Consider the following 58539-nt stretch of genomic DNA (forward strand, 5'->3'; position numbering starts at 1 on the left):
CGAGAATTGAGCCGAAAATGGCGTCGCCCGTTTCGGGCGAAGCGTCGCAACGACAGACCTCCGGGTTGCCATTAATCACGGTTAAGCCATTCTCTCTCCGTGTTTTGGATAAGGATGCTCAGTTCAAATTTACACCATTTCTCACCGTCCGGATGACTGGTCGGAAGAAGGTGGACCCCGTTCCATTAGTCCGCTGCCAATTCCAATAATACCGTGAAATAATCCGTCTTTCAACGGCTAGATGGACTCCACGATCCAATACCCTCTTGTCCTCTGTTCGGTTATTTTAGTATTATTTTATACTGTTTAATGTGATTATCTCTCACCTAATTTTAATTTGAATTGATTTGATATATTTATAACAGTTATAATTTCGTAGTTATTACAATGAAAATATTATAATACATATTTAACATGTTCAAAAATATTTTACGTTATAGCAGCTATGATTTCGTAACTATTACAACGCATATTTAAAAATATTTATATTATAGTAGTTACATTTTCGTAGTTACTACAATGTAAATGTAACTTTGTTCATATACTATTTACGTTATAATAACTACGAAATTGTAACTATTACTAATGTTGTAGTAGCTATGAAACTGTATATATTACAATATACGAATTCAATCAACTTATCTAATATTCACATTGTAGCAGTTATAAAATCATAATTGCTATAATATAAATATTTTTGAATATGTTAAATATACATCGTACTATCTACGAAATTGTAAATATTATAACGTGAATATTTTTTTATGTTTATTCATTTAACATTCATGTTGTAGTAGCTACGAAAGCATCGCCGCTACAATACATCCGATAAGTTTAAAAATTAAATTTAAAATTTAAATAAAAAATAATAATACATATGAGGATATTTGAATAACTATATACTACTACTGAACAATAAAATGAAGTACTCATTTAGATAAAAAAATTAAAGTAAGATATCGATTTAGGAATAAACAAAAAACATCCTAGTAAGATTCTCTGCATCAATAATTACTCAATTACGTGATATAATAGCAAGCGAGTAAGATTCTTTAAAAAATTATTTAAAAATAAATTTTTATATAATGGTACTATTAAAGGTGTTTAATCATATCGTCTTATATTCAATATGCTTCGAGGAAACAAAAAAAAAAGCAAAAAATAAAAGGGAAAAAAGAGAGATATAAAGGGAAATGGATGAGGTAAGTGGTGGACGGCATAATTTTGGCATATTAGGGAATCCTAAAAAGATCATGCATACAACCTTATCCATCACATGAACAAAAGTACATTAACAAAAACAAAAAAGAAAAAAAAAAAAAGGAAGGAAGAGCAAAACAAATTTGCTCAATTTAGATATCTTTTATTTTATTAATTAATATTTATATTTTTTTATAAACTTCTAGATCATCATTATCGTTAATAGTAACTAACAATTATCAATATATCCTCTTTAGTTAATAACAAAAACCCACTAAATAATACTTATGTAGTGTCTCCATCCATGAAATAACACCTGTCTAATTCTCATTAATTATAATTAATTGCTCTCAATGTGCTATCTTATCCAATCGGGCATTTTGTCAACAATCAACCAATTATTCATACAAATCCATGCAAAATATTTTTTAATTTTCTTTATCCAAAATTAATTGCTTATCCATACTAATCTTATCCATGTTGATAACCTATAATTTAGGTAATTAACCTTTAATTTATTATTTTCAATGACACGTGGCACACTAATCAATTTAATATTTACCTTAAATAAAGTAGGGTTTGTAGAGTATTTGACCAAATTAAACCAACAATTAGGACCATTTCAACTACTAGAATTGGAATTCAATTAACCCCATTTGAAACTTCTCCCCCAATCTAATTACTTTGACCTAGACAAGATTTGACTCCAAAGGTTGAAAATTGAAAATTTTGGTCGATATATTTTTCTTTTTTAATTTTACATTTTAGTAATTTTGTAGCACTTTTTTTTGTTTTTTAAAAATTGAAGGTGCTTATTGAATTTTTACCATGCTTTCCATTTGGTTTGGACTTGGTTGGAGAATTTTTGCAAGGATGGGGGTGTCTTTGAATAACGGCCCGGTGGCACTATTGTAAATAGTGGCGATACAGATGGACTAATTAATTAACAGGAAAGAAAAATTTAGTAGTAATAAATAAAAATAAATTAATGGATAAAGAAAGAGGAGCACGGCGAGGGGAGCGCTATAAGACCATTAAAGGCGAGAATTAATGCCGTCTATTTCGATCGCCTTCCTCGCCGAACGTTTCCATCTCCCGATCTGCGCAACTGGTCTGCCGGACGATTTGTCGCCGTCTCGAATCGAAGCGGAGAGCGAGCGAGAGGGACGATCTGTCAAGATTCTTTAAATACGCCGACGAGGCCTTTGTGCGCGTCTGGGTCTCTTTCTTGGAGGCCGTCCTCCGTAAGGTCGAGGCTTTGGCTCCCGGTCGCCGCGCTTGGAGGTGCGTGTTTGTGGATTTTTTTTTAAATTTTATTTTAGATGTTTGTGACAGTTGGTTCCGGATGAATGGCGTGTGGGTTGTTGCTTGTGGATTGATGGATCGGAAGATTGGGTTTGGGAAATTTGGTTGGTTTTCTTTCGTCGATCCCGTATGACGAGGGTTTGTTCTGGGTTGGTCGAATTCGTCGTATTTTTTTTTAAACGAATTTTATACGTGAGGAGGGGCTGAGAGTATATTTATAATATTGTTGTTTTGGTTTTTTTTTTCTCTTGTCCTAGTCATCGTAAGGAAAGATGAGGCGACTTTATTTGGAAACAGACGTAATAAATTAAGTTGACTTTGGCGTTTTGCATTTGAAAACAGCTTTTGTGTGCTTTCTTGTTTTCTTTCCTAATTTTATTGATCCTTATCCTGAAATGGTTTCACAGGATTTCCACTCTTAGCACATGACAGAAGTTTCTTTAATCTTAGAAAGGCTTATCTGATGAAAACTTGTTTTCTTTAAAATTACAAATTCATTTTACTGAAGGCCTCATTTAGTGTTTTAGAATTATCAAAGTGCGTATTATACTTTTAAATTTACCAAACAAGCACAAAATAGTTTTGTGCAATCTGCTGACACCAATGATTTTGTGACTTCTTTGTGTTTCCTTCATATGCTTAGTCAGATTTCAATAGAATTGAGGGTGAATTGGAAGATTGCATGTCTTCTTATTAGATTTAAAATGTATTTTTAGGTGGATGGACTATACTGTTCAATTCCCACCACCATATATCCATAAAAGGGGAAATGACTGTTTGCAACAATGAAATCCCCAACCTCTGATCTATCAAAGTCAATGAAATAGTTGTTGAATTGCTCTGATGGATCTGGTTTTGGTAAAATTGAAACAGTGGTGAGACTGAAAGAAAATTGAATATTAACATCTTGAAATATATGCTTTTACACTCTATCTCTCTTTCTCCTTGAGAGATCCCTAGTCTATATAAATTTAAAATGATGTGTGTGTCTGGCTCCTCAATATTTTTCTTGCCAGACTTTGTAATGGATTAAAATTCATCCAGTTTCTTGGATTAGTCATCATCCAGTTTCACGTTGCTTATTCTAACTTGTCTTCTCACTGAGTTTTATGGTTGCAATTTGTGTTTTTTATAGTTTTTTTGATCCATTTTCTTTTCAATAATGAATAGGACTGACAGTCATAGAGAGATTAATGATCTACTGACATTATATTTGACTGCAGCTGTTGACACTAATCAGTTATCCATATAAAATTCTTGTAAGATATTATCCATTGTGGTAGTCTTAATGGTATTCTGTAAATAAGCAATGATATAGTTATCTTGTTCCTCCAAGCTACTTCATGCATAAAATCTCTAATTTACTCTTTATTTTATGTATGATATCTCTGCTTCAAGTACAGAGAATCATACTTGACAAAGATTCAATTATTTTGATATCTTATTTTCTGTGTTGTATCTTTCCATGTTTCTCATGTAATTGCATAGACTGTTCAATCTGTCAAATTCTTGCACATTTTAGCCATACACTTGTATGTTTTCTTCACATTTAAATTGTGATATAGTTAGTAAACGTTGGCATTCTAGTAATCTCATCTATTGTTAGATCCATTAATTTATTATACACATACTCAATCTTCACATTTGAAAAAAAATTTCTAATAAAAAGGAAAAGTTCTTAACAGACGTGAAATCCTAAAAATCCTAAATGGATTTCAAATATAAAATTCTAAGAAAAATTCTTAACAGACTCAAAATCCTAAAAATCCTAAACAAACTTAAAATATAAATTCTGAAGAAAAATTCTTAACAGATACGAAATCTTAAAAAATCCTAAACGTACTTAAAATCTTAAAATATAAAAAAATAGAACTTTTAAAAACTACTTTAAATATCAAAAACTGTAAAAAATACTAAAAATAAAAATTATCAATATTAGTAATAAAAATCTTCAGATCATCCTGCATCATGAGGCTATAGATTGATCATCTTCCTTGTCGGTAGTCTCAATCGTTCTTCTTCAATGCCCAAAAGGGAGGTTAGTAGCCTCGAGTTCTTTTTGTCAAAGTTCGGAGGGGAATATAGTTGTATCGGAGGACATAAATTAATTATGTTGTTGGATGCTCCTGCATCAGTGGTCCATCAATTCAAACAATTATTACCTGGAGGTTAAGTAGTGGTTCTTTCCCTTCATCAATACCTGGATTACAGTAAATGAAAATGGCATGTAAACTAACGTAGCAATGGGATTCTCACTTCACAATAGTTACATTAAAAGTAGATCGAGTTACCATCCAATATTCTTTTGGTCACCATAGGTACAATTTGTCCAGCATATGAATCCCTAGCAATGTAGAGGGGATTGGAGATAATCAAAGAGAGCAGAGGAAGATCAGTGAGACAAGCAGGAGAGGGCTTTCCATCTTCCTTCTTCCTTGTTCCTTGTCCCTTGTTGTTTGGGCGACTTAGAGTTTCAACATGATTAAATAAGCGACCAACATGTGAGTACACTGATTGGTACAACTCGATGTCCTGCGATCACATTAAAATTAGCAAAGATGTCAAAGATGCAACAGTAAAGGCGGGAGATAAGGGCTATAAGCAAAGTATAAAATGTTGAATGTATAAAATGCCCAATTAATTATAATGAATTAGTTGATGTGAACGTTTATCCAGACAATTAAAATGTTGAATTGACGAGCCCCGAGATACTATGACAATTTTTTAAAGCGCAGTTAAAGATTTATTCTTTCCAAAAGATATATTTAATTTTCATTTTATCCCTCCAATCAATCATTTATTTTATTTTTCATCTCTTCTCTTTCCTCTCTTTGTAATTTTTCTGTTCTTTACTTGTAATATATTTCTTCTCTTCTCTTTATTCCCCAAGGCATAAAGTAGTTGATTCTTAAAGACAGACTTACTTCCTTAGATATAGGTTCAATTTGCGATGCTAACAATCACGGAATGTCCTCCTTTTTGGGGGTCTGCTACATGTTGGGTTGCAATGGTGCAAATATAGTCCCACATTTAAAGCACATGGAAAAGATCATAAGTTTAAAAGAATGGAAGATATCTCCATTGGCATGAGGCCTTTTGGAGAGAGCCCAAGAACAAAGTCATGAGGGTTTAGGTCCAAAGTGGACAATATCATGCCATTGTGGAGATACGAACATCCTTTTGGACCCAACACTACATACCTAATTTGTCTGTCTGTATCTTATTGTAAGGCTGATGATCCCGGGCCGTTTAGGTAAGCAAAATCATCTTTTTGCTTCCTTTTCTCTTTCCTCTATCCTCTATTCTCTTAAATTAAATTTTAATTTTAATAAATAATTCTCTAAATTTATTTGATTTTAAATTTTTAATAAAAATAAAATATAAAAAATATTAATAAAAACTTAAAAAATATATTTTTTCTATTTTTTAATATCTAATTAGAATAAAATAAAATAAATAACAAAAATTGATTTTATTAATAATAAAATAAAATAAAAATTACTTTAGTATTGATTTTTAAAAATCAACACCACAACTTAAATACCAACATATATTAATGTGGTGTTAGTATTTAAAAATCAACAATATAGTGGTGTTGATTCTTAAAAATCAGCATCATTACCTTAAAAACTAAAATTTTTGTGGTGTTGATTTTTAAAAAATATTGTTGGACTTTGGAGCATGGTAGAAATTCACAGGAGTTGAGATTGGTCCAATCAGAGTTCTTTAGGTTTGTCAATGAGTTTTGACCGAAACCATTGATGGGCATAGGAGATTGAATTTTTGAAAAGTTGATATATAATAGAAGAAGATAGTGAAATGAAGGTATTTATAGTGCCCATGTTTGATTTTGATATCCCTACGATAAGTTATGTATATGTGTCAATTGCATTGGAGTCATAAATTTTGAAAACCTTCTAATCACTATTGTTAATGTCTTCACGCTGATATCTCTTCAAAAACTTGTAACACTTGATGTGGATCCAATTAGAGCTCTTTAGGTCTATTAATGGGTTTTGGTCGAAACTCATTGATAGACCTAAGAGATTTGAATTTTTGAAAAGTTCACATATAATGGAAAAGGGTAATGCAGTCAAGGTATTTATGGTATCCATGTCTAATCCTGACATCCCTACGATAAGTTATGTGTATGTGTTGATTGTCAAATTAATGATAAAATTATTTGGAACATCCGAAAAGACTTTAAATAATATTTTTGGACTTAAAATTGAATTGTTATAGGCTCCACCCTTGTGCAATTCATACGTCTCTCTTGGGGTCTTGTTTAGTTAACACTAGTGCATGTACAAAAGCTCCCTCTAGCGAAGACTCTTTTGTCTAGTTGGTTCTCTTCGACCTCAACCTCCGACAATTTCTGACAATTGCAACCATTGTACTCTACTGCCAAAACCCGCCCATGGCTTGACAGTTGAAGTCGAGGGTGACATCTAACGACTCGACCACTAGATGTACGACTCCACCGTTGTCCCCACCCCGACCAGCTGATTCTCGACTCTTCGCTCGTGTGGTGGACTATGTGGAGTGTACGGCAACTTATGTGTCTAGTGCGTCAAACCACATGGATATTCCTTTCCTTCAGTTATATAAGGCCCGATGATGGTAGCTAAAGGTATGATTTATTCTAGTGTGTGGGAGGTCACTCTTATTTCTTGAGCTTCTTGCCTTTTTCTTTCTCGTGCACCCATGAGTCTTGTCTTTCAAGTCAACGTTGACTTCGAAGGAGTCACATCGACCATGCTGATGCCCACGGATGAGTGTTGACTTGTAGGACTTCGAGTTCTGACTGATTGGATGATGAACACAACCTCAACTCAGAGAACAAAAGGGAGAGGAGGGGTCGAGCATGCTAAAGAGGATACCATCATAACTTTTTCACTGGCTAGCTACTATACATTGATGACTAGAGAGATTAATCATCATCTATGCCCAATTGTTGATCTGTCCTTGGCCCATTGGCTGACTTCACCATGATTATCTAAGAAAACATTTGAGATTTTAATACCAAAGAAATGGGAAAAATGTGACCTCTGGTGCAGTGTTGAATGGAATTAAAGTGTTATAATACAAAATAAAAATTTCTTTTAAAACTTTTAATTTATATTTAGGTTCTAAAGCTAAATAAATTTTAAGAATATAAAAAAATATTATTTTCATTTCATGTTTATTACTAATATACAAGAAGATAAAAATTCATTGGTACTATATTCATTTAATTAAAACTAATATTACACTAAAAAATTCACTAAAATTAAATGAGAATAAGAATAATAAAAATTAAAAAAAATTCACTTGCATCATTAAATACTTTTAAAATTTTACAAATATATTATAAATATTCTATCAGTGTGAAAATAAATATATATTAGTATTATTAATATTTTATGCAAAAATGATATAATAATTTTCTATATTTAAATGAATCTTGTAATAATTGATAGATTTATTCCATTGGTAATCACATGGAAATTTTTTAGATCTCATTCCTGTTATTTTTACAAAATCTATCCAATTATTTCATTAAAAATGGATGGGACCATAAATAGAAAATAACAATTTTAATTGGTTTAATATAATTTTCTAAAATTCTTAATTCATCTAGAACACATAATTTTAAAATATGACATACACAATAAATATGAAAAAATAAATCATCAATAATAAATTGACATATAAATTTTAGTTCATCAATATTAGCGGTATTAGAACTAACATTATCAAATGATATTAAAAATATTTTATAAGATAATCCATATTCTTTTAAAATTAAACATAATAATTGTGAGATGTTATGAGCAGTACATGATGAGTAAAAAACTCTATAAGCTAACAATCTTTTTTGAATATTCTAAAAGTTATCAATCCAATGGCAAGTTACACTCATATACGAATGTAATCATTCCAAATATCGAAATATAAAGAAACTTTATTATTTAATTTACTAAATTCTTCAATTAATTTTTTTCTCCTTATTTTATTATTTTTTAATTATATGAGTAAGTGGAGTTCTAGGAACATGTTTAGTAGATGGATTATGAGATTTTTTATCAAAATTTTTAAAAGTGCATTTAGATACAAAATTAAATAAAAGATGTCCTACGGAAACAAATCGAGCTAATAATTCTCCTAATTTATTATCAAAATATAAAATTAGAATATATTTTACACGCAATTCGTCCAATCGAAGACTGTTATTCTCAAAATATTTAGTAAAAATAGAAGATTTTAAATGAGAAACTTCTCGAAGCTTAGAAGTAATTATATCGGTACTTTTTTGTGCTTTGGGTGTCAGAAGTTGCTTAGTCTCATCATCGGTGGATTAAATATTTAGCTCCTCATTCAGATTCACTATTGTGTATCCCTATGAGATCGAGATTATGAACATCATCGACCTCCTTCCATGGTAGACAAAAGTAGAAGTCAAAAACGTGTAAAATTGGAGTCCAAAGTGTATATAATTAGAGTTCAAAGTGTATAGAATTTTGAAATTAAAAATGAGAGTAGAGAAGATAAATGTAGAAATAATAAAATGAGCTATCTATTTATAAGGTTTGGAAAGTATCAAATACTAATTCGTAGCCGATCATAAATAGTCAAATGATCTTAATCGTTGAAAAAAAAATTAAAAATCCCCCTTTTATCCCAATGACTAGAACCACTAGTCTCCGACGTCTACAAAAAAGAAAAAATCAAGCCGGCTGTTAATTGTCGATTCGACAGTTAACTGCTAGCTCCGTGATTTTTATTGGATTGGAACCGTAATTGGCCCGCACCCTATAGGTTCAGTTATAGTTTTAGCCTGGAAATCAGGTCAATGGGAACCTGACCTATTAACTCATTTACAAGATCGAGGTCTGGTCTAGTTTGGATCTAACTCGAGATATGATCTAGTAATAATTAGTATAAAGAAAAATAATCAAGAAAGCATCATGAAATTAGGAAGAAAGTCAATATTATTCATGTATTATAAATAACATAGAAAAACACACAAAATACATCAATACTTTAGAAGAATATTATTTGTAAAATAAAAACTTTTATATTTTATATTTTTCAAGGGCAACCATTTACATAGAAAATAAAAAAAATCTTACTAATTTTTATCAATTGACTAAAACATAATTATATAATATTCAATTTTAAAATTATAAATTAAACTTTGATATGAAATAGTTAATAATTGATAAATAAAATAATTAAGAAGAGGCTGTGAGATTAGGAAGAAATGAGATTTGAAGACAGCGCCATTCGTGTATTAATAAATAATATACATAAAAATATAAAATACATCAATAATTTAGAAAATTATTATTTATAAAATAAAAACTTTTTATATATTATATTTTTGAACTGCGACCAGGTCTGTATGACTGTGTCCAGACTTTTCCTAAAGAGAAATGATAGAGAACATGAAACCGTAGCAGGAATCGCAGCATGACACACGTGGCGGTCCACGTGTGTCATGCCACGTGGACTGCCACGTGGGTTTCCTGCTACGGTTCTCTCCCCCTCTCCAAAATCCCGAAACCCATTTCCTCCTTCGGCGAAAACCCATTTCCCTCCTTCGGCGAAAACGCAAACCCTAACCTCGGCTCTTCCTCCTCCTCCTTCGCGCCGTCTCTTCCTCCTCCTCCTTCGCCAGCTTCCGTTTGCCGCCGTTGTTGCCGCCGAGAGGACCGCGCGTTCCTCTTCTCCGCGCCGCCTCATCTTCTGCGCCTTTTCCTTCTCTTCTCTGCCGCCTCCTTCTTCCTCCTCCTCCTTCGGCGAAAACGCAAACCCTAACCCTCGTCTCTTCCTCCTCCTCCTTCGCCAGCTTCTGTCGCCGTCTCTTCCTCTTCGGCAGGAATCTCCGCGCCGCCTCCTCTCTCCCTTTCCGTTTGCCGCCGTTGCTGCCGCCGAGAGGACCGCGCGTTCCTCCTCTTCTGCGCCTTTTCCTTCTTCTGCGTCTGAGGTTAGGGACCAAACTCTTAATATCTGAAGTTCCTACCAATGGTTTGGAGTAGAACTAGTAGTCCAATGGTGGGTAACAAACCCCAAAAAGCATATCAGTGGTGGTGGACTTCAACTGCTGCCTAGTAGATCACTTTTTGCCATAGGTATTTGTTGTAAGTTGCTAGACTATAGAAGTTAGTCTCATAGCTAAACCTGCCAACAGATCGTTTTGGTTTAATGCCTATAACAGTCTACTGGCTTTAGTATGGACTTTATTTCAAAGTCATGTGGTTCATCCCTACCTGGTGAATGAATAGTGTAATTCTGTAATCAGAATGGGTTGTGCTAATACCAACTAGATCAGTATCAACAAATAAGTAACTTTCATGTGATAAGATCCAGCAGAGTAAACAAATTCATATACACTCAGAATTCAGGTAGATAAATAGCTTTAGTTTGCACAGCTGTGTTATAATTATAATTGTAATATGAAGCAGTCAGGTTCAAAACCTCCTCTTTATGATCTAGTTTAGATCTATTTTTGGTTTTGAAAATTTTTTCATTTCTTTTATTCGTTTGAATACATTTTGTTAGTTTAAATATACTGATGCATACATATACTGATTCATTGTTTAAATTTAAATTTTTACTGTCAAAAGCAGGTCCTAAAATTGTCATGGAGCTAGCAATGATTGAATCATGTGTGCCATTAAATGATAATGATTTACAAGAATTGTGAAAAAAGAAAGCAATCTAAAGTTGAGCAAATTGTGAAAAAGGTGGTGGCAAAGCGTAGAAACCAAGCTAAGGTTTAACTCATTATACTTTGATTTTATGTTTTGGATATAATTGTTAATATTAAACATAAGTTTTTTGTCAACAGGATGTGAGAGGTGGCTGCAAAGAGCAAGAAGATTTATCAAATGTTGGGCAATGTTCAAGATTTTGCTAGTGAAAGGAATTTGGGTAAAAATTAGTTTTTGAACATCACACAACTAATAATGGAATTTTTCCTGCATTTCTCTAATTCTTTGAGCCAAATTAGTTTTTCTTGTTCTTTGGGTGCTATGTATCATGATAATTTAGTTACAAAGCGTTGCTAGATTCTTGGATGGAAATTCAACTTTTGAGAGATGAAGGCATGATCATAACTCAATTATTTTGGTTCTATGTTTGATGTTTCAGTTTATGTTTATAGCATTAGACTTTTGTTTTTCCTCTGTTGACTGTTGTAGTTACTTCACAAAGAAGATCTTAATAAAATAAAAAATGTTATAAGACTTGGTGAAATTATTTTGAAATGTGATGTTCCTTTCTTTCTATTGATTCATCCTCTCCCTCTACTTGGACAAAGCTTGTTATTTTATCAAGTTTAGACTGAATATTCATTACATTTCATCACTTGCAGCCATAACTCAGTATGACCTTGCTGAAGCAGTTCTGTATCTTTTAAAATGGTAGGAGTATCTCCATTTCTATTGTGATCCTCCTCTCTGTCACAGAGACATAAAATCAAGCAATATTCTTTTGGATGAGAAATTGGTAACTAAGGTACATTTTATTAACACTGGAATTTTTCGATGCTCTTTAGTTTGATTGAGCAAGTGATGCATATTTATACAGCTGTCAAGGATGTGTTGCAGAATTGCAGCTTGCCCGCGTTTTGCTTGGCGATGCCACGGTTAAATACGATATGATGTGGAATGCTAATAACTGCGGTGGCAGTTTAGGTTTTTCATTTGCAAATGTGAGAACATTAAGATGTATAGGCTATCACTTGCAGCCATAACTCTAAGTATGACCTTGCTGAAGCAGTTCTGTATCTTTTAAAATGGTAGGAGTATCTCCATTTCTATTGTGATCCTCCTCTCTGTCACAGAGACATAAAATCAAGCAATATTCTTTTGGATGAGAAATTGGTAGCTAAGGTACATTTTATTAACACTGGAATTTTTCGATGCTCTTTAGTTTGATTGAGCAAGTGATGCATATTTATACAGCTGTCAAGGATGTGTTGCAGAATTGCAGCTTGCCCGCGTTTTGCTTGGCGATGCCACGGTTAAATACGATATGATGTGGAATGCTAATAACTGCGGTGGCAGTTTGGGTTTTTCATTTGCAAATGTGAGAACATTAAGATGTATAGGCTAGTGGTTTGCTTGTACCTATTTTTGTTTTAACGTTGTAAGTTTTTGGGTAACAAATTAATTGATTTCCTGAAGCCAATTTGTATATCTATTAATTCTGGTGTATGTGTTCTATACTTGTTATCTGTTTCAGAGATTGGAAATTAGCTCATGCGGGATTGTCGTTCGAGTGAACTTTTCCCACCTTTCAACTGAAACTCTAGAGGAGCTGCTTAACATATTCAGTATTTGTGAGATCATATAGGAGAGCATGGCTATGGTCGACCATGTGGTCGACCAAGCCTCCCTTTCCTTCTCGGCTCTCTTTCTCGGCTCTCGTCTCGACCTCTATGCCTCTTGACCTCGCTTCTCGGCAGGAACCTTCGTTACTCTCCATTCCATTCGACCATGCTTCATTCGGCACGTTATCCATTCAGCATTCGGCTAAGTACCCATTTGGTAGTATTCCATTCGGCTCGGCTAGATTTCCATTCGGCATTCGGCTAAGTACCCATTCGGTAGTATTCCATTCGGCCGGCCGGATTTCCATTCGGCATTCGACTAAGTACCCATTCGGTAGTATTCCATTCGCCCGGCCGGATTTCCATTCGGCTCGGCTAGATTTCCATTCGGCTCGGTCATGTCCTATTGATTTCCATTCGGCCATTCGGCCGTATTTTCAATCGGTCGGGTTTTCATTCAGCTGAACTCTATTCAACAAGTTCTCCATTCGGTCAAAGACTCCATACTCCATTCGGTCATGTAAACTACATCAACATAATCATACAAGAGTTAACAGATATCACACACGCTAGAAAGCCAACCAATCTCTGCGCAAATGCAACACCATTATAAACTTCGAACAGAGGTCTAATATGACAATTTAAGCATCAAAAGCAATACAACTTAAGCATTTATAGCTTTCCAAGCATACTTTGCCACTTTTAATGTTCCAAGCAAAAACAATTATAACTCCAACTACAAATTTGTGAAATACAATAAATTAAATTCAGTTATATTCATCTGAATAGAAAGCTACACGTGTGACAATCATACTTTATAAATTACAAACTCCACATCTGCATTTCGGTGTATTAGTGTAGTACTTAGGCATTTTTAACCTGCAAGGACAAACATACTTTATAAATTACAAACTCCAAACACCACTAAAAAATTTTAACTTCAACAATATATGAATCAATTTGCATCATCACAATATTAACATACAATAATGAGCCGACATCCTATGGCAGATATCATGGTATACACAAAATACAAGAATTTAAAGATTATGCTCTAAATTCAAAATCAAATATGAAATATTTACAGGCTAACAATGAAATATTTACGTTTCCATCGATCCGATCTCAGAACTCAGAAGAACAAAAGATGAGAGATTAAACAAAAATCAGGCTAACAACCAAGTTCAAACCTAGTGTCAGCTCTAGGTGCCTAATGATGTTGGCAATCTCGAGAAAGAGCCCGTAGTCATTGCACAGAACCTGAACCTGATGGGATTCATAGCTTAGGAAAAGGATGTGGTGAAAAACTTGACAGGAACTGGAAGGCAAGAATGCCTACCAAGACAGCCATGAGGAAGGAACATTTACAAGTTATAGAGGGAGATGTTGCAAATAATTATTTCTAAATGGTACCTCTACAAGGATTTGCCCTGGCTGATTGAGGTATTCAACAACTACGGGCCAAATTTCTTGTTCACTACCTTGTTCACAGGCTTTTTTGGGCCCACTGGTTTCGGTCCCAGGTTTAGCAGAACTCTTAACCTCGCTTTTAACCTGCAAATCAATTTGTAGTCCATAGTCATCCTGGTTTGTCAGTGACAATATATTACAAGTAGTTTTCTTGAAATATGTTACAGTGTTTGTATCATCATACTCTACTTCTCTAGGACACATTTTAAGCATGGTTTTTGCCTCCAAGTAATCAATACAATTACAACCAGAATGAAGGTATTCTCCAAGAGAATAAAGTGTTCAGGGCAGCCTCATACATTATGTGAAGATGAAGTTGAGCCGTCAAACCTAGCGTCTACATTAAGATGGCTTTCTTGATATAATCCTATTGTTGATGCAAGCTTAATTTGCCATTCTCGATATAACAAGGCTGCCATCTCATAGCTGAAGGTATATAAGCAAGCATTCATGTGCATGGGATGGCAGATTAATTTTATTGTGGCTTGAATATTGACATAATCTGCAATATTTCACCATTGTCAAGAAAATCAGGGGATGAAAGCCACTAAGATTGAATAATACATGCTGCACGCATGATGACTTCATGATACGTATATGGACAACTAGCATCAGCAACCTAAAAGCCCCTTTCAGTTGACAGTTAATTATTCGCAATAAACATAAAATAAATGAGCTAAAAAGCAGGATAGGAAATGTAAATGATTTACAAACTAGAAAACGATTGTAGTGTGCATATACGCTAAAAGGAGTTGCTTAGAGCCACCTACCTCATGTGAATTCTGTTTCAATTTCTCAGCGTGAGAGTAAATAAAATTGCAGAAGAGGAGGTGGAAAATCTAAAATTACCAGCCTTCGGTGGAGAGACTGAGGAAGGAGCAGCGCAGAGGAGGAGGAAGAAGGAGGCGGCGCGGAGAAGAGGAGGCGGCGCAGAGAAGAGAAGGAAAAGGCGCAGAAGAGGAGGCGGCGCGGTCCTCTCGGCGGCAAACGGAAGCTGGCGAAGGAGGAGGAGGAAGAGACGAGGGTTAGGGTTTGCGTTTTCGCCGAAGGAGGGAAATGGGTTTTCGCCGAAGGAGGAGGAGGAAGAAGGAGGCGGCAGAGAAGAAAAGGAAAAGGCGCAGAAGAGGAGGCGGCGCGGAGAAGAGGAACGCGCGGTCCTCTCGGCGGCAACAACGGCGGCAAACGGAAGCTGGCGAAGGAGGAGGAAGAGACGGCGCGAAGGAGGAGGAGGAAGAGACGAGGTTAGGGTTTGCGTTTTCGCAGAAGGAGGGAAATGGGTTTTCGCCGAAGGAGGAAATGGGTTTCGGGATTTTGGGAGGGGGGAGAGAACCGTAGCAGGAAACCCACGTGGCAGTCCACGTGGCATGACACACGTGGACCGCCACGTGTGTCATGCTGCGATTCCTGCTACAGTTTCATGTTCTCTATCATTCTGTTTCCTAAAATGTATATATATATATTTTAAGAAAAGTCGTGGTTAAAACGTACACGACAAACCAAAATTAAACTGTGCACGCTAAATCATGAAGATCTGCCACGGTTGCAAAGGTACAGAACCGGAAACAAAATTTATGCAAATCCTCCGATAGGATTCTGATACTTCTTCCCCGGGATTGTGATCAAGCAATCAACCATTAAGAAGAAGACGATGGCGATCGCTCCCCTGTTATTTCCACTCATCTTCCTCAGTTTCTTCTCCTCTGCTCTATCGGCCTCAGTGATCACCCGTTTGCCTGGATTCCGAGGCCCATTGCCCTTCTACTTAGAGACAGGGTCCGGTTGCTAGCTGCCGCCCTGTGCTTAAGTTTGTTGTGTGATCTGTTGTGTGATCTCCATGAAGCTCAGCTTTCACTGATGCAGGTACGTGGAGGTAAACAGGGAGAATGGTGGCGAGTTGTTCCACTACTTCATCGAGTCGGAGAGCAAGCCGGCGGAGGACCCTCTGTTCCTCTGGATCACCGGCGGCCCCAGGTGCTCTGCCTTCAGCGCCTTGGTCTTCGAGATCGGTGGGTGAAATTTTCCTGTTTGCTATCATTAACTACTCTCGTTTCATGGTAGAAATACACTCGCAGGCCCACTGAAATTTGTGACAGCCGAGTACAACGGGAGCTTGCCGAGCTTGGTGTACAATCCCTATTCCTGGACCAAGGTGACTTCTTCTTCTTGTTCAGTAATTGAGGAGGAAATATCATGCATGCTTTCGATCCTGTCTGCGTAAAAACATACATGCAGGTAGCCAGCGTGATCTTTGTAGATTCACCATTGGGTTCTGGATTCTCTTACGCGAGAAAAGATGAAGGGTATGATGCCAACGATACGTCTTGGTCCGAACAGGCTTATAAGTTTCTCATACAGGTGGGAAAGATCATATAGTCCTGGTGCAATTACTGTAAGTGCCTTAAAGACGCAACCTTTCACTTTTACAGTGGCTTGTCGAGCACCCACAATTCATCTCCAATCCCCTCTACATTACTGGGGATTCATATGCTGGGAAGGTTGTGCCTATTGTGGCTAAAAGAGTGATGGATGGTAACTCGATCTACTTTTAATGTAACTATTGTGAAGTGGGAATTCCTTTGCTACGTTAGTTTACATGCCAGTTTCATTTACTGTAATCCAGGTATTGATGAAGGGAAAGAACCACTACTTAACCTCCAGGTAAATTGCTTGAATTGATGGGCTATTGGTAATGAAAACCTAATTTGGATCTTTCAGGGTTACTTGATTGGCAATCCAGTCACAGGAGGAAAAGTCGATAAGAATTCTCAAATACCTTATGCTCACAACATGGGGATCATTTCTGATGACTTATTTGAGGTAATCTTAGTCCTGTCAATCGATCAATTAGGATCGAATGTATCAAAATGATCTCTAATATCACCTTACTTTCTGAACTTTTAGATGACCCAAAGAAGCTGCGTGGGACAAGATTATCGAACTCCCACCAATTCGCAATGTGCGAAGTATCTTGACACATATATATGACAATGTGAGTTTATACATGCATTGCCTTGTCATGAGCATTATGCAATTTGTATTGATTGGCAAGCTTCATGGATCAGTTCTATTCAGAAATTAATCACGGTCACATTTTGGAAATGGCATGTGCTCCTGAATATGAAGCCGACCAACTTCGTCGTCGTATGCATGCAACATCTGAAAAGAGAAACTTGAAGCAGAACTTGCATTTTCTTCAATCACCTCCATTTCCTGACCTTAGTTGTCGAGTAAGAACTCAATTGAATGGATCTCTGATTTCATTGTGCCACGCAAATTTTATCAGTTTTCTTTTGTCTGATAACAGAGTTATGCTTATGTTCTGTCATACTATTGGGCTAACACTAATACTGTGAGGAAAGCCCTCGACATCAAACAGGTACTGGAGCTCTCCCCTTTGGTTCAATCATTTACTTTTTTTGCAATACAAAGAAACAGAGCATGTTGTTGAAAGCCTCATGAGTAACACACTTTTGTCAAAAGGGGACAATTAAAGAATGGGTGAGGTGCAATTTTAACTTACCATACACACACGGATTTGGTAGTAACATCGACTATCATCTTAGCCTTTTGCAAAGAGGCTATCGTGCTTTGGTTTACAGGTGATTAAGTCGATACAAAAATTTATTTGTTTGCTTGTTAGAGAACTTCTTGTCGTTCATATAGCTTCTTCGTTCTTAGTGGTGATCATGACTTGGTGATACCCTTTCTGGCGACAAGACAATGGATAAAGTCTTTGAATTCTTCTATCGTTGAGAATTGGAGGTCTTGGTTTGTTGATGGTCAAGTTGCAGGGTGAGACTTAGAACAGATGTTTGTACATAAAACTCAACTTTTGTGACATTATTCTAATTGCTCGTCGTGCAACTGCAATAGGTATATAATGGCATATTCTAACAATTTGACATTTGCAACAGTAAAGGTGAGATGAAAATGAATACGATGTGTTTCTTTTCGTTACTTATTAAAATAAATTGTTAGAAATCAATTGTTTGTGTTCTTAATGTAGGGCGCTGGTCACACAGCTCCAGAATACAAACCAAAAGAATGTCAAGCTATGATCTCAAGATGGATTGCAAATGCACCTCTATGATAATATGTTCTTCCCTGCATCATGAAAACCTCTCTTAATACGAAGATGATTCATGAAAAGAAACCAAAATAATACACCACAATGGTGATTGCTCTATGTATCATCTATGGTCACTTATGTAGAAGATATATTGATAATAATCTTCAACTTTGTGTATAAGCATAAAAGTGAAAATAGCCATTGTCTTGATTTCATGCTAATAGTTTGTATTTGCAACTTGTATTTATATCAACTACTTTGAAATTATGATCCGAATTTAAACTCTTGCCAAGGTTATTTCTAAATTATGATCGAATAATAAAAAAGAATTAAGAGTTTGAAACATTTAAAGAATTAAGCTTGAGCTTAAAGTAAACTTAATAGTTGTTTAAGTAACTTAATGAATCTTAAATTTAACTCCACTTAACTATTTCACTAAACAATAATGAGCAATATAAAGTTTAGATTGACTTACTTTGTTTACAAGTCTATCCCAAAGAGTAATTAAATTTTGTTGGAAAAGTGATGAACAATTGAATGAAATTGACTCCATTATGATTAGGAGAATAGTCCCATATTAGAAGGGAAGATGTTGGAAAAGTGATGAAAAATTGAATAAAATTGACTCCATTATGATTAGGGGAATAGTCCCACATTAGAAGGGAAGACGAATGGAAAATGGCTTTAATATGAATGGGAGAATAGTTTAATATTGAGAATTTCTTGGCAATATGATTGATTTTGTATTGAATCACAACTTGATGATTTTGTTAATATGCATTGATGAGAGGCTCTCTTGTGCATGTGTGCTTGCTTGTAGGGGGTGCAATTGCAATCATCCATTAGCAAGTAGTAGTTCATTTTGTGGAAACTATGTTAATCACAAACTTTAGCTATAATCTTAGTTAATTTCCAACGCCGATTGTTGAGTGCTCTGAAAATCTCCCAAGCACCTAACTTAGCTTTGTCTCCCAAGCACCCGAACTCCGCCCTGAGTGTTTGTGTGATTCAACTCTGTCAAATCTCTAGTCCAAGTCAGTGTTCTTAGAATTTTAACTTTCTTGGCAGATCAGATAACTTTAGAGTTGTCAAACGGGCCAACCCATGACAGGGCGGACCAATCCACCAGAAACCCATTATATATCGGGATGGGACGGGCCAATCCACCAACTTGGCGGGTTGGAAAATCTCCAATCTAATCCAACCGAAGGCGGATTGCAAGTAGGCGGGCTAACCCACAAGCCTCTCAAAAAATAAAAAAATATTAAAATTTTTAAGTTTGGATTACAATTTAAATAGGTCAAGTTAAAAATTTTAAGTTTAGATTGTAATTTAGACGAGTTAAGGCCACTAATCCATTGAATTTTCTACTTTAATTTTAATTTTTTTTAAAACAAAATAACCTTTCTCAACCCGTGGACCAACCCAAAACTCGCCACAGGCCAACAAACACAGGCCACGTGCCTAGGCTGGTCGACTCACCTTAATCCGCCTTAAAATGAATTGATAAAATTTCAACTCATCCCACCTAAATTATTTGGCGGGGCAGACCAACTCGACGGGCCTAACTCAAATTGATGGCTCTAGATAAGTTGTAATTTGAATTCTACCTTTCGGAATTTTATACTTGTCCGATCCAACAAAAGGTTGCATCTTTCCTGATAATCTTTCTTCGGCATTTTACTAAATCAGACATGTAGGTTTTGGGATTTCTCATTTCGTATACTTAACTTTCATAATATTAAAATCACGCAGCACATTCTCGTGTACTTAACTCTCCCAATTACTTAACTTTCATGTAATTACTTATCGATGGCTTTCAAGGTTACATGATTGGCAACCCAATCACAGGTGGAAAGGTTAGTAGGAATTCTCAACTACCTTATGCTCACAACATGGGGATCATATCAGATGACTTCTTTAAGGTAGTGTAAGTCCATTATGGATCAATTAGGGCCAATATATCAAAATGATCTCTAATATCACTTGCGGACAAGACTATTGAACTCCCACAAATTCACAATGTTAGATGAATCTTAACTCATGTAACAATGTGAGTCAATATAACAATAACATGAACAATAAATTAACAATAACACGAAATTGAAACTCTAACAGCAATAAACAAGGGCAACAAGGTTGAGGAAATTGAACAATTCGAGCAATGAAGTGAATGTACATAAGCAATGTAGTCGAGAAAACTGAACAAGTCAAGACCTAATCAAAGGAATCAGTTCATCTTGGTTCACTACTAGTTCAGTTATAAACCATCAATGTGAATTTAGTTCGAGCTACTATGAGTCAAATCAATTTCCACCCGACTATGATATTTACCAACAGATCTAAGATCCAAATATCCCCTAATATCATCAGGCGCGGATGTATTAAGGGGCCCGGGGGGGCCATGGCCCCCCAGCCCAAGTTGAACCTTTAATGTGTTTAGATTAAATCCTTAGGGTTACTGGTTAATAGGTTTTAGGGTTAATGGGTTGTTGATCTATTGGATCCTAAACCAATCCGATAAGCCGATAAGGAAACCTAGAAATCGCGAGTCTGCCTTCGTTGGGTCCCGATCGCGCCTCCGTCTTCTTCGTGTCTTCGTCGGGCGCGGCGGCAACAACTTCAGCTTGGATTGCCGGCGATCTGCAAGGTGGCTGAGGACGCCGGTGAGTGAAGGGTGGACTGGGCAGTGCCGGTAATAGGGTCAATCGGCGGCGGCAGTGGCGTGAAGGGCAGACCGGAAGAGTCGAAGAGAAGAAGTAAATCGGGTGAGTTTCAGCCGAATAGCTTGATCTCTAGGGTTTTTCGGGCTGTGATTTGAGTTCTTTTTTGGTTTCCACTTTCCAGGACTTGGGTGGTCCTTGATATGTATTTTTGGGCAATTCTTTTGTTCAAATGAGTATATTGTTTTCATTATATGACCCCCCCCCCCCCCCCCCCCCCCCCCCCCCCCCCCCCCAAAATATGAAATCCTGGATCCGCCCCTGAATATTATGGTGATTTTATTAAATGTTGTTTGCATCCCTAGATTTGATCTCAGCAATCTAGAAACTCTTGTGTTGATTGAAGGAGTTCGTTTAGGAATCATTGTGGCGTTGTCAAAATTATGCTCACTGTCTTAGCTTGTTGCCAAAAATAAACCTTCAATGGCTAAAAAGCACTCCTAATCACCCTAAGTCATATTTGCTAATTAACTGAGTTTTAGGTGATTCAAAAGATTAAGGATTTTACAAGATTACAACTTGAGAAAATTCTTATTATTATACATTTTCGATTATCACCCATTTACATTCAATATCTTTTTATTTATTAAAAATATATTTATTTTGTAGTAATTATGAAATAATTACTAGAATGTATAATAGTTATATTAAAATAAATTCTTTCTCTTTTTTTCATCTTGATTATAATATTATAAAGTACTTTTATATAAAAATTAACAATTTAATCAAATATGATTAAAATTAATTAAGAATATTTAGAAACAATAAAATCATATCACTACTAAATTGATAGTAAAAGGGGAGAAAATATCACCTTGGCAGTTCTTCTAGACATCCCTACAGTTCTTGAAAGGGTATAGATTATAGGGTCTTCGTTCAACAATAGTAGTGCCTACAAGAGGGTGAGACAACCAACGGGACTTTTCACATCCACTGAAAATTGATCTCAGATTGATTGATAGCAACATTATTACGAAAATTATTTGTGTCAGTCAGAGCGTCTATTATATCACTACTAAATGATTATTACAATAGTTGTATTAGCAATCATAATAGGCTACTCCAATAATTGAAGCTGGCTACTCCAACATTGAATCATGTTGAAGCTCAAGTGACCTGATCAACAACGAACGAAGAAAGAAGAAGAAGAAGAAAATGGAAAGCCCACTCCTGATTGTCTCACTGATCTTCCTCTGCTTTTTCCCCTCTGCTCTCTCATCTTCAGTGGTCACCCATTTACCTGGATTCCGAGGCCCCCTACCCTTCTACTTAGAGACAGGGTCTGGATGCTGCTTCCCACAACCGTACCTTAACTTTGCTGTGACCGCCATGAGACTCTGCTTTCGTTGGTGCAGGTACGTGGAGGTGGACGAGGAGCACGGCGGCCAGTTGTTCTACTACTTCATCGAGTCGGAGAACAAGCCGGCGGAGGACCCTCTGCTCGTCTGGCTGACCGGCGGCCCCATGTGCTCTGCCTTCAGCGGCTTGGCCTTCGAAGTTGGTGGGTGAAACATTCCTTTCCTCTTAGTTATGCTTAATCACTCTGATCTCACAATAGAAACTCTCTTGCAGGTCCTCTACAATTTGTGTCGGTCGAGTACAATGGGAGCTTGCCAAGCTTGGTGTACCGTCCCTATTCCTGGACCAAGGTGACTTCTTCTTCTTCTTCTTCTCGGTCTATTTAATTTGTTGAGTAATTTAACAAGGAAACATGGTGCATAATCTTAATCCTGTTTGCACTAAAACTATATATACGCAGGTAGCCAACATGATTTTTTTAGATTCTCCATCGGGCTCAGGGTTCTCATACTCCACAAAAGAAGAAGAAAATGATTCATCTTGGTTTCAACAGGTTTATAAGTTTCTCATACAGGTAGGAATGGTTATATATTCCTGGAACAATTGCTTTAAGTATCTTATAAATGCAATCTTTCACACTTTTTTTTGTTTTGTTTCGATAGTGGCTTGTTGAGCACCCACTGTTCATCTCCAATCCCCTCTACATTGCTGGGGGTTCATATGCTGGAAAAATTGTACCTATGGTGGCCAAAAGAATATTGGATGGTAACTCAATCGATCTACTTTTAATGTAACTATTGTGAAGTGAGAATCCCTTTGCTACGTTAGTTTACATGCCATTTTCATTTACTGTAATCCAGGTATTGGTGAAGGGAAAGAACCACTACTTAACCTCCAGGTAAATTGCTTGAATTGATGGGCCATTGGCAATGGAGGGGAAAAAACCTAATTTGGATCTTGAAATTGTTGTTATATGATACTATATGAAAGAAAAAGTCTTTACTTATTTGATGGCTTTCAGGGTTATGTGATTGGCAACCCATTCACAGGTGGAAGAGTCGATGAGAATTCTAAAATACCTTATGCTCATAGCATGGGGATCATATCAGATGATTTTTTTGAGGTAATCTAAGTCGCATTATCGATCAATTAGGACAGACACAATAAAATGATTTCTAATGTCACCTTGCTTTTTTAACTTTTAGATGATACAAAAAAGTTGCAGCGGACAAGACTATCGAACTCCCACCGATTCACAATGCCAGATGTATCTTAATTCATTTAACAATGTGAGTCAACATAAATAAACACTAACACAAATAATGAAACACATAAATGAAGCACTAACTATTGTAAACAAGGGCAAAAGGGTTAAGGAAACTGAGCAAATCTAGCAATTAATGTAGTGAATGTACATAAGATAAGACCTAGTCAAGCAATGTAGTGAAAGTACATAAACAATGTAGTCGAGGAAATGGAACAAGTCAAGACCTAGTCAAAGGAACTGATTCACCCTAGTTCACTATTGGTTCAGCTACAAAACCACCAATCTAATTTCAGGTCAAGCCTAACTTGAACCTATTATGGGTCAAATGAATTTCCACTATAATATCTACCAGCAGATCTAACATCTAAACACCCTAAAACTAAAGTAAATAATCCTAATAATTCATAATTATATTTACATAAATCTTTTCATATTTTTTGAAATATAACAAGCATGCTTCATGGACAGTTGTTCTTGTCAGAAATTAATGAGGGACACATTTTAGAAGCATATTGTCCTGAGTATCGATTAAACCACTTGCATAGTCTTGCGAGCGCAACTTCTAGTAAACGAATTTTGAAGGAGAACCAAAATATTCTTCGCCCTCCACCATTTCCGGATCTGAGTTGTCGAGTAAGGACTCAACTTCATTTGATGGATGAAACTATGGTTTCTTGGTGTCAAATAAATTGATCATGTTTGCTAATCACAGTGTTATGCACATACTTTGGCTTACTATTGGGCTAACAACAACTTTGTGAGGAAGGCACTCAATGTCAGAAAGGTATGCTTTTCCTATTGTCTCAATCATGCACCAACCTTGCAATGTAGCTTGAAGCTAAAAGCCTCATGAGTGATGTAAATATTGTTGAAGGGGACAATTAAAGAATGGTTAAGGTGTAATCGTCAATTCCCGTACTCTAAAGAACCCAAGAGTAATATCAAGTATCATCTTAGCCTTTTGCAAAGAGGATATCGTGCTTTGGTTTACAGGTGATCAAATTAATGTGAACATCATTTGTCACTTTGTTAGAGAATAGTTTTGTCATTGCAAGGTTTCTTCATTTCTAGTGGTGATCATGATCTGTTTGTACCCTTCTCGGGACAAAACAATGGATAAAGTCTTTGAATTTTTCTATCGTGGAAGACTGGAGATCTTGGCATGTGGATGGCCAAGTTGCAGGGTATGTCTTGTTTCAAGTGCTTACAAGAAAGTCAATTGTTTTGAGATTATTCTAATTATTATTCATCAAATCCCAATAGGTATACTATGACATATTCCAATAATTTGACATTTGCAACTGTCAAGGTAAACTAAAAACATATATGATATTTTCTATCCTTAAACTAGTTGACTAAGTTGTTAGGTCATGTTCAAGTCAAATCAATCATTCTTATTATTTTCATATAGGGTGCTGGTCACACACCTCCAGAGTACTTACCACAAGAATGTCTAGCTATGTTCACGAGGTGGATTTCGGCTAGACCACCATGTATCTTTCTTCCAAAATTAGTAGAGACATCAAAGATGCAACAGTAAAGGCGGGAGATAAGGACTATAAGCAAAGTATAAAATGTGAACTTATAAAATACCTAATTAATTTTAGTGAATCAGTTGATGTGAACGTTTATCCTAGTGATTAAAATGTTGAATTGATTAGCCCCGAGATACTATGACAAATTTTTAAAGCGCTGTTAGAGTTTTATTCTTTCCAAAAGATATATTTAATTTTCATTTTATCCCTCCTATCAATCCTTTATTTTTTTCATCTCTTCTTTCCTCTCTTTGTAATTTTTCTCTTCTTTACATGTAACATATTATGTTTTTTCACTTTATCCCCAAGGCATAAAGTAGTTGGTTCTCAAAAGGCAGACTTACTTCCTTAGATACAGGTTCAATTTCCGGTGCTGACAATCAATGCATTTTTTGCGGGGGCCTATTTACATACCTAATTTATCTATCTATATTTTACCGTAAGGCCAATGTTGCTAAGTCACTTGGGTAAACGAAATCATTTTTTTACTTGCCTTTCCTCTATTTTCTATTCTCTTAAATTAAATTTTAATTTTAATAAAAATCCTCTAAATTTATTTAATTTTAAATTTTTAATAAAAAAATAAAAATATAAAAGAAGATTAATAAAAAATTAAAAATATATTTTTCTATTTTTTTAATATCTAATAATAAAGAATAAAAAATAAAATAAAATAAATAACAAAAGTTGATTTTATTAATAAAAAATAAAATAAAAATTACTTTGGTGTTGATTTTTAAAAATCAACATCACATACCAACACGTTTATGTTGATGTTTAAAATATATCAATGTGGTGTATTTAAAAAATAGCAACATAGTGGTGCTGATTTTTAAAAATCAACATCATTACCTTAAACACTAAAATTTTTGTGGTGTTGATTTTTAAAAAATATTGTTGGACTCTGGAGCATGGTAGAAATTCACAAGAGTTGAGATTGGTCAAATCAGAACTCTTTAGGTTCATCAATGAGTTTTGATCGAAACCATTGATGGGCATAGGGGATTGAATTTTTGAAAAGTTGATATATAATAGAAGAAGATAGTGAAATGAAGGTATTTATAGTGTCCATGTCTGATTTTGACATCCCTACGATAAGTTATGTGTATGTGTCAATTGCATTGGAGTCATAAACTTTAAAAACATTCTAATCACTATTGTTAATGTCTTCAAGCTGATATCTCTTCAAAAACTTGTAACACTTGATGTGGATCCAATTAGAGCTCTTTAGGTCTATTAATAGCTTTTGGTCGAAACTCATTGATAGAGCTAAGAGAAAAGTTCACATATAATGGAAAAGGGTAATACAGTCAAGGTATTTATGGTATCCATGTCTAATCCTAACATTCCTATGATAAGTTATGTGTATGTGTCTATTGTTAAAACAATGATAAAATTATTTGAAACATCTGAAAAAACTTTAAATAATATTTTTGGACTTAAAATTGGATTATTATGGGTTCCACCCTTGTGCAATTCATACGTCTCTCTTGTGGTCCTATCTAGTTAACACTAGTGCATGTACAAAAGCTCTCTCTAGCGAAGACTCTTTTGTCGAGCTGGTTCTTTTCAACCTCAACCTCCGACAATTTTTGACAATTGCAACCATCGTACTCTACTGTCAGAACCTGCCCATGGCTCGACAGTTGATGCCGAGGGTGACATCTAACGGCCCGACCATGCCAGATGAACGACTCCACCGTTGTCCCCACCTCGATCAGTTGATTCTCGACTCTTCACTCGTGTGGTGGACTATGTGGAGTGTACGACAACTTATGTGGCTAGTGCGTCAAACCACATGGATATTCCTTTCCTCCAGTTATATAAGGCTCGATGATGGTAGCTAAAGGTATGATTTATTCTAGTGTGGGAGGTCACTCTTCTTTCTTGAGCTTCTTGCCTTTTTCTTTCTCGCGCACCCATAAGTCTTTTCTTTCAACTCAACATTAACTTGACCGTCGAAGGAGTCACATCGACCATGCTGACGCCAACAGATGAGTGTTGACTCGTAGGACTTCAAGTTCTAACCGGTTGGATGATGAACACAACCTCAACTCAGAGAACAGAAGGGAGAGGAGGGTCCGAGCATGCTAAAGAGGATACCATCATAACATTTTCACTAGCTAGCTAGCTACTATACATTGATGACTAGAGAGATTAATCATCATCCATGCCCAATTGTTGATCTATCCTTGGCCCACTGGCCCGGCTTCACCATGATTATGTAAGAAAACATTTGAGATTTTAATACCAAAGAAATGGAAAAAATGTGCCCTCTCGTACAACGGTGAATGGAATTAAAGTGTTATAATATAAAATTAAAATTTCTTTTAGAACTTCTAATTTATATTTAAGTTCTAAAGCTAAATCAATTTCAAGAATATAAAAAAAATTCCATTCCATTTTTATTACTAATACATAAGAGATAAAAATTCATTGGTACTGCATTCATTTAAAATTAATATTACACTATAAAAATTCATTAAACTTAAATGAGAAGTAGAATAATAAAAATTAAAAAGTTATTCAGCTGCATCATTAAATACTTTTAAAATTTTACAAATAGTATTATAAATATTCCATCGGTATGAAACTAAATATATATATAGTATTATTAATATATATTATGTAAAAATGATATAATAATTCTCTATATTTAAATGAATCTTATAACAATTGATAGGTTTATTCCAACATATCGATACATCATGTAAAAATTTTTTAGATCTCATTCCATTATTTTTACCAAATCTACTCAATTATTTTATTATAAATGGATGAGACCATAAATAGAAAATAACAATTCTAATTGGTTTAATATAATTTTTTAAAATTCTTAATCCATCTTGAACATATAATTTTAAAATATAACATACACAATGAATATGAAAAAATAAACTATCAATAATAAATTAACATATAAATTTTAATTCGTCAATACTAGTAGTATTAGAACTAACATTATCAAATGATATTAAAAATATTTTATGAGATAATCCATATTTTTTTAAAATTAAATATAATAATTGCGAGATATTATGAGCAGTATATGATGAATCAAAAACTCTATAAGTCAACAATCTTTTTTTAATATTCTAATGGCAAGTCACAATCATATACGAATATGTTTGTCAATGATTACTCCAAATATCGAAACAAGAAACTTTATTATTTAATTTACTAAATTCTTTAATTAATTTTATTTCTTCTTATTTTATTAATTTTTTAATTGTATGAGTAAGTGTAGTTTTAGGAACACGTTTAGCAGATGGATTAAGAGATTCTTTATCAAAATTTTTAAAAGTGCATTTAGATCCAAAATTAAATAAAAGATGTTTTACGAAAATAAATCTAACTAATAATTCTCCTAATTTATTATCAAAATATAAAAATAAATCAGAATATATTTTGCACGCAATTCTTCCGATGGAAGAGTGACATTCTTCAAAATGTTTAGTAAAAATAAAATATTTTAAAAGAGAAACTTCATGAAGCTTAGAAGTAATTGCATCAGCACTTTTTTGTGCTTCGAGTACCAAAAGTAGCTCGGTCTCATCATCGGTGGATTAAATATTGATCTCCTCATTCGGATTCACTATTTTTTTATCCCTCTGAGATCGAGATTATGAACCTCATCGACCTCCTTCCATGGTAGTAAGAAGTAGAAGTCGAGTTGTCCAAAGCGTGTAGAATTGTGAAATTTGTAGAAAGCATTGTAGTGTTTATATTTTGCATGCAATTCTCCCCAGCTACGGCGTATTTGCAGGAATTTTCCTAAAAATGGGGAAGATTTTAAAAGGAAACTTCCTAAACTTTATGAAGCAATTACATGGTGGTGGGAAACTTCTTTGTGCTTCGGACCACTCCCAGAGATGTGGCTACTGGGATTATCATTTTTAAGAAGTAGAAGTCGAGTTGATTACGACGGAGGAGAGTTGCAGAAAAAAAGTAAAAGTCAAAAGTGTATAGAATTGGAGTCCAAAGTGTGTAGAATTAGAGTCCAAAGCATATAGAATTGTGAAATTGAGAATGGGAGTAGAGAAGATAGATGTTGAAACAATGAAATAAGCTATATTTATAGGGTTTGGAGAGTATCAAATACTAAATCATAGCCGATCATAAATAGTCAAATGATCTTAATCGTTGATTTTTTTTAAAAAAAACCCTCTAATCCCAATGGCTAGAACCACTAGTCTCCAACGTTCAAAAAAAAAAAAAAAAATTGAGCCAGCGGTTAACTATCGGTTCGCCAGTTAACTGCCAATTCGATGGTTTTTATTGGACTAGAACCATAATTGTCCCGCACCCTACAGGGTCGGTTACAGTTCCAAGCCTAGAAACCGGGTCAATGGGAACCTGACCTATTGATGCATTTACAAGATCGGGGTCTGGTCTAATTTGGATCCGGCTCGAGATATGGTCTAGTAATAATTAGTATAAAGAAAAATAATCAAGAAAACATCATGAAATTAGGAAGAAAGTCAATATTATTCATGTATTAATAAATAATATAGATAAACACACAAAATACATCAATACTTTAGAAGAATATTATTTGTAAAATAAAAACTTTTATATTTTATGTTTTTTAAGGGCAACCATTTACATAGAAAATAAGAAAAATCTTATTAATTTTTATCAATTGACTAAAACATAATTATATAATATTCAATTTTAAAATTATAAATTAAACTTTGGTAGTAGTTAATAATTGATAAAGAAAATAATTAAGAAGAGCTGTGAGATTTGGAAGAAATGAGATTTGAAGACAGCGCTATTCGTGTATGAATAAATAATATAAATAAAAATATAAAAAACATCAATAATTTTTTTAGAAAATTATTATTTATAAAATAAAAACTTTTTATATATTATATTTTTTTAACTGCGACCAGGTCTGTATGGCTGTATCCGGACTTTTCCTAACATATATATATATATATATTTTAGGAAAATACACGACAAACCAAAATTAAACTGTGTGCACGCTAAACCATGAAGATCTGCCACGGTTGCAAAGGTGCAGAACAGGAACAAAATTCATTTTGGGCACATCCGGACTTTTCCTAAATATCAGATAAATCCAGATGGCATTTTTTCAACGGTAATAAAAATATTCAAGAAAAACTTACACCATACAGCCGTAGTTAATACGTACACGACAAACCAAAATTACGACTGTGTGTGCACACTAAACCATGAAGATCTGCCACGGCTGTAAAGATAAAGAATTTTGAGCACAATTATGCAGATTTTCTCCGATAGGATTCTGATACTTCTTCTTCCCCGTGATTGTGATCGTGCATTCAGCCATGAAGAAGAAGATGATGGCGATCGCTCCCCTGCTCTTTCCACTCATCTTCCTCTGTTTCTTCTCCTCTGCTCTATCGGCCTCAGTGATCACCCGTTTGCCTGGATTCCGAGGCCCATTGCCCTTCTACTTAGAGACAGGGTCCGGTTGCTAGTTAAGTTTGTTGTGTGATCTCCATGAAGCTCAGCTTTCACTGATGCAGGTACGTGGAGGTGGACAGGGAGAATGGTGGCGAGCTGTTCTACTACTTCATCGAGTCGGAGAGCAAGCCGGCGGAGGACCCTCTGTTCCTCTGGCTCACCGGCGGCCCCAGGTGCTCTGCCTTCAGCGGCTTGGTCTTCGAAATCGGTGGGTGAAAATTCCCTGTTTGCTATGATTAACTACTCTTGTTTCATAGTAGAAACACACTCGCAGGCCCCCTGAATTTTGTGACAGCCGAGTACAACGGGAGCTTGCCGAGCTTGGTGTACAATCCCTATTCCTGGACCAAGGTGACTTCTTCTTCTTCTTGTTCAGTAATTGAGGAGGAAATATCATGCATGCTTTCGATCCTGTCTGCGTAAAAACATACATGCAGGTAGCCAACGTGATCTTTGTAGATTCACCATTGGGTTCTGGATTCTCATACGCGAGAAAAGATGAAGGGTATGATGCCGACGATACGTCTTGGTCTGAACAGGCTTATAAGTTTCTCATACAGGTGGGAAAGATCATATAGTCCTGGTGCAATTACTGTAAGTGCCTTAAAGATGCAACCTTTCACTTTTACAGTGGCTTGTCGAGCACCCACAGTTCATCTCCAATCCACTCTATATTACTGGGGATTCATATGCTGGAAAGGTTGTGCCTATTGTGGCTAAAAGAGTGATCGATGGTAACTCGATCTAATTTTAATGTAACTATTGTGAAGTGAGAATCCCTTTGCTATGTTAGTTTACATGCCATTTTTATTTACTGTTAATCCAGGTATTGATCAAGGGAAAGAACCACTACTTAACCTCCAGGTAAATTGCTTGAATTGATGGGCCATTGGCAATGAAGGGGAAAAAAATCCTAATTTGGATCTTTCAGGGTTACTTGATTGGCAATCCAGTCACAGGAGGAAAAGTCGATAAGAATTCTCAAATACCTTATGCTCACAACATGGGGATCATTTCTGATGACTTATTTGAGGTAATCTTAGTCCTGTCAATCGATCAATTAGGATCGAATGTATCAAAATGATCTCTGATATCACCTTACTTTCTGAACTTTTAGATGACCCAAAGAAGCTGCGTGGGACAAGATTATCGAACTCCCACCAATTCGGAATGTGCCAAGTATCTTGACACATATGACAATGTGAGTTTATACATGCATTGCCTTGTCATGAACATTCTGCAATTTGTATTGATTGGCAAGCTTCATGGACCAGTTCTATTCAGAAATTAATCAGGGTCACATTTTGGAAATGGCATGTGCTCCTGAATATGAAGCCAACCAACTTCGTCGTCGTATGCGTGCGACTTCTGATAAGAGAAACTTGAAACAGAACTTGCATTTTCTTCAACCACCTCCATTTCCTGACCTTAGTTGTCGAGTAAGAACTCAATTGAATGGATCTCTGATTTCATTGTGCCACCCAAATTTTATCAGTTTTCTTTTGTCTGATAACAGAGTTATGCTTATGTTCTGTCATACTATTGGGCTAACACTAATACTGTGAGGAAAGCCCTCGACATCAAACAGGTACTGGAGCTCTCCCCTTTGGTTCAATCATTTACTTATTTTGCAATACAAAGAAACAGAGCATGTTGTTGAAAGCCTCATGAGTAACACACTTTTTGTCAAAAGGGGACGATTAAAGAATGGGTGAGGTGCAATTTGAACTTACCATACACACACGGATTTGGCAGTAACATCGACTATCATCTTAGCCTTTTGCAAAGAGGCTATCGTGCTTTGGTTTACAGGTGATTAAGTCGATACAAAAATTTATTTGTTGGCTTGTTAGTGAACTTCTTGTCATTCATAAAGCTTCTTGGTTCTCAGTGGTGATCATGACTTGGTGATACCCTTTTTGGGGACAAGACAATGGATAAAGTCTTTAAATTCTTCTATCGTCGAGAATTGGAGATCTTGGTTTGTCGATGGTCAAGTTGCAGGGTGAGACTAAGAACCCATGTTTATACATAAAACTCAACTTTTGTGAGATTATTCTAATTGCTCTTCGTGCAACTGCGATAGGTATACAATGGCATATTCTAACAATTTGACATTTGCAACAGTAAAGGTGAGATGAAAATGAATACGATGTGTTTCTTTTCGTTACTTGTTAAAATAAATTGTTAGAAATCGATTGTTTGTGTTCTTAATGTAGGGCGCTGGTCACACAGCTCCAGAGTACAAACCGAAAGAATGTCAAGCTATGATCTCAAGGTGGATTGCAAATGCACCTCTATAATATGTTCTTCCTTGCATCATGAAACCTCATCTTAATACGAAGACGATTCATGAAAAAAAAACCAAAATAACACACCACAATGGTGATTGCTCTATGTATCATCTATGGTCACTTATGTAGATATAGATATATTGAAAATAATTTTTGACTTTGTGTAGTGATAGTTTTTATTTTCAACTTGTATTTATATCAACTACTTCATAATTATGATCCGACTTTAAAGTCTTGCCAAGGTTATTTCTAAATTATGATCGAATAATAAAAAAGAATTAACAGCTCGATAACATCTAAAAGAATTAAACTCAACCTTATAGAGAATCTAAAGTAAATTTAATAGTTGTTCAAGTAACTTAATTAACCTTAAATTTAACTCCACTTAACTATTTCACTAAACAATAATGAGCAATATAAAGTTTAGATTGACTTACTTTGTTTACAACTCTATACCAAATAGTAACTAAACTTTGTTGGAAAAGTGATGAACAATTGAATGAAATTGACTCCATTATGATTAGGAGAATAGTCCCATATTAGAAGGGAAGATGTTGGAAAAGTGATGAAAAATTGAATAAAATTGACTCCATTATGATTAGGGGAATAGTCCCACATTAGATGAGAGGCTCTCTTGAGCATATGTGCTTGCTTGCAGGGGGTGCAATTGCAATCATCCATTAGCAAGTAGTAATTCATTTTGAGGAAACTATATTTGTACTCGTCTCATTAGCAATCAACGAAACTATGTACTCGTCTCATTACTTAGATCTCATTAGCAAGCAGTAGTTCATTAGAATTTTTCTTAGATTAACAAGAACTTCAAGTTGTACTCGTCTCTTCTACAACAAATCCCAAATGTTTTTGCAACCATAGCCAAGAAAAGATAACTATTTTGAATTACTAAAGTTCAGTTAATTAATTGAAACTTTTTCCTTTTCACCACAAGACAGTGAGCATAGTTTTGGCAACACCGTACTAATTCCTGAACTGAATACTTCAGTTCAACACGAGTTTCTAAATAGTCTGGATCAAAACCAGAAATACAAATAATATTTTTGTGCCAATAAATCTCAGCAATCACAATCTCAGACTATGCAGAAACTTAGAGGTCAGTTCTTGCACCATCTGAACAAACACAATCTCTAGATTTTAACAATCTGTAGGAGAGCAGCTTAGAGCTCCATAGAAGGGGAACTAATATACAATAACAATCACCATGATAATAGAATAATCTTTAATGCAAGATTAATAATGTTTTCGTTGATCTTCTTCATATTAAAATGAAGCTCCGTGATGGAGGGAAGAAAGATACATCATAGTGCTGCACCAGAAATCCACCTCGTGAACATAGTTAGACATTCTTGTGGTTTGTACTCAGGAGCTGTGTGACCAGCACCCTATATGAAAATAATAAGAACGACTGATTTGGCATGAACATCACCTAACAACTTATTCTAATAGTATAAGGATAAGAAAATATCATATATGTTTTTAGTTTACCTTCACCGTTGCAAATGTCAAATTATTAGAATATGTCATGGTATACCTATTGGGATTTGATGAATAATAATTAGAATAATCTCAAAATAATTGACTTTCTTGTAAGCACTTGAAACAACAAGACGTACCATACAACTTGGCCACCAACATGCCAAGATCTCCAGTCTTCCACAATAGAAGAATTCAAAGACTTTATCCATTGTTTTGTCCCCAAGAAGGGTATCTCCATATCATGATCACCACTAGGAATGAAAAAGCCTTGCAAATGACATGACTGACCTCTAACAAAACGGCGAATGATGTTCATATTAACCTAATCACCTGTAAACCAAAGCACGGTATCCTCTTTGCAAAAGGTTGCGATGACACTTGATATTAGTCTTGTATTCTCTTGCATATGGAAAGTGACGATTACACCTTATCCATTCTTTAATTGTCCCCTTCAACAATATTTACATCACTCATGAGGCTTTTAACTTCAAGCTACATTACAAGGTTTGTGCATGATTGAAACAATAGGAAAAGCATACCTTTCTGACGTTGAGTGCCTTCCTCACAAAGTTGTTGTTAGCCCAATAGTAAGCTAGAGTATGTGCATAACACTGTGATTAGCCAACATGATCAATTTATTTGACACCAAGAAACTAGAGTTTCTTCCATCAAATGAAGTTGAGTCCTTACTCGACAACTAAGATCCGGAAATGGTGGAGGGTGAAGAATATTTCGGTTCTCCTTCAAAATTCGTTTGCTAGAAGTTGTGCTCGCAAGACTATGCAAGTGGTTTAATTGAGACTCAGGACAATATATATGCTTCTAAAATGTGTGCCTCATTAATTTCTGACAAGAACAACTGTCCATGAAGCATGCTTGTTATATTTCAAAAAACATGGAAAGATTTATGTAAATATAATTATGAATTATTAGGATTATTTACTTTAGTTTTAGGGTATTTTGATGTTAGATCTGTTGGTAAATATTATAGTGGAAATTCATTTGACCCACAATAGGTTCAAAAGTCAGGCTTGAACTGAAATTAGATTGGTGATTTTGTAGCTGAACCAATAGTGAACCAGGGTAAATCAGTTCCTTTGACTACGTCTTGACTACATTGTTTATGTACTTTCACTACATTGCTTGAGTAGGTCTTACCTTATGTACATTCACTACATTAATTGCTAGATTTGATCAATTTCCTTAACCTTTTGCCCTTGTTTACAGCAATTAGTGCTTCATTTATGTATTCCATTGTTTGTGTTATTGTTTATATTTTGACTCACATTCTTGAATGAGTTAAGATACATCTGGCATTGTGAATCGGTGGGAGTTCGATAGTCTTGTCCACTGCAACTTTTTGTATCATCTGAAAGTTCAGAAAGCAAGGTGATATCAGAGATCATTTTAATTTGTTGTGTCCGCTGTCCTAATTGATCAATAATGAGACTTAGATTACATCAAAGAAATCATCTGATATGATCCCCATGCTGTGAGCATAAGGTACTTTAGAATTCACATCGACTTTTCCACCTGTGGCTGGGTTGCCAATCACATAACCCTGAAAGCCATCGAATAAGTAAAGACTTTTTCTTTCATATAGTATCATATAACAACAATTTCAAGATCCAAATTAGTTTCTTTCCCTTCATTGCCAGTGGCCCATCAATTCAAGCAATTTACCTGGAGATTAAGTAGTGGTTCTTTCCCTTCATCAATACCTGGATTACAGCAGATGAAAATGGCTCTCAATTTCACAGTTCACAGCCTCATCAATAGTTTAGATTAAAAGTAGATCGAGTTACCATCCAATATTCTTTTGGCTACCATAGGTACAATTTTTCCAGCATATGAATCCCCAGCAATGTAGAGGGGATTGGAGATGAACTGTGGGTGCTCAACAAGCCACTGTCGAAACAAAACAAAACAAAAAAAGTGTGAAAGATTGCATTTAATTTAAGATACTTGAAGCAATTGCTCCAGGGATATATAACCATGCATTCCTACCTGTATGAGAAACTTATAAACCTGTTGAAACCAAGATGAATCATTTTCTTCTTCTTTTGTGGAGTATGAGAACCCCGAGCCCAATGGGGAATCTAAAAAAATCATGTTGGCTACCTGCGTATGTACATTTTTAGTGCAAACAGGATTAAGATTATGCACCATGTTTCCTTGTTAAATTACTCAACAAATTAAATAGACCGAGAAGAAGAAGAAGAAGAAGAAGAAGAAGTCACCTTGGTCCAAGAATAGGGACGGTACACCAAGCTTGGCAAGCTCCCATTGTACTCGGCCGACACAAATTGTAGAGGACCTGCAAGAGAGTTTCTATTGTGAGATCAGAGTGATTAAGCATAACTAAGAGGAATGTTTCACCCACCAACTTCGAAGGCCAAGCCGTTGAAGGCAGAGCACATGGGGCCGCCGGTCAGCCAGACGAGCAGAGGGTCCTCCGCCGGCTTGTTCTCCGACTCGATGAAGTAGTAGAACAACTGGCCGCCGTGCTCCTCGTCCACCTTCACGTACCTGCACCAACGAAAGCAGAGTCTCATGGCGGTCACAGCAAAGTTAAGGTAGGTTGTGGGAAGCAGCATCCAGACCCTGTCTCTAAGTAGAAGGGTAGGGGGCCTTGGAATCCAGGTAAATGGGTGACCACCGAAGATGAGAGAGCAGAGGGAAAAATGCAGAGGAAGATCAGTGAGACAATCAGGAGAGGGCTTTCCATCTTCTTCTTCTTCTTCTTCTTCTTCTTCTTCTTCTTTCTTCGTTCGTTGTGATCAGGTGACTTGAGCTTCAACATGATTCATTTATTCGAGCTGCAGCCAGCTTCAACATGTTTCAATTATTGTAGTAGCCTATTATGATTGCTAATATATAATAATCATTTAGTAGTGATATAATAGACTCCCAGGCTGACACAAATAATTCCGTAGGACCGTTGCTATTAATAAATTTGAGGTCGATTTTCTGATAACGATTTCACCTGTTACTTACTATCAATTTAATAGTGATATAATAATTTTACCATGATTATAATATTTTTAAATATTCTTAATTAATTTTAATCATATTTGATTAAATTGATAATTTGTATATAAAAGTACTTCATAATATTTTAATCAAGATGAATAAAAGAGAAATAATTTATTTTAATATAACTATTATACATTCTAATAATTATTTCGTAATTACTGCAAAATAAATATATTTTTAATAAATAAAAAGATATTGAATGTAAATGGGTGATAATCGAAAATGTATAATAATAAGAATTTTCTCAAGTTGTACTCTTCTAAAATCCTTAATCTTTTGAATCACTTAAAACTCAGTTAATTAGCAAATATGACTTTGGGTGATTAAGAGTGCTTTTTAGCCATTGAAGGTTTATTTTTGGCAACAAGCTAAGACAGTGAGCATAATTTCGACAACACCACACTGATTCCTAAACTAACTCCTTCAATTCAACACAAGAGTTTCTAAATTGCTGAGATCAAATTTAGAGATGCAAACAACATTTTATGTTAATGCATTTCAACAATCAACAAACAACAATCAAAAGATATGCAAACAATTACATGTTCAGTTCTTACACCTTGGCTATGCCCTACTCTTTCAACTCAACCACCTCAGCTCGGTCATAGGAGATTCCTACAACTCAACCATCTCAACTCGGTCATGCCCAATCCCTTCAACTCAACTCGGCTACGCCCGATTCCTAACTCTAGGATCCCTACGACTCGACACTTGATATTTGACTCTAAGGTCTAGAATTTGATATGCTCGAATGTCTCCGGTACTAAGAACTTGACAAACATGGGATAGCATGGTCAACAGAACATGGAGAACATGAGGTGATGTGACTCCTCCACTTGAATGTGACAAACATGGGATGACATAGTTAACATAACGTGAGATGATGTGATCTGTAGAATGTGGAGAGCATGAGGTGATGTGACATCGTCTCTACTTGGGCGTGGCATCCCATCGATTAGAACATAGAGAACATGGGCACTATTTCTCCAACGAGAGTAATATATAAAAGAAAACACACTTTCACGAGCAGAGGTTGCGTTCAAGTCATCCAAAACTTTCTTCTACTTTCTGCTCTTTTCTTCCTCTCTGCTCCCAAAGACCTGACTTGAATGTTAAAATAGTTGAGTCAAAGTTCACCTTGGCTTCCATTCTTCTAACTATCGTTGAGTTTTGCATAGATCCACAAAGTTCATATCCTTCCCCAGATCATTAGAAACTCATCAATCTCGAAGATAACTCACTAATGGTTCATTCATCCTTAATCTTAGACAGGAATACTGATCTTTAAGTGATTCAAAAGATTAAGGAGCTAGGAGTGACAAGAATATATAACTTGAACCCCTCAACAACATTAGAAAAATTCTTTTTATTATACATTTTCACGTATCACCCATTTACATTCATTTTTTATTTATTAAAAATATATTTATTTCAATGTTGTTATAATAATTACTAATACTAGTTATATTAAAATAAATTATTTCTCTTTTTATTCATCTTGATTAAAATATTATAAACTACTTTAATATAAAAAATTATCAATTTGATCAAAAATGATTAAAATTAATTTAAAATATTTAAAAAATATTAAAATCATCTTAAAATTATTATACCACTATTAAGTGATTATTATAATAGCGTATGAATCAATTAATATCTAATATAATTGTTGTTTAATAACTTAGTAACTCTTAAAATTACCGTAGCAATCATAATCTCCAATAAAAATTTAATGATTGCTATATTATTGTCCGCTATAATTATTTTAATATTTTTAAAATAAATTTAATAAAGGTTAAATAAATAATTTTAACTAAATTAATAAAAAAAAGTATTTTATGTATAATATTTATAAAAAAAATTAAATTGGCATACAAAAGATGAGGAGGAAATTCTTTTCTAACTTTTAAAAAAAAAATTATTTTGACATTTCTATTATAATTTAAATGTGATAAATGATCTGTCGGAGAGCACGTTGATCTGTCGGACAACGAACAACAAGAAGAAAGAAGAAAGAAGAAAGAAGAAGAAGAAGAAAGAAGAAGGAAGGAAGTAGGAGATGGAAAGCCATCTCCTGATTGTCTCGCTGATCTTCTTCTGCTTCTTTTCCTCTGCTCTCTCATCTTCGGTGGTCACCCATTTGCCTGGATTCCAAGGCCCCCTGCCCTTCTACTTAGAGACAGGGTCCGGATGCTGCTTCCCCCAACCTTAACTTTGCTCTGACCGCCATGAACCTCTGCTTTCGTTGGTGCAGGTACGTGGAGGTGGACGAGGAGCACGGCGGCGAGTTTTTCTACTACTTCATCGAGTCGGAGAACAAGCCGGCGGAGGACCCTCTGCTCCTCTGGCTGACCGGCGGCCCCAGGTGCTCTGCCTTCAGCGGCTTGGTCTTAGAAATAGGTGGGTGAAATTTCCCTGTTTGCTATGATCAACTACTCTCGTTTCATAGTAGAAATCCACTCGCAGGCCCCCTGAAATTTGTGACAGCCGAGTACAACGGGAGCTTGCCAAGCTTGGTCTACCATCCGTATTCCTGGACCAAGGTAACTTCTTCTCGCCCTACTTGTTGAGTAATCGAGGAGGAAATATGATACGGGCTTTTGGTCCTGTCTACACGAAAACACACATGCAGGTAGCCAACGTGATCTTTTTAGATTCCCCATTGGGTTCTGGATTCTCATACGCGAGAAAAGATGAAGGGTATGATGTCAACGACGCGTCTTGGTCTGAACAGACTTATAAATTTCTCATACAGGTGGGAAAGATGATATATTCCTGGTGTAATTATTGTACATGCCTTGAAGATGCAATCTTTCACTTTTACAGTGGCTTGTTGAGCACCCACAGTTCATCTCCAATCCCCTCTACATTTCTGGGGATTCATATGCTGGAAAAATTGTACCTATGGTGGCCAAAAGAATATTGGATGGTAACTCGATCTACTTTTAATCTAACTATTGTGAAGTGAGAATCCCTTTGCTACGTTAGTTTACATGCCAGTTTCGTTTACTGTAATCCAGGTATTGATGAAGGGAAAGAACCACTGCTTAACCTCCAGGTAAATTGCTTGAATTGATGGGCCATTGGCAATGAAGGGGAAAAAAACCTAATTTGGATCTTTCAGGGTTACTTGATTGGCAATCCAGTCACAGGAGGAAAAGTCGACAAGAATTCTCAAATACCTTATGCTCACAACATGGGGATCATTTCTGATGACTTATTTGAGGTAATCTTAGTCCTGTCTATCGATCAATTAGGATCGTATGTATCAAAATGATCTCTGATATCACCTTACTTTCTGAACTTTTAGATGACCCAAAGAAGCTGCGTGGGACAAGATTATCGAACTCCCACCAAACCGCAATGTGCCAAGTGTCTTGAATCATTTGACAATGTGAGTTTATTCATGCATTGCCTTGTCATGAGCATACTGCAACTTGTACTGATTGGCAAGCTTTATGGACCAGTTCTATTCAGAAATTAATCCGTGTCACATTTTGGAAATGTCATGTGGTCCTGACAAGGAAGCCAACCACCTGCATCGTCGTATGCATGCAACTTCTGATAAGAGAAACTTGAAACAGAACTTGCATTTTTTTCAACCACCTCCATTTCCTGACCTTAGTTGTCGAGTAAGAACTCAATTGAATGGATCTCTGATTTCATTGTGCCACCCAAATTTTATCAGTTTTCTTTTGTCTGATCACAGACTTATGCTTATGTTTTGTTATACTATTGGGCTAACACTAATACTGTGAGGAAAGTCCTCGACATCAAACAGGTACTAGAGCCCTTCCCTCTGGTTCAATCATTTACTTATTTTGCAATACAAAGAAACAGAGCATGTTGTTGAAAGCCTTGTGAGTAACACACTTTTTGTCGAAAGGGGACAATTAAAGAATGGTTGAGGTGCAATTTTAACTTACCATACACACAAGGATTTGGCAGTAACATCGACTATCATCTTAGCCTTTTGCAAAGAGGCTATCGTGCTTTGGTTTACAGGTGATTAAGTCGATACAAAAATTTATTTGTTGGCTTGTTAGAGAACTTCTTGTCATTCATAAAGCTTCTTCATTCTCAGTGGTGATCATGACTTTATGATACCCTTTTCGGGGACAAGACAATGGATAAAGTCTTTGAATTCTTCTATCGTCCAGAATTGGAGGTCTTGGTTTGTCGATGGTCAAGTTGCAGGGTGAGACTTAGAATAGATGTTTGTACATAAAACACAACTTTTGTGAGATTATTCTAATTGCTTTTCGTGCAACTACGATAGGTATACAATGACATATTCTAACAATTTGACATTTGCAACCGTAAAGGTGAGATGAAAACGAATACGATGTGTTTCTTTTCGTTACTTATTAAAATAAATTGTTAGAAATGGATTGTTTGGGTTCTTAATGTAGGGTGCTGGTCACACAGCTCCAGAGTACAAACCGAAAGAATGTCAAACTATGATCTCAAGGTGGACTGCAAATGCACCTCTATGATATGTTCTTCCCTGCATCATGAAGCCTCATCTTAATACAAAGACGATTCATGAAAAAAAAAACAAAATAACACACCACAATGGTAATTGCTCTGTGTATCATCTATGGTCACTTATGTAAAAGATATATTGATTATAATCTTCCACTTTGTGTATAAGTATAAAAGTGAAAATAGTCATTGTCTTGATTTCATACTGATAGTTTTTATTTGCAACTTGTAATTATATCAACTACTTCGAAATTATGATCCAAATTTCAACTGTTGCTAAGGTTATTTCTAAATTATGATCGAATAATAAAAAAGAATTAAAAGTTCTATAACATCTAATCTAAAAGAATTAAACTCGAGCTTAAAGAAAACCTAAAGTAAACATAATAGTTGTTTAAGTAACTTAATTAACCTTAAATTTAACTCCACTTAACTATTTCACTAAACAATAATTTAAAGTTTAGATGGACTTACTTTGTTTACAACTCTATCCCAAAGAGTGATTAGGGGAATAGTCCCACGTTAGAAGGGAAGACGAATGGAAAATGGCTTTAATATGAATGGGAGAATAGTTTAATATTGAGAATTGCATAGCATATAATTGATTTTATATTGAATCACAACTTTATGATATTGTTAATATGCATTGATGAGAGGCTCTCTTTGAAAATCTCCCGAGCACCTAACTTAGCTTTGTCTCCCAAGCACATGAACTCCCCAGTGTTTTGTGCAACTCAACTCTGTCAGATCTCTAGTCTAAGTTAGTGTTCTTAGAATTTTAACTCTCTTGGCATATCAGATAACTTTAGAGTTGTCAAACGGACCAATCCATGACGGGGCAGGCCAACCCACCAGAAACCCGTCATATAGCGGGATGGGACGGGCCGACCGACCAACTTGGCGGGTTGGAAAATCTCCAATCTAACTCAATCGAAGGTGGATTGCGAGTAGGCGGGCCAACCCACGGGCCTCTCAAAAAATAAAAAAAAATATTAAAATTTTTAAGTTTGGATTACTATTTAAATGAGTCAAGTTGAACATTTTAAGTTTGAATTATAATTTAAATGAGCTAATGCCACTAATCCATTGAGTTTTCTACTTTAATTTTAAATTTTGAAGGAAAAAAATAAGTTTTTTCAATCCGCAGGCCAACCCAAACCCACCTCGGGCCAACACACGCGGGTCGCGTGCCTAGGCGGGTCGACTCACCTTAATCTGCCTTAAAATGAATTGATAAAATTTCAATCCATTCCACCTAAATTATTTGGCGGGACAGACCAACCAGACGGACCTAACCCAAATTGACGGCTCTAGATAAGTTGTAATTTGAGTTCTACCTTTCATTTGGAATTTTATACTTGTCCGATCCAACAAAAGGTTGCATCTTTCCTGATAATCTTTCTTCAGCATTTTACTAAATCGCACATGTAGGTTTGGGGATTTCTCATTTCGTATACTTAACTTCCATAATATTAAAATCACACAGCACATTCCCGTGTACTTAACTCTCCCAATTACTTAACTTTTGTGTGATTACTTATCGATGGCTTTCAGGGTTACATGATTGGCAACCCAATCACAGGTGAAAAAATTAGTAGGAATTCTCAATTACCTTATGCTCACAACCTGGGGATCATATCAAGTGACTTCTTTGAGGTAGTCTAAGTCCATTATGGATCAATTAGGGCCAATATATCAAAATGATCTCTGATATCACCTGCGGACAAGACTATCGAACTCCCACATGTTGGTCAGGGATCGGAGGCCCTCTCGCACACAACCCACACGTAGAGATTGTAGAGGAGATGAAGAAGGAAGAAGAAGAACACAAGAACACCAGATTTGTGGTTTGGAGGCAACTCCTTCCTCCTTCCACCGCCACAACAACAATTAATTCTATATATCAGGAATATCCCACGCTACAAAGGAGAAACCGCCCCACCTTATATACTGGGAGGTTAGGGCACCATAATCGAGGATTACAAAGACGAAAAAAGCCCTTAATTCAGAACTGACCACACAGATCGATCCACGACGAACCGGTCCACATTTGAGAGTTCAGGCTCCACACTCTAACAATCTCCCACTTGGAGTCTGGACTCCAAACAATAACAGGCATCTCAAAAGTCTTGATTCTCCTCATTGTAGCAAAAGAAAGAACTGGCTATGGCACCCTCCATCAATCATTCATGGAGGCCAACTAAAGCTTGGCACAGCTTCAGTTTCTCTCTTATAACCGCCTTGGTCAACATGTCTGCTGGATTTTCTGTCCCTCGTATCTTCTCAAGCAATAGAGTACCATCTTCAATCAACCCACGGATGAAGTGATACTTCAGCTGTATATGCTTCGTCCTTGCATGGAAGACAGGGTTCTTGGCAAGGTGAATTGCACTTTGATTGTCACAAAACAGCTCACTGTTGTTTTGTTTCTTGCCCAATTCCTTCAGAAAATTATTTAGCCACACCATCTCCTTGCTAGCTTCGGAGACAGCAACATACTCTGCTTCTGTGGTTGAAAGAGCAACAACTTTTTGAAGTTGTGATATCCAACTCACTGCAGTCCCACCCAAGGTGTAAACATAACCAGTGGTGCTTCTTCTTGTGTCCAGATCACCACCAAGATCTGCATCAACAAAGCCTTGTAAAATGATGTCATTTTTCCTGAAACAAAGACATTTACCTGAAGTGCCTTTCAGGTATCTTAGAATCCATTTTACTGCCTCCCAGTGTTGTTTGCCCGGATCTGCCATATACCTGCACACAACTCCCACTGCGTGTGCTATATCCGGTCTGGTACAAACCATTGCATACATCAAGCTCCCCACAGCTGATGCATAAGGAATTTTCTTCATGGACTCACACTCTTCAACAGTCTTTGGTGACTGCTCTTTAGATAGCTTGAAGTGACTTGCTAGAGGAGTGTTGATTGGTTTTGCACCTTGCATGTTAAATCTGCCCAACACCTTCTGAATGTAGGCTTCTTGAGATAGCTTTAGAATACCATCTGTTGTATCCCTCACAATTCTCATTCCAAGAATTTGTTTTGCTGCCCCCAAGTCTTTCATAGCAAATTTCTTTGACAATTGCTTCTTCAACTTGTTGATCTCTGTTATACTTGATCCTGCAATGAGCATATCATCCACATATAACAGCAATATGATACAACAATTATCAAACTTCTTAAAATAACAACAATGGTCCATGTTGCATCTAATGAACCCATTGCTGCAGATGAATCCATCAAACTTCTTGTACCACTGTCTGGGAGCTTGTTTCAGACCATACAAGCTTTTGTTCAGTTTGCAAACAAGGTTTTCTCTATGATGTGCATGAAAACCTTTTGGCTGCACCATATAAATATCCTCCTCCAGATCACCATGGAGAAAAGCTATTTTTACATCAAGCTGTTCTAGGTGCAGGTTTTCAGCAGCAACAATACTTAGCACTAGTCTAATAGTGGTTAACTTGACAACTGGAGAGAAAATTTCAGTGTAATCAATACCTTCCTTCTGTTGGAAACCTTTCACAACCAGCCTTGCTTTGTACCTCTTGCTGCCATCATGTTCTTCTTTTAATCGAAAAACCCATTTGTTATGCAGTGCCCTCTTGCCGGGTGGTAGTTCAGTCAGCACCCAAGTTTCATTTTTGTATAGGGAATTCATTTCATCTTTCATTGCCAACTCCCACTTGACTGAATCTTCCACCTGTATAGCTTCATCAAAGCTTTCAGGTTCACCTGCATCGGTTAACAACAAGTAATACATTGCAGGAGAAAATCGTTCAGTTGGCTTGCGCAATCTGCTTGATCTTCTCAGTTGAACCTCTGGTTGTACTGCACTATTCTCATGATCTTCTTGAGATCTTCTCAGCACATCCTCTTCTGAAATTTCCTCCAACTCAACTTGTGTACTTTTATGACTTTCTTGACCTGCATCTTCAGATCTCACATCAGATCTATGCTTATAAAGCAATTTTTCATTGAATATAACATTCCTTTGTCTAATGATTTTTCTACTTTCATCATCCCAGAAGCGGTATCCAAAATCATCAGAACCATATCCAATGAAAAAACATCTCCTTGACTTAGGATCTAACTTGTCCCTATCATTCGAATCAACATGCACATATGAAACACAACCAAATACTCTCAGGTGTAAGAGAGTAGCTCACCATTTAGAGGAACACTGGGTCCTCTATTAATTAAATAAGCAGCTGTGTTAATTGCATCTGCCCAAAAGGTTTTTGGTAGACCAGCATGTAGCCTCATGCTTCTAGCTCTCTCATTTAGAGTTCTATTCATACGTTCAACAATTCCATTCTGTTGTAGAGTATTTGGAATTGTTTTCTCCATACGAATGCCATGTACTGCACAGAAATTTCTGAATTCCTTGCTGCTATATTCTCCTCCATTGTCTGATCTCAGACACTTGATCTTTGCACCAGTTTGATTTTCCACTTCAGCCTTCCACTTCACAAAGGTAGAAAATACATCAGATTTATTTTTAAGAAAATAAACCCATACCTTCCGAGTGCAGTCATCAATAAAGGTGACATAATATAGTGAACCTCCTAAGGATCGAATAGGGGCTGGTCCCCACACATCAGTGTGTACAAGTTCTAACTTTTCTAGCTTAGAACGTCTTCCAGCTTTAGAGAAGGTAACCTTTCTTTGCTTTCCCAGAATGCAATCTTCACACAATCCAATATCTATGGACTTTAGATCACCTAACTTCCCTTTTACAACCATCATTTTCATTCCCTTCTCACTCATGTGTCCAAGTCTGCAGTGCCAGATCTTGGAATCCTCTTCTGAATTTGCCACTGCCACTAAGTCTTTGTCATTTGCAGTCATATACAGAGTTCCCATCTTGCTGCCTCGTGCTATAACCATAACACCCTTGGTTATCTTCCAGCACCTATTAACAAAGGTAGTGACATATCCTTCGTCATCAAGCTGACCAATAGATATCAGATTTCTCTTCAAGCCAGGAACATGTCTAACATTCCTTAGCTTCCATACAGCCCCATTTGTTGTTTTCAACTGAACATCACCCTTCCCCACAATATCTAGAGGCTCATCATCTGCAAGATAAACTTTCCCAAAATTGCCAGCAACATAATTTTGTAAAGTTTCTTTACATGAGGTAGAGTGAAAAGATGCTCCAGAATCTAGAATCCAGGATTCAATGGGACTGTTAACACTCAAAATCAGAGCATCTTGGACTTCCTCTGTCATGACGTTAGCAGAGTCTTCTTCTTGTTTCTGCCCTTGATCCTTTTTCATTAGGAGCCTGCAATCCCTTTTAAAATGGCCTTTCTTACCACAATTCCAGCAACCATCGCCATGGGGTTTAGACTGACTTCTTTTCTTGGACTTGGATCTATTCCAATTTTGTCCACGCTGATTTGTTCTTCCCCTGCCTTCAATGTTTAAGGCGGAACCTAAAACTTCACCAGATTCCCTTCTGCGAACATCCTCGCTCAGAATCAAGTCTCGAATCTCTGTAAGTTTCAGTTTACCATATCCAGAAGATCCCAGTCTTCTTTCTTCATACCATCTGGCATCGTTCCAAGAAGTGGCTGATGCAGCTTCTTTTGATACAAGTAGTCTTCGATCTGCATCTTCCAGAAACCGAAGTCCTTTCCATTAAACTTCTCGATTCTCACCTTCCCTTCATCCGCTGCCATCACTCCCACTGTTTCCCTTGAAACTTTGCTCTGATACCAGTTGTTGGTCAGGGATCGGCAGCCCTCTCGCACACAACCCACACGTAGAGATTGTAGAGGAGATGAAGAAGGAAGAAGAAGAACACAAGAACACCAGATTTGTGGTTTGGAGGCAACTCCTTCCTCCTTCCACCGCCACAACAACAATTAATTCTATATATCAGGAATATCCCACGCTACAAAGGAGAAACCGCCCCACCTTATATACTGGGAGGTTAGGGCACCATAATCGAGGATTACAAAGATGAAAAAAGCCCTTAATTCAGAACTGACCACATAGATCGATCCACGACGAACCGGTCCACATTTGAGAGTTCAGGCTCCACACTCTAACACCACAAATTCACAATGTCAGATGAATCTTAACACATGTAATAATGTGAGTCAATATAACAATAACATGAACAATAATTTAACAATAACACGAAATTGAAACTCTAACAACAATGAACAAGGGCAACAAGGTTGAGGAAACTGAACAATTCGAGCAATGAAGTGAATGTACATAAGCAATGTAGTCGAGGAAACTTAGCCAAGGCCTAATCAAAGGAATCAGTTCATCTTGGTTCACTACTAGTTCAGCTATAAACCACCAATGTGAATTTAGTTCGAACTACTACGAATCAAATCAATTTCCACCCGACTATGATATTTACCAATAGATCTAACATCCAAATATCCCCTAAATTGAAAGTAAACAATCCTTATAACCTATAATTATATGTACATAAATCTTTTTAAATTTTTTGAAATATAACAAACATGCTTCATGGGCAGTCATTCTTATCAAAAAATTAATGAGGCACACATTTTAGAAGAGTATTGTCCTGAATCTTGATTGAATCAAGTTTTGCGAGCACAACTTCTAGTCAACGAATTTTAAAGGAGAACCAAAACATTCTTCACCCTCCACCATTTCTTGATTTGAGTTATTGACTAAGGGCTCAACTCCATTTGATGGATGAATTTCTAGTTTTATTGTGTCAGGTAAATTGATTATGTTTACTAATCACACTGTTATGTTTGTACTCCGACTTACTATTGGGCTAACAGTAACATTGTGGGGAAGGCACTCAGTGTCAAAAAGGTATGCTTTTCCTATTGTTTCAATCATTTAAATACCTTGCGATATAAAGAACTAAAACACAAATGAAAAAGTCATCTTTGCTTAGCCATGGCCATGGCTTTCAGGGTTACTTGATTGCCAACCCAGGCACCCACATAATGGGAATCATATCAAATGACTTCTTTGAGGGGATCTTAATCCCATTATCGATTAATTAGGAGAATACCAATTACTCTATGAGCTTTTAGATGACACAAAGAAGTTGCAGAGGACAAGATAGATTACAGAAGACCCACCAATTTACAGTGTTGTATGCACCTTAACACATTGATAAACTAAGTCTGTATGAACATTACCTTGTCATGAGCATACTGCAACCTGTATTATTGACATACTATTGGGCTAATAGCAATATTGAGAGGAAAACACTCAACATCAAATAGGTAGCAAGATCTTCCACTAGTTCAGTCATTTATCTATTTTGCAATATAAAGAAACGAGAGTAGCAGTAACATCGATTATCATCTTAACCTTTTGCGAAGAGGCTATCATGCCTTGGTTTATAGGTGATTAAGTTAATACATAAATTGTTCATTGGCTCGTTAAAGAACATTTTATCATTAGTAAAGCTTCTTCATTTTTGGTGGTGATCATGATTTGGTGATACCCTTTTGGAGTAGAAAAACAGTGGATAAAGTCTTTGAATTCTCGTATTGTGGAGGCCTAGGTATGTTGGAGAACATTTCATGCATAAAATAGTTTCTGTTTGAAACTTGTATTTGTATCATCGACTTCTAAATCATAATCAATTTAAAACTCCTAGATAAAACTCTGACACAATGACTTTTTATTTTTGGTCTTTTATTTTTATAGTAACTTATGATCAGAGCTATATGGATTGAGGTGAATGGTTATGTTTAGATTCAAGATGTTGGGAAAGAAAGCTCGTTTAGAACTTTTGAATATTGTGAGAAGACAGAGATAGAATAGGATAAATAACATATTGAATATAAATGTGTAACAATAAGAATTTTTCTTAGGTCGCCAAGAACTTCAAGCTATACTCTTTTCCCTTCTACAACAAATCCCTAATGATTTTGCGAGCATAGACAAGAAAAGATAACTGTTTTGAATCACTCAAAGCTCAGTTAATTAAATTAGCAGATACATGAAATAGAGGTGAAACTTTTTTCTTTTTCACCACAAGATAGTGAGCATAGTTTTGCCAACACCGTACTAATTCCTGAACTGAATCCTTCAGTTCAACACAAGAGTTTCTAAATAGCCTGGATCAAAACCAGAAATACAAACAATATTTTTGTGCCAATGCATCTCAGCAATCACAATCTCAGACTATGCAGAAACTTAGAGGTCCGAACAAACACAATCTCTAGATTTTAACAATCTGCAGGAGAGCAGCTCAGAGCTCCATAGAAGGGGAACTAATATACAATAACAATCACCATGATAATAGAATAATCTTTAATGCAAGATTAATAATGTTTTCATTGATCTTCTTCATATTAAAATGAAGCTATGTGATGGAGGGAAGAAAGATACATCATAGTGCTGCACCAGAAATCCACCTCGTGAACATAGCTAGACATTCTTGTGGTTTGTACTCTAGAGCTATGTGACCAACACCCTATATGAAAATAATAAGAACGACTGATTTGGCTTAAACATGACCTAACAACTTATTCAAATAGTTTAAGGATAAGAAAATATCATATATGTTTTGATTTTACCTTCACCGTTGCAAATGTCAAATTTTTGGAATATGTCATGGTATACCCATTGGGATTTGATGAATAATAATTAGAATAATCTCAAAACAGTTGCCTTTCTTGGAAGCACATGAAACAAGACGTACCCTGCAACTTGGCCACCAACATGCCAAGATCTCCAATCTTCCACGATAGAAGAATTCAAAGACGTTTTTGTCCCCAAGAAGGGTATCACCAGATCATGATCACCACTAGGAATGAAAAAGCCTTACAAATGACATGACTGATCTCTAATAAAGAGGTGAATGATGTTCATATTAACTTAATCACCTGTAAACCAAAGCACAGTATCTTCTTTGCAAAAGGCTGAGATGACACTTGATATTACTCTTGTATTCTATTGCATATGGAAAGTGATGATTACACCCTATCCATTCTTTAATTGTCCCCTTCAACAATATTTACATCACTTATGAGGCTTTTAACTTCAAGCTACATTGCAAGGCTTGTGCATGATTGAAACAATAGGAAAAGCATACCTTTCTGACGTTGAGTTCCTTTCTCACTAAGTTGTTGTTAGCCCAATAGTAAGCCAGAGTATGTGCATAACACTGTGATTAGCAAACATGATCAATTTACCTGGCACAACAATAAAATTAGAAATTCATTCATCAAATGGAGTTGAGTCCTTACTCGACAACTCAAATCAGGAAATAGTGGAGGGTGAAGAATGTTTTGGTTCTCTTTCAAAATTCGTTTACCATAAGTTGTGCTCACAAGACTATGCAGCAGTTCCAATAGACATTCAGGACAATACATTTCTGAAATATGTTCCGCATGAATTTCTGATAAGAATGACTGCCCGTGAAGCATATTTGTTATATTTCAAAAAATCTAAAAAGGTTTATGTAAATATAATTATAGATTGTTAGGATTGTTTACTTTAAATTTTAGAGGATATTTGGATGTTAGATCTGTTGGTAAATATCATAGTCGTTTGACTTGCAATAGGTTCAAATCAAGCTCAAACTAAATTCATGTTGGTGGTTTCTAGCGGAACTAGTAGTGAATCAAGATGAACTGATTCCTTTGACTAGGTGTTGACTTGTTTGGTTTCCTCGAATATATTGCTTATGCACATTCACTACATTGCTTGACTTGTTCAATTTCCTCAACCTTGTTGCCCTTGTTTAGTGTTGTTAGAGTTTCAGTTATGTGTTTCATTGTTTGTGTTATTGTTTATATATTGTCAAGTTATTATTTGTGTTGTTGTTTATATTGACTCACATTGGTAAATGAGTTAAGATACATCTGGCATGCATTGTGAAGTGGTGTGATGTAAGATTGACATAGGAGGAGTCGAACTTCAATAAGCCATAACTTTTGACTCGGGTATTAGAACAAGATACGATCGGTTTCTAATAGTAGCTCTTTCAGATATCTATATTCATTACTAGTTTTACTTGTAACCAACCACTTTTGAGTTCATCAGACATCATTTAGTGCACTTTTAGAGGCTTTGAATATATTTTTTACTATTTATAGTAATTTTCTATTTTTAGGATTTGAGAGTATTTTTTACATTTGCAAGCTAGAGTTTTATTTAGGGTTTATTTATGTTTAGTTATTTTTAGGGGACTTTTAATTATTGAATAAAATTTTCTTTTTAGAAAAAAAACCTACAGATGGCTACGATTTCTCTTTGTTTGTTGATATCTCATCTTATCTTCTCCATAATTCTTCTCTCCCTTCATTCCATAGGATAATTGTTATTTTGTCCGATGTCAGTTGGTATCAAAGCTCATTAGATTCAATGGAATGTCGTTATGATCGTCGACGCTGTCTGATGCAGGAGGATTCAAATATTTTTATTACTAACTTTGATAATTTTTATTTTTATTAATTTTTGAAGTTTTTGATATTTAGAGTAGTTTTGAAATTTTTTATATTTAAGGATTAAGTCTGTTTAAGATTTTTAAGATTTCGAGTTTGTTAAAAAAATTTCCTAGGATTTTAAGTCCATTTCAGATTTCAAGTTTGTTAAGAAATTTTTTCTTTTTATTAGGATTTTACTTAAAGTTTGGGTCTATATAAACAATTTATGAGTTGATGTTTAAGAAACAAGAAGGTTTTCATTTAATAATATTTTTGAAAGTGTTGTTTATTTTTTTATCTCCTGGTATTTTTTTGAATCAACAGTTTTAGAAGATTGATTTTCGACGATCGCAGTCGATAACAGAATCAATATTGTCCGCAGGATAATCGCTATCCCGCCCGATGTCAGTTGGTATCAGAGCTCTCAGATTCGATGGATCATCATCGTGGTCATGATCGTGGTCGTAACAAACAGGTTCCAGCTAAAGAAATCTCACGTCGTGATCGTAGCACCCAAGATGAGATTCTTGATCTACAGAGAAAAGTTGAAAAGTTATCCCAGCGTATAACAGCGCAAGATCGTAAGTTCTCTTATCATAATTCTTCCACTTATAAAAATTCCTATGACAATCGCAAAAGTTATGGTCGAAAGAAGCGATATGAAGATATTGGATTTCCAATTAATCTTCCTAAATTTTCTGGGACTGAGAAATTTCTTGATTGGCTTAATGTAGTAGAGAGAATTTTTTATTATAAGGAAGTGTTCAATCGTGTAAAAGTCAAACTAGTAGTCATCAAACTCATCGAACGAGCATCAACATGGTGGGAGCAATTACGACGCTCACGAGACATATAGGGCAAAGTTAAAATTATAAATTGGGAGAAGATAAAGAAGAAGATGAAAGATTACTTTCTTCCATTTGCATACACTCAATCTCTATCTCAGCGACTTCACACATTGAGACAAGATGCAACTTCCCAACATGTCTTAGTTGGTGAAAAGTCACAGAACCGAAAGCCAATGATTATGAGTGAACAAAACTATTGGTTAGCTCACCCTCAGGATTCATATTCTATCCTGTTGTCCTCATTGTTGGATCTCTGATAAGACACCGGCTAGAGATTTGTGGGGGGTGTGAATAGCCGTCCACACTTTTCGCTTTTCTTCCTTCGTCTTCGTTGGCACAGCGGAAAGAACAATCAGAGAACACGAAGACTGAATCAGCACACTTGACACAGGTATTTAACGAGGTTCGGAGATGATGCTCCTACTCCTCGGCGTGTCCGTAAGGTGGACGATCCCTCGATCTATCGGTAGATCAGACCCCGAAAATACCGGCTATAATAGATCTCCTTCTCGGTGGAGGAACCTCTCCACAGAATGTCTCAACAGATACAAAGATAAGCACGAGACAAGGAGAATACAATGAATCAAAGATTGGACAACAGAGACAACAAGAACCACTTGCTGCTCAAGCCTGTTCCTCCAAACACAGGACGTTGCTCTAGACAGAGCCAACAAGAACAGCTAGCAGCAAGCCGGTTCCTCCAAACACAGGACGTTGCTCTTATTTCCTCTTCTTTGATTCACGATCAAGCTCTCACAGGATCAGCAATGTCGCTTGTGAGCTCTCAAGGATGATCAACAGTAAATGCGTGAGTCCCCTCCTCAGCGCTGCTTCTCGCTTCTCTTATAGCCTCTGCTTGGTTCTTGTGCCCAACGGATCCCTGCACTGTTCTGACACCAGCTACCGTCCGTTGTCACAGAACTCTCCCTGCAGAAGAGACAGCTCAAAAGCCCGCCTTGGAACTCTCACCATACATTTGAATTTCCCTCCATAACCTGTCCTGTATATCTGCACACTCAAAAGCAGCATTAAAAATATTCTATAACAAGGACATAGTATAAGGATGGATTAAACATTAGTTCCAGGTCACGAGCAAAGCTACCAAAGCTTTCTCGGACCAAACAGGAGACCGGGCCACCAAGGCCCTCCTCCTGGAATCAAGAGACCGAGCCACCAAGGCCCTCCTCTTGAGGAATCCGGTTCAGAGCCACCAAGGCTCCCGGAGATCGAGCTACCAAAGCTCACGGTCCCGAGCCGAGCTACCAAAGCTCTCCCGGACCAATCAGGTTCTGAGCCACCAAGGCTCCCTGAGATCGAGCTACCAAAGCTCACGGTCCCGAGCCGAGCTACCAAAGCTCTCCCGGACCAATCAGGTTCTGAGCCACCAAGGCTCCCTGAGATCGAGCTACACAAAGCTCACGGTCAGGTTCTGAGCCACGAGCCGAGCTACCAAAGCTCTCTCGGACCTGTCCCGGCCATCAGCACCAAGCTCTCGGCCCAATCCGGTCCTGAGCCACCAAGGCTCCTCCTGGACCATCCCGGAGTCAAGCTACAAAAGCTTCCTCCATCCTCCCACGAGCACCGAGCTCCATGGTCCTGAGTCACCAAGACTCCCCCTGGACCAGTCCGGAGACGAGCTACCAAAGCTCTCTCCAACCGCCTACGAACACCAAGTTCCCGGCCATCTCGGTCTTAAGCCACCAAGGCTTCTTCTAGACCAACTCGGTCGAGAACTACTAAAGCTCTCTCCGATCTCTCAGTACCATATTCCCGATCAAGACCGACTTCTCAGACCTCCAGAATTCACTCAGAAAGTAGCTCGGGAGAAACCAGGGAGTAACATGAACCTGGTGATCGACCAGTTGGTCGATCACCTATGGCTGATCGACCAGCTGGTCGATCAGGCCTATCTGGTCGACCAGCGGTCGATCAGGGCAAGTTGATCGACCAGCTGGTCGATCAGTAGCTGATCGACCATGTGGTCGATCAGGAGCTGGTCGACCACTGGTCGATCAGACTAAGCTGATCGACCACATGGTCGATCAGCAGCCTGATCGACCATGTGGTCGATCAGCAGAAGCCTTTCTTTTTCTCCCTGTTCCAGCAAAAACCAGTTTTTACCCCTTCACTTTTTGCTTCCTCTCCCTTTTCTCGGCCATGCTTTTCCCGGCCAATACCTTATCTCTCCCGGCCTCATTTCTCTCAAGTAAGTAATCTCCTTCCCGGGCAAGATCTTGCTTCCCCGGGCAAGAACTTGTCAGTGTAACCTTCTCCCGGTAAGTTTGATACTCTCGGCTTAGCTTCTCCCGGCCAAACGTCTCTCGACGAAGTTAATCTCTTTGTCGGACAAGATCTTACTTCTCCCAGGCAAAACTTATCTCTCCCGGTCAAGTTCCCGGGCAAGTCAGACATTACATTGTATTCTCCCGGCTTCGTCTTCACTTCTCCCGGCTTTATGTCTCCCGACTAAGATAGACTTCTTCCCGGGTAAGCTTAATATTTTCCCGGCCAAGATGCTGCTTTCCCGGGCAGAAATTCCCCGACAAAGAGCAGGCAGGAACTGCCCCGGCAAAGAGTAGGATCTCCCGAAGTCACGACTACGTTGGACCGGTCGATCAGGTGGACTGGTCGATTGCGTGATCGACCAAAGCACGCTGGTCGATCAGCTGATCGACCAAAGCAAGCTGGTCGATCAACTGATCGACCAGCACATTACGTTGTTTCTCTTTTTTCTGGTAAGCCATGCAACGTTTCCAAGCACTTGCATATCTAAGTTGCATGCATGCAACGTTTCCTATAATATACTTAATTCTCATATCTAAGTTGCATGCATTAAAGGGTTCACTTTAGGATTTAATTAAGCAAGTTACCTCATGATAGTGCATTTAACTTGAACCGCCTAACCCAACTAGCCCGGATAAAACTAAACTTACATCTTTTGTATTTGATCCGACTTTACTTGTCAAACAACAAAACAAACCCAAGTCTGACCAGACTCAAGTTTGACCGGGTCAGACTGCATCAACAATATGCATAGCATAAGAGAAATTATGATTGAATTATAATTAGTGAGTATCTATTTATGTATAATTATATACGTATTAAAATATTCTCTAGTCGATGAATTGATAAGACTAGACATCATTGATTCTGTAAGACTAGCATATATTACACTCCTTGATTTTACCAAGCAGCCGATACTAACTGGCTGAAATATAGGAATGTTGAAAGTTAATATATGGATGTTGGTTAAGAGTTACTAATTCATCGGATGTGACCTGCCATGAGATTTTATATGATTCTATACATGTCTAATGAAGATATCATTACAGCTCAAGTACAAGTTTTCTTCGACTTGAGATATTTAAGTTGTCTTGGTTATGGAGACTTATACTTTGACATCTTAAGCAAACGTCTCTTTGGAGATGTAGCACCTGGGATGATTAGGTATAAGTCAAAGTGCCCAAAGATAATTGAGTAGCACACAGAGAATTTATCACTTCTTTTATTAGGAGACATATATCTTATGACCACTTGTTATGGTTGTTACTCGTAAGTCTTTGGTAAAGCAGAAATGCACCAAGAGGGTGATCCTCTTAGATAGATGTTTGAGTAATTTGAATCCGCAGAACAAGGAACAACTGCTTGGGCTAAGTGTGACGTAGTCATCTTAGTGGGAACTAACATATAGACCATATCTTAAACTAAGCGGATATATGATGAGTGAAAGGAACAGATGTACGAACCATTTAGCTGTTGAAGGATTCATAAGTGGTTTTGAAATCAACTGTGATTGTTGGTGCAAGAAGCACTAGATCTTGCCTAGAGTTTCGATGTTTGATAATACACCTAGGTCTGATCAGTTTGACCAAGGGTTGATCCAAATAGGACCTGATGTTTGGATGTGTGAGTGAAGTCTAGTCAGATCAGATGACTAGCAAGAAGTCCTAGTTAGTTAGACTAGGCAGTGGAAGTCCTGATCTGGGAGATTGGGCAAGAGAAAGTCCTAGTTGTAGGCTAGACAAGGGAAACTCCTAGTTATAGGCTAGGCAAAGGCAAGCCCTGGTTTGGAGGATCAGACAGAAGTCTTAGTATGTCGAGTGCACCAGGTGCAAGTCTATGCAGTGTCGAAGGACCGAGAAGCATAGCCAAATCCAATCCAGCACGGTCAGGAAGACCAGAGGGTTGGTGAAGTCTGGGCGGTCTGGAGGACCAAGTCACAGCAGCAAAGTCCTGGGGGCCGAGGACCATGGCTAAACAGGAAGTCCAACAAGTCTGGAGGATTTGTTGGCAAAACTTCTCTTGAGTGGAGTGGGTAAGGGTGTGTTCCCGGAGTGGAACAGTATGCATCAGACTAACCCAGGATTTCGGTAGAAATCCAAAGTTAGACCTACAGGGTAAAATTTAGGTTGTTTGTTTGTTTGTATGCTTGTCTTGGAGGAACCAGGAGCTAGAAGCAAGATGGAGAAAGCAGAAATGAAGAAAACAAAGATAGTCGAACCAAGTCCGGGGTCAACTTAGGTCAAACCTGAGTCAAGTGATTCCAATCGACCTGAATAGCGATTCTAGTCGACCAAGTTCCAATCGACCTGAATGTTGATTCCAGCCGACCTGAGCTTAGATAGGCGCAGCGGAAGCCAAAGGTTATCGACATCCTCCACGTTAGCTTCGAGTCGACCTGAGTAGGGACTCCAGTCGATCGGAAGCGAAGTCAGTCGCGAAGGAAGAGGATCGTGGTCTACGTGGGATCGACCTGAGATACATTCCAGTCGACCGGAAGATGCTATAAAAGAAGGATGAACGTGCACAACCAGATCAATCAACTACAAGCCCTCCTCTCCTTCTAGTGGTGGTTCTGAACGCGAACGAGGCCATACAACCGGAGAAGATCCAGGAGGAGTACGCGACGCTCAGGACTTCCAGATCGGGACTAAGTGTTTGGTTTATTTTCATTACTTGTCTTACTTTACTTTCATTTATTGTATTCTTTATTTGGATCATAAGACGGGTTTCTCTGCCTCCGAACAACGTTCGAAAAGGAGACGACTAGTGGACGAGCGCCTCCCGCACATAAGCATTGGACTTATTAACCCTGGGGGGTTAGGAACCAAATAAATCCGTGAGTCCCCTGCATCCTTCACTAATCCGCTGCTAAGTTACTGTTAGGATCGGTGCGTTCGCTAGAGGGGGGTGAATAGCATTTTTTGACTTTTCTCCTGTAAAAATATTAGGAGAAGCAAAGAAACAAAGAAGAAAAGATTACAACGCTAACCCGTTCGATTTACTTGGTATTCACCTCTACGAGGTGACTAATCCAAGGATCCACACACACAGCTGACGATTCCACTAT

General features: G+C 36.8%; 4 protein-coding genes and 1 pseudogene across 4 annotated transcripts; 4 read left to right on the forward strand and 1 right to left on the reverse strand.

The window, feature by feature from the left end:
• The first annotated feature begins 15898 nt into the window (after positions 1-15898).
• LOC141832480 (serine carboxypeptidase-like 18) lies at positions 15899-18103 on the forward strand. Its single transcript, XM_074719985.1, has 12 exons — positions 15899-16066; positions 16154-16299; positions 16366-16442; positions 16526-16648; positions 16720-16822; positions 16914-16951; positions 17009-17110; positions 17195-17269; positions 17356-17520; positions 17598-17669; positions 17774-17892; positions 17972-18103. The coding sequence occupies exons 1-12, from the start codon at positions 15942-15944 to the stop codon at positions 18087-18089; spliced, it is 1263 nt and encodes a 420-aa protein (XP_074576086.1). The 5' UTR covers positions 15899-15941; the 3' UTR covers positions 18090-18103.
• A 4089-nt stretch (positions 18104-22192) lies between these two features.
• Positions 22193-24960, forward strand: LOC141831547 (serine carboxypeptidase-like 18). Its single transcript, XM_074718927.1, has 13 exons — positions 22193-22365; positions 22441-22586; positions 22658-22734; positions 22845-22958; positions 23047-23149; positions 23245-23282; positions 23406-23507; positions 23590-23673; positions 24120-24284; positions 24364-24435; positions 24526-24644; positions 24723-24835; positions 24915-24960. The coding sequence occupies exons 1-12, from the start codon at positions 22241-22243 to the stop codon at positions 24769-24771; spliced, it is 1194 nt and encodes a 397-aa protein (XP_074575028.1). The 5' UTR covers positions 22193-22240; the 3' UTR covers positions 24772-24835; positions 24915-24960.
• A 5485-nt stretch (positions 24961-30445) lies between these two features.
• Positions 30446-33037, forward strand: LOC141831563 (serine carboxypeptidase-like 18). The gene is made up of 14 exons (XM_074718946.1): positions 30446-30638; positions 30700-30845; positions 30912-30988; positions 31075-31197; positions 31269-31371; positions 31464-31501; positions 31569-31670; positions 31755-31838; positions 31912-32076; positions 32154-32225; positions 32331-32449; positions 32529-32642; positions 32724-32769; positions 32857-33037. The coding sequence occupies exons 1-14, from the start codon at positions 30499-30501 to the stop codon at positions 32938-32940; spliced, it is 1413 nt and encodes a 470-aa protein (XP_074575047.1). The 5' UTR covers positions 30446-30498; the 3' UTR covers positions 32941-33037.
• Positions 33038-34011: 974 nt separating this feature from the next.
• On the reverse strand, positions 34012-37180 carry LOC141831565 (serine carboxypeptidase-like 18; annotated as a pseudogene).
• A 2320-nt stretch (positions 37181-39500) lies between these two features.
• On the forward strand, positions 39501-42149 carry LOC141831566 (serine carboxypeptidase-like 18). The gene is made up of 14 exons (XM_074718947.1): positions 39501-39645; positions 39716-39861; positions 39928-40004; positions 40094-40216; positions 40288-40390; positions 40482-40519; positions 40586-40687; positions 40772-40855; positions 40929-41093; positions 41171-41242; positions 41348-41466; positions 41546-41659; positions 41741-41786; positions 41874-42149. Exons 1-14 carry the CDS (start codon positions 39521-39523, stop codon positions 41955-41957), a joined length of 1398 nt encoding a protein of 465 aa, XP_074575048.1. The 5' UTR covers positions 39501-39520; the 3' UTR covers positions 41958-42149.
• Positions 42150-58539: the final 16390 nt, after the last annotated feature.

The sequence above is a fragment of the Curcuma longa genome, chromosome 7 (genome assembly GCF_044706935.1).
Source record: "Curcuma longa cultivar G26 ecotype Majalengka, Jawa Barat chromosome 7, ITB_CL_G26_1.1, whole genome shotgun sequence".
Classification (NCBI taxonomy): Eukaryota; Viridiplantae; Streptophyta; class Magnoliopsida; order Zingiberales; family Zingiberaceae; genus Curcuma; species Curcuma longa.

Bases quoted from the DNA above. Each gene is read 5' to 3' on its own strand.
- LOC141832480 (XM_074719985.1), top strand. From the start codon at position 15,942: ATGGCGATCGCTCCCCTGTTATTTCCACTCATCTTCCTCAGTTTCTTC. The intron at 16,649-16,719 runs GTGGGAAAGATC...TCACTTTTACAG, and splicing joins CTTATAAGTTTCTCATACAG to TGGCTTGTCGAGCACCCACA. The intron at 17,670-17,773 runs GTACTGGAGCTC...TTTTGTCAAAAG, and splicing joins AAGCCCTCGACATCAAACAG to GGGACAATTAAAGAATGGGT.
- LOC141831547 (XM_074718927.1), top strand. From the start codon at position 22,241: ATGGAAAGCCCACTCCTGATTGTCTCACTGATCTTCCTCTGCTTTTTC. The intron at 22,735-22,844 runs GTGACTTCTTCT...ATATATACGCAG, and splicing joins GTCCCTATTCCTGGACCAAG to GTAGCCAACATGATTTTTTT. The intron at 23,508-23,589 runs GTAATCTAAGTC...TTTAACTTTTAG, and splicing joins TATCAGATGATTTTTTTGAG to ATGATACAAAAAAGTTGCAG.
- LOC141831563 (XM_074718946.1), top strand. From the start codon at position 30,499: ATGAAGAAGAAGATGATGGCGATCGCTCCCCTGCTCTTTCCACTCATC. The intron at 31,198-31,268 runs GTGGGAAAGATC...TCACTTTTACAG, and splicing joins CTTATAAGTTTCTCATACAG to TGGCTTGTCGAGCACCCACA. The intron at 31,372-31,463 runs GTAACTCGATCT...CTGTTAATCCAG, and splicing joins GGCTAAAAGAGTGATCGATG to GTATTGATCAAGGGAAAGAA.
- LOC141831566 (XM_074718947.1), top strand. From the start codon at position 39,521: ATGGAAAGCCATCTCCTGATTGTCTCGCTGATCTTCTTCTGCTTCTTT. The intron at 39,646-39,715 runs GTCCGGATGCTG...TCGTTGGTGCAG, and splicing joins CCCTTCTACTTAGAGACAGG to GTACGTGGAGGTGGACGAGG. The intron at 41,787-41,873 runs GTGAGATGAAAA...TTCTTAATGTAG, and splicing joins TGACATTTGCAACCGTAAAG to GGTGCTGGTCACACAGCTCC.